The sequence below is a fragment of the Oncorhynchus mykiss genome, chromosome 27, assembly GCF_013265735.2.
Source record: "Oncorhynchus mykiss isolate Arlee chromosome 27, USDA_OmykA_1.1, whole genome shotgun sequence".
Lineage (NCBI taxonomy): Eukaryota > Metazoa > Chordata > Actinopteri > Salmoniformes > Salmonidae > Oncorhynchus > Oncorhynchus mykiss.
This window is the reverse complement of record NC_048591.1, coordinates 2972943-3045031: the sequence shown is the minus strand read 5'-3', so window position 1 is coordinate 3045031 and position 72089 is coordinate 2972943. Positions and strand designations below refer to the sequence as shown.

Genomic DNA, 72089 nt, shown 5'->3' with positions numbered 1-72089 from the left:
ATTAGCTATGTCAACTTCAGTCTATCTAAATGAGGTGGAACTAACAAAACACCCCCCCCCCCCAAAAAAAGTATTTCAACAAAATGTATTCCAGTGCTTCACTATCTGAGGTGGAAGCTAGCTACAGTAACTACCTAATAATAACAGGACTACACGGAGAAACTGTGTTGCAATTGTAGTTGCAGTTGAGTTGCATGCTAACGTTAGTTGCTGGGGGGGTGTTTCACAAAAAACTAGAGATGCAATTAACTGGTTACTTTCACCTAGAGTTGCAACAAATTTGTCCAGTGTCTAACGCTTGCCTAGTCCAACAACACAGTCGTGACTCATGACGGGTTAACGTTACCTCAAGCGCCATTGACTCTCGTTGTCTCCTCGGTTCAGTCTGACTTTTGACTCTGAAGTCAGCGATGTTGATGATGGTCGGTCGGTAACCCCTACACACCATAACCTGTCACGTCCTGACCATAGAGAGCCTTTATTTTCTATGGTGGAGTAGGTCAGGGTGTAACTAGGGGGTGTTCTAGTTTATTATTTCTATGTGGAGTTCTAGGTTTAATTTTCTATGTTGGTGTGATTTGTATGATTCCCAATTTGAGGCAGTTGGTAATCGTTGTCTCTAATTGGGGATCATATTTAAGTAGTGTTTGTTCCCACCTGTGTTTGTGGGATATTGTGTTTTGTATTTTGAGTAAGTGTATGTAGCACCTCTGTAGTCACGGTTTGTTGTTCGTTTCTTGTTTTGTTTAAAGATTCACGTTTAATAAATTATGTGGAACTCAACATCCGCTGCGCCTTGGTCCTTCTCAACACACGAACGTGACATAACCCTTGAGAATGGAGGGGTAAGCAGAGCGCTTCAACATAATCCGATGGCTCCTTTCCATTAGGAAACTTCCTGTTGCCGCATCGAAAATTAGCTTTTGTACTCCTTAACGCAGTGTTTTTTTTGTTTTTGCAAAGGGTAAAGTGTACAAACATTAGTCCACTCTATTCATAAGATATTCTTGTTTTGGGAACAGAACTGTATTGAGATCACGTTTCATCGATGAGAATTTGTAGAATGATGGTCAAAATCCTTCTCCTCCTGTCACGTCCTGACCGTAGTTCCTTTTTTATGTCTCTATTTTAGTTTGGTCAGGGCGTGAGTTGGGGTGGGCATTCTATGTTTTGTGTTCTATGTTTTTCTATGTGTTTGGCCTGGTATGGTTCCCAATCAGAGGCAGCTGGCAATCGTTGTCTTTGATTGAGAACCATACTTAGGCAGCCTGTTTTCCCACTGAGTTGTGGTAGTTATTTTCTGTTTAGTGTTTTTGTTGCACCTTACAGAACTGTTCGTTTGTTGGTTTGTTGTTTTAGTTCCAGTATTTTTCCATTTTTATTAAAATCATTATAAATACGTACCACGCTGCTCTTTGGTCCTCTTCTCCTGATGACAACCGTTACAGAACTACCCACCACCAAAGGACCAAGCAGCGTGGTGAAAGGGACTCCTGGACAGGTGAGCAGCGCTATCTGGAGTATGAGACAACCTTGGGAGGAGATAGAGTTGGTCGGTCGACCCAGGGAGAGGGCGGCAGCCAATTGTCAAAATTCCGCCCCAAATTCAAGTGCCGCCATAGTGGCGGCCTAATCTTGCCTAATGGGATAGCCCTGCCGGCCCTGCCTTAGACAGCTGAGCCACTCGGGAGCCAAACGCTAGCTTTGGGCAGGGGATAGGAGTTTTGGGGGGAACCAGAGGTAATCGGAAGGGAAGATGGCGGAAACTGAGGTTTTGTTTGAAACTGCTAGTGAGTTGAGTGAAGCTAATAGTACAGAAAGTGAGAATGAGTGGGTTAAAGTGGCGAAGAAAAAGGGAAACGAAAAGTAAAGATGTGTTTGAAAATAGGAAACCACTAGACTCGTTTTTGGTCGAAATCAGAGTTTTGGATCAATGCTACTTGGGAAATCCATTTAACTTCTCCAGGAAAATCTGGAATGTGTTGGAAGAAAGTGGTGGAGTCGGTGAGAGTCACAAAAAGTGGTCTAGATTTGTGTCTGTGGAGCAGAAGAAGAGTGTGTTAAGACTCAAAAAGATATGTTTCCTGCAGAAAATTAAAAGGAACGAGTGGTGGGGAAGAAGCAGTGGTAGTAGAGCCACCACGACCAGTGACGTTCTCATCAACCGTGGGATAGTGAAATGCTACATGTTAAAAAGGTTGACTTTTTTAAATGTATTGCAAAGGTCATAGACTTCTTCTCTGATTGTGCTGTAAAGTGTAAGTGGCAAACCACACATTGAGTAAAGGAATAACAAATGAATTTATTCCAGAAATAAACACTCACAACAATAATCAGATGCGGCATGAAGGTCAGTTAATTATGTGTCAACTGCCAAAGACACAATGAAACAACCAAAGGTATACATGGAGAGAGGAATCTCTTGCTGAATGGTGAAACAGTGGCTTTATGCCACAGCTGAGCTTTCACAGGTGTGCCCCATCAGCACTGATGACCCTCCCAGCTCTGCCCACCTCAACTACTCCGCCCACCGATATCCTGCAGGAAGTAAGCAGAGCAAAACCCAGTAGACAGAGCAGGGAGGGGCTGTCATACTAAGAAAATTGGAATCATTGTTTTTTGGGGTCTTCGTGATTTCACAGCCGAGGCGGTGCAAGATATCCTGTTGGTGAATGTAGCCCCATTACAGGCCTCTGATCCTGTGTAGGGATGTATTTTGGAGTGGACTGTGATTGAAGAAGTATGATGTTTTATTTTATTTTTAGTTGACGTGTTTTATTTTGTATGATGTCGTTTTCCCCCTTTTCCGAAATGTTTTTGTTGTTGCTGTTTCTTATTCAATACCCCATCCAGCTGGTGGTGGTAATCCACCATTAACATTGGTTGCCAACCGCCGTTAAAACCCCATCGAAGAAGAAGAACGTTAGTGTTGGGCAACCGGGTTAAGTAGTTAGTTAGCTGGCTAGTTAGTTATTTTCATGAACTGAAGTTACATTTCAATAGGCGAACAACAAGTGGCTACCTAAAGAATACTTACTCATAAGGATTCCTAAATCATTGCTAAGAATAATGAAAATGACTGCAGCTTCTACTGGTCATTGTTTTCAGGCTGGTTGCATTGGTGCTAGCTAGGTACCATGCTAAAGCTAGCTAGCTACCTCAGAAGTTGCTAATAGCATCTGTATCAAAGATATTTGCAATATGCTCATTTGATCCTGATCTTATTTCAAATGTTCATTTGATCCTGATCTTATTTCAAATGTTCACACAGATGTTTCCCATTCGGTTTAACAACTGATGCCTTTTTACCAACACGGTATTGTAAACACATCGCCCGTGGCCTGGTGTGTGCTTGTTTGCAGACTTTTTTTTGTACAGCTTTGACAGTGCTACTGGTCGTAGTGGTGGCGCTTGGCATGCATGTGCAAATGTGCAAACTATAAAGGGCAGGTAATCAAGGAGGTCATGGAGTCCAGGTGAGTGTCATTATGCGCGTAACACTGGTGACAGGTGTGCTCCCTAACGAGCAGCCTGTTGACCTAGAGGCCGAGAGGAACCACACGTGACAATGGTTACAGGCTGAAAACAATGACACCTGTACCATGTCAGATAGTTAATGTATTCAATATTTCAGTCATCACAGAAGACTGAAATATAACAAAACAGTTTGACATAGAAACACCAGATTTTCATTGTTTAAAAAAAACTAAAAATGTGTATGAATTATGAAAAATATGAACATTCCACCCATGAGGCCAAATACGGTGCTTTTGTTCATTACCTGCAGGAAAGGGTTACAGACTCATACCACTGGAGCAGTTCAAGTATTGCCTTCACAAAAGGGTTGCTACCTCATTATATACCACAAGAATCTCACTCTTGAGAAAGCTGGTCCTTGCAGATGAGTCTGTGTTGACACTTAAACCTAACTTCACAAACAAAGCCCCCAGTAGTTATCCCTACACAAAAAGCAATCCAGAGAGGTCCCCACCTACTGCAAGGTTTTAGTGTTTTTTCCCAGTGCCCAAAGACAAAGATCATCAGGAAAGTTTTTCGTATCCCCCAGTTTGTCATTACCACAGTGAGAAAGGATACATTGTCTCACAGTGTGTTGAATTGAAACCGAAAAAGGAGAAAGAGAAAAGGAAGTTTCTTCTTGCGGGCGCACTCCAGTCCGTCAAGTCTCTGGTTGGGACTGGTTTAGCTCTTAAACAAGATTTTGGATCAGATGTGTATGAACTCTTTGTTTCAGATGGGTTCGTGTCTCTGCAGTGTGGCGATGCTGTTATGCAGCCAGTGAAGATACTGCGGCAGCCCAATCTTTCCTTTTTGAGGGTGTTTTGCCTTTGTCTGTCACTTCAGCAACTCAAGGTGTGGAGATAGGTTGTCTGAAAGTACCTTTGTATAATGTGGAACTTGAGTCCGATCTTGTTTCTAGTTCCATTGTCGTTGGGGTGAGGCCTAGCATACCAGTGAAGGTGGTCTCATTCATGTTGGGAAACGTGAGGGAAGGCTGGAGGGAAGGTCGTGCCAAATCCTGTCGTTTGTAAGGAACCCAGAGTGGAGAAACCTGATGGGTTATCAGAAAAGTACCCTAGAGTAGGGGTGTGCCGAGTAGTCGGACAAAACAAGTATCATAAAGGATATAGGCAATTTTCTGGATACGATTATAATCCAAATATTTTTTGTAATGATCCGTGTTATTTTCTGAGCCAGCAAGCATCTTTCTCATGTCAGTCAGTCCGAGTATCTAACCATACTGTATTGTCGTTTAGTCAGTCATGTGTGAGGTTCCACGTGGTCGAAATAACTCGACCGGCTAGTTTGCCGGTGTGTAAAGAGAAGGGCAGGCTGTGCGTTGATCCTGCTGCTCTGTTTGGATGGAGTGAACCTGTATTTCTCCGTCCACTCTCTTCATAATTTCACCTGATCAGTCTTCCTCGCATGTTTTCGGTCTGATAATTTAGATTGGTGCTGCTTGCTACTTTGATAAATACCATGGCGAGGATATTTGCTATGACGCTATCAATGTGCATAATATCTAACAGGGGTGGCAAGGGTAGGGAAAAAGGATGAAATGCTGATGCGCATCCTGACTGAGAGACAGCAAACTTGGCTGCCCGCTTCAAGTTGAAGGACACACAGACACACACACATCCTGCAGCTTTTTTGCATTGAATACGTGCAGGGATGTATTTTGCCAACATTTATTTAGGCATATTAAAACAACTTCTGTTGTTTCCAATCACAAGTATAATCTGATCTTATTATCAACTGTCAATTTATAGATACGAATATGAGTATGGCCATGTCAGCACAACCCTACCCTAGAGTGTTCCCAGCATGTGCCATTACCCGCTGTCTAAGAAAGTTGCCGGGAGCAAGTGTAGTGTTGAGGAATCCCACCATGTTTGATCTGTCTGAGACGTTTGTGTGATCCTGATTTCGGTAAACCTCCTGAGTTGACCTATCCTTTTTCTAAAAACCTAAGGTGAACTAGTTCCCAGGACCACTGAAGGAAGAAGGGGTGCCTACAGTTGACACCTCAATGTCAAGGAAGGAGCTGGTTACGCTGTTTGGCAAATATGTTTCCCTCTCCCCTCTTTTTTCTGAGATACAGTACCAGTCAAAAGTTTGGACACACCTACGATTTGCTGAAAAAGCAGGAGGAGGAAGGAGTCCCTCTGGTGCACTTTGCAGCACAGAAGTTTGTTCAGGAATCTCTTGATTTCAGTCCGAATGAGCTTGTGATTGTACATCATGTCAGTGGTCCGTTGAGCTTTCTGAGAGAGAGGTTTTTGCAGGACAATACCCCAACAACAAATCTGTTGGAACACGTTAGTGCTTTGATACAAATTGCACCGTGCCATTTTCGATATGGATGACCAAATCCTGGTTTTGTTGTCTGTTCTGTGGCAAGCTCGCTTTTCAGGCCCTTACAACATAGTAAAAAAAAAGGTGTAATCTGGATTACTTTATTGCCACACCTGAGCGTAGGAAAAAACAACTGTCTGTGTCATATCAACATGTTGAAACCATACTTCTCCCACTACAATTGGGTGGGGAATGTCTGTGGAAACCGGTAATAACCTTCTGCCTGTGGCCACTGTTGGTCACCGGCAGTGCCTGTGGCCACTGTTGGTCAGACTACAGTCTTCATCTGGAGCACTGGGCCAGTCAGCCCACCCAACGTGCAAGTCAAACTCGCTTTTCAAAACTTTACTATCACAAATTCTTCATGTGATCTGAGCATGATTCTGCGGGCCATATTGAATCAGGTCACGGCCCGCATACGGCCCCATGGGCCGTCCTTTGCCCAGGCCTGGTCTAGTGTTTCTGATATGTGTCAAATTCCTTTGAAAAGTACCTCACAGGGTGCTCAACATTGTTATCGTCTTTCTGTAGGAGCAAAGCTCCTGCTCTTACTTCGCTGACATCGGGTACAAACCAAATGGACGATGGAAATCAGGAGCAGCGAGCACCGGTACAAAGACCAAAAGGGTCCCAGCATTTCGTAACCCTAAGGGAGGAAGGAAAACTAACCATCAGGACAAAAGCACTCAGAGCAACCTGCCAAAATCCCTTCAGCAAATCGAACTTGCTAACTTACTTAGCAGTGCCAACACGGTCCACACAATCGTCAACCCTGGGCATTGCATTGCATTACTCATCAGGACGTGCTCTGTAAATGTGTTCTGAAAATGAGCCATGTTGTGGATACAGTCACTAAAGTGGTCCACTTATAAGAGCAGAATCTTTAAACCACAGGCAGTTTGTTTCACTGTTGGAAGAGACAGAGTCGGGTCATGCAGATCTCTCCTACCACACAAACGTGAGATGGCTGAGTTTGGGGAAGGTGCTTAAAAGGGTGTGGCACCTGAAGTCTGAGTTTTTGCAAATGAATGGAAAATATGTGGATTTCCCTCAACTGCAAGATAAAGAATGGTCTTCACCGTGGACATTGTGACGGCCCTGAATTTGTCTGAACGGTCTGTGCTTCTCCTTCCAATAGGGCTCTTCGACTTTAATTCCCAATTAAATAGCTAGCATCAGCTGCGCAAAAGGGGGTGGTGATGATAGTGTGAATGAGGACGTGTTCAACCCTCGTTTCCGAAGCTTTTTTACTCCGTTTGTTTTGTTGTATTTAAAAGTGTACTTTGTAGCCTTGTCTCAAGTTTAAACAGGATCGGATCCGCTCATTGTTTCCTTTCGACTACACATCTCAGTTGTTCTCCTCTGTTTTGTTGTGGCCTTTCTCCGCTGTAGATCTGTTGGCGGATTGGATTGTCTGACTGACCTACTGAGTACAACTTTTTTGCATACGGTATTTCATTTGTTTCATTTGCATATGGGAAAACACAGGGTCATTCTGACAATGGAGCTGACAATACAAATCATAATGTGAAGGGAGATAATGGAGTTAATTTGGGCCAGAGCCCTGGGAATCTGAATGCTCGGTCTGGACCACAGGCCACAGGAGGTCTAACCAGTTACTCTCTTATTGACATGGATCTGTGTGGAAGTACTGAGCTAGCCCTCCCTCTGACACCCAACCTTCCTCCATCGTCTGGTTTATCTCCAGAGGTTGTAGTCTTACAACTTCAAGGCGACACCCTTGATATTCGTCGGACAACATCTCCAAACTCTAACAACACACAGGTACACATGGAATAAACAAACATACAGTCAATAATACAATAGAAAAAGCCTAAATATAGTGTGTGCAATAGAGGTGGGGCGGCAGGGTAGCCTAGTGGTTAGAGTGTTGGACTAGTAACCGGAAGGTTGCGAGTTCAAACCCCCGAGCTGACAAGGTACAAATCTGTCGTTCTGCCCCTGAACAGGCAGTTAACCCACTGTTCCCAGGCTGTCATTGAAAATAAGAATTTGTTCTTAACTGACTTGCCTGGTTAAATAAAGGTAAAATAAAAAGGTAGAATAAGGGAGGTAAGGCAATAAATAGGCCATAGTGGCAAAAATAATTACAATATAGCAATTAAACACTGGAGTGACAGATGTGCAGAAGATGAGTGTGCAAGTAGAGATACTGGGGTGCAAAGGAGCTAAATAAATAACAGTATGGGGATGAGGTAGTTGGATGGGATATTTACAGATGGTATATGTACAGGTGCAGTGATCTGTGAGCTGCTCTGACAGCTGGTGCTTAAAGCTAGTGAGGGAGATATGAGTCTCCAGTTTCAGTGATTTTTGCAGTTCGTTCCAGTCATTGGCAGCAAAGAACTGGAAGGAAAGGCGTCCGAAGGAGGAATTGGCTTTGGGGGTGACCAGTGAAATATACAGTGCTTTGCGAAAGTATTCGGCCCCCTTGAACTTTGCGACCTTTTGCCACATTTCAGGCTTCAAACATAAAGATATAAAACTGTATTTTTTTGTGAAGAATCAACAACAAGTGGGACACAATCATGAAGTGGAACGACCTTTATTGGATATTTCAAACTTTTTTAACAAATCAAAAACTGAAAAATTGGGCGTGCAAAATTATTCAGCCACCTTAAGTTAATACTTTGTAGCGCCACCTTTTGCTGCGATTACAGCTGTAAGTCGCTTGGGGTATGTCTCTATCAGTTTTGCACATCGAGAGACTGACATTTTTTTCCATTCCTCCTTGCAAAACAGCTCGAGCTCAGTGAGGTTGGATGGAGAGCATTTGTGAACAGCAGTTTTCAGTTCATTCCACAGATTCTCGATTGGATTCAGGTCTGGACTTTGACTTGGCCATTCTAACACCTGGATATGTTTATTTTTGAACCATTCCATTGTAGATTTTGCTTTATGTTTTGGATAAATGTCTTGTTGGAAGACAAATCTCCGTCCCAGTCTCAGGTCTTTTGCAGACTCCATCAGGTTTTCTTCCAGAATGGTCCTGTATTTGGCTCCATCCATCTTCCCATCAATTTTAACCATCTTCCCTGTCCCTGCTGAAGAAAAGCAGGCCCAAACCATGATGCTGCCACCACCATGTTTGACAGTGGGGATGGTGTGTTGCTTTTACGCCAAACATAACGTTTTGCATTGTTGCCAAAAAGTTCAATTTTGGTTTCATCTGACCAGAGCACCTTCTTCCACATGTTTGGTGTGTCTCCCAGGTGGCTTGTGGCAAACTTTAAACGACAATTTTTATGGATATCTTTAAGAAATGGCTTTCTTCTTGCCACTCTTCCATAAAGGCCAGATTTGTGCAATATACGACTGATTGTTGTCCTATGGACAGAGTCTCCCACCTCAGCTGTAGATCTCTGCAGTTCATCCAGAGTGATCATGGGCCTCTTGGCTGCATCTCTGATCAGTCTTCTCCTTGTATGAGCTGAAAGTTTAGAGGGACGGCCAGGTCTTGGTAGATTTGCAGTGGTCTGATACTCCTTCCATTTCAATATTATCGCTTTCACAGTGCTCCTTGGGATGTTTAAAGCTTGGGAAATCTTTTTGTATCCAAATCCGGCTTTAAACTTCTTCACAACAGTATCTCGGACCTGCCTGGTGTGTTCCTTGTTCTTCATGATGCTCTCTGCGCTTTTAACGGACCTCTGAGACTATCACAGTGCAGGTGCATTTATACGGAGACTTGATTACACACAGGTGGATTGTATTTATCATCATTAGTCATTTAGGTCAACATTGGATCATTCAGAGATCCTCACTGAACTTCTGGAGAGAGTTTGCTGCACTGAAAGTAATGGGCTGAATAATTTTGCACGCCCAATTTTTCAGTTTTTGATTTAAAAAAAAAGTTTGAAATATCCAATAAATGTCGTTCCACTTCATGATTGTGTCCCACTTGTTGTTGATTCTTCACAAAAAAATACAGTTTTATATCTTTATGTTTGAAGCCTGAAATGTGGCAAAAGGTCGCAAAGTTCAAAGGGGCCGAATACTTTCGCAAGGCACTGTACCTGCTGGAGCGCGTGCTACAGGTGGGTGCTGCTATGGTGACCAGTGAGCTGAGATAAGGCAGGGCTTTACCTAGCAAATACTTATGGATAACCTGGAGCCAGTGGGTTTGGCGACAAATATGAAGCGAGGGCCAGCCAACGAGAGCATACAGGTCGCAGTGGTGGGTAGTATAGAATGCCAGCAGCAATATGAACAGAGAACGAAACAGATACCCAAGCCAGACCATCAACAACAGCCAGAGTCTCCAGCCAAGACCCCTCCCATGTTCTGTTGGAGATGTAGCCAAAAGGGACATTCTTCAGCTACATGTCCAAATCAGTATCAAGTAAACCCTTCCGGAAACCACAAATCACAACAGGCCAACACACCTAACTCCCTTCACAGGAACGACCATCCTTCTCTGGCTGCTTTGACCAGAGCTGGAACCCCAAGAGTCCCTGCCTACGCCCACCTGTCGACATCCCCTTTCTTTCAGTAAATACCGCACCAACTGGTGTTACCCCTGTCCATAGGCCCTTAGACAGGATGAGCCATCCTGGACACCGGGTCATCCTACACATTGCTCAATGAGAAACTGTGGAAGGAGGTTAAAGGTCCACAATACAACTTGAAGCCATGGACAGAAGGTCCACTATATCTGGCTGATGGTGAGGCTAAACGAACACTCAGATGGAGTGAGGTTGAGTTCCGCCTGTGTAAATGCTCCTATATGATTCCTTCTGTTATTCTGCATACCAAGAACCTTGCTTTTCCTGTCGTGTTGGGAATTGATTTCATGTACTTCAGTGGTGTCCAGATTGATATCGCACACAACTGCTACTTGTTTCCACACAATCAGAGCGAGAAGCATTTCTTCAAATCAGAAGCTACATGATTGGGGTCCAAATGTGTCAGTCTTCTCTGCCGTTGCTCCGGTACCACAAACCCTTGGTAATCTTTCTGATGATTTCCTTTTACAGGCTGTGAGAAGAGCTCAGCTGGAACAGCCAGAGGCGTTAAGGCTGTTAGAACAGCTGCAGAATAACTTTGATGTATGTACTTCAAAGCTGGGATGCACCGGGCTCCTTAAGCACAAAATATTCCTTACACAGGAAATATTGATCAAGCAGAAGCCATATTGTTTGTCCCCAGCAAAGCTTATCATCCCAAAGGTTGATACGTTGACACAATATATAAAACTGAACGTTCCTCCTCTCCCTGGGCTGCTCTTGTTGTCCTCATCCCAAAAAAGACTGGTGGTCTTAGGTTTTGTGTGGACTATAGGAAGACCAACAATGTTTCCCAGACTGATGCCTATCCTCTTCCCACCATCCACGAGATCCTGGAGTCATTGTCTGGTTCTGTTGTGTTCACTACCCTTGACCTTAATAGGGGCTATTGGCAGGTTGAGATGGACCAGGAAAGCAAGGACAAGACTGCTTTTGTCTGTGCTGAGGGCTTGTTTTCCTTGAAGGTGATGCCTTTTGGGTTAAAGAATGCACCTGCCACTTTCCAAAGACTGATGGAGATTGCGTTGGGTGAGGTCAAAGGGAAGATCTGTTTCGTCTACCTGGATGATATAATTAACTACTCCCAGACCAGAGAACAGCACTTTCAAGATCTTCAAGCAGTGTTGGACAAGCTAAGAGAAGCTGGTCTGACATTGAACATGAAGAAGAGCAACTTCTGCCAAACCTCCCTGAAGTTCCTTGGCCATATTGTGTTGTCTAACGGCATCCATGTGGATCCTGAAAAGATCAAGGCTGTACAAGACTTCCCTGTGCCAACTACCCTCAAGGCCCTTCAATGGTTCCTTGGGATGGCACCATCGGTTTGTTTAGAACTTCTCCCAGGTGGCAGAACCACTCAACACATTGAAGCGAAAAGGAGCGAAATTCCGACGGACGACAGAGTGCTAAGACCTCCTTTCGAACCCTGAAATGACACCTTGTCACACCTCCCATGTTGGGTCTTCCCAACATTGACTGCCCATTTGTTGTTTACACTGATACCAGTCCAACAGACTGGACTTGGCACTGAAGAAGTGCTAGCGTTTATAGCGATTATAGAAGTAGTTTAGCTTGTCTGGTAGGCTTGCGTCACTGGGCAGCTCTTGGCTGTGTTTCACTTTCTGGTCTGTAATGGTTGACAAGCCCTGCCACATCCGACGAGCGTCAGAGCAGGTGTTGTACAATTCGATCTTAGTCCTGTATTGACGCTTTGCCTGTTTGATAGTTCAATGGAGGGCATAGCAGAATATCTTATAAGCTTCCGGGATACAGAGTCCCGCTCCTCTAGCCTTTAGCTCAGTGCGAATGTTGCCTGTAATCCATGGCTTCTGGTTGGGGTATATACGTACAGTCACTGTGGGGGCAACGTCATTGATGCACTTATTGATGAAGCCAATGACTGAAGCGGTGTACTCAATGCCATTGGAGGAATCCCGGAACATATTCTAGTCTGTGCTAGCAAAACTGTCCTGTCCTGTCGCTTAGCATCTGCTTCATCTGACCACTTTTTTATTGATCTAGTCGTTGGTGTTTTCTGCTTAAATTTTTGCTTGTAAGCAGGAATCAGGATAGAATTATGGTCAGATTTGCCAAATGGAGGGCGAGGGAGAGCTTTGTATGCATCTCTGTACGTGGAGTAAAGGTGGTCCAGAGTCCCCCCCCCCCCCCCCCCCCCCCCCCCTGGTTGCACATTTAACATGCTGATAGAAATTTGGTAAAACTTATGATTTAAGTTTCTAAAGTCCCCAGCTACTAGGAGTGCTGCCTCTGGATGAGCATTTTCTTGTTTGCTTATGGTGGAATACAGCTCATTCAATGCTGAGTTAATGTCAGCCTCTGACTGTGGTGGTATGTAAACAGCTATGAAAAATATTGATGAAAACTCTAGGTAGGTAGTGTGGTCTACAGTTTATTATGAGATACTCTACCTCAGGTGAGCAATAGTTTGAGACTTCCTTAGATATTGTGCACCAGCTGTTATTTACAAAAATACATATTCCACCACCACGTCTTACCAGATGCCAATGTTCTATCCTGCCTGTGCAGCATTTAACCAGCCAGCTGTACGTTGATTGTGTCATTGTTCAGCCACGTCTCCGTGAAGCATAAGATGTCACAGTTTTGAATGATCCGTTGGTAGTTTAATCTTCCGCGTATGTGATCTATTTTATTGTCCAAAGATTACACGTTTGCTAGCAAAATGGAAGGAAGTGGGTGTTTATTCAATCGCCTATGAATTCTCAGAAGGCAGCCCACCCTCCGGCCTCTTTCTCTCCGCCTCCTCTTCACGCAAATCCCGGGGATCTGGGCCTGGTTCCGAGAAAGCAGTATATCGTTCGAGTCGGCCTCGTCAGAGTTGTTAAATTAAAAAAATATATATTCTGCCAGTCCGTGGTGAGTAATCCCAGTCCTGATGTACAGAAGTTATTTTCGGTCATAAGAAACCGTAGTGGCAACATTATGTACAAAATAAGTAAAAAAAATAAGTTACAAACAACGCAAATAAATGAACAAATAACACAATCGGTTGGGGGCATGTAAAACGTCTGCCTTCTTCTCCGGCGCCTTCTTACAGGCAAACCGTAGATTCCACTATTGTTGCTCATGCAAAGTGAGCAAAGTCAATGTTGATCATCAATTTTATCCTTTTCAAATGTCACTGTTACTTGAGGAGCCCAATTGTATGCACGTTTCAAATGACTATTTAACGGCAGAGATTAATGCAGCAAATTGTTCCAAAATTATTAAATCTTCAAAACCAATTTAGATTCGATACTGTAATATCAAGTCACGTATTTTATCACATTTTTATTTGTTTCAATAAACACCACATTTAAATATTGTAAATTATATTCAAAGACAATGTTACGTGCATGTTGCATTAATCATCTTTGGCTTGACTCTCCCATAAACAGATTTAGTCAATTCATAATGTGAACTGGTTTGTAGTAGTAGGTATAGTCTTGAATGAATGGAATACAACTTTTCTGTTACTTTTCCTCCTAGGAAGTGTATATATATATATATGCAAGGAGGCATGAGGACGGCAGATGTGGCCAGGGAAATAAATTGCAATGTCCGTACTGTGAGACGCCTAAGTCAGAGCTACAGGGAGACAGGATGGACAGCTGATCGTCCTCGCAGTGGCAGACCACGTGTACCAACACCTGCACAGGATCGGTACATCCGAACATACATCTGTGTATGTATGTATGTATGTATGTATGTATGTATATATATATATATATATATACAGTGCCTTGCGAAATTATTCAGCCCCTTTACTTTCAGTGCAGCAAACTCTCTCCAGAAGTTCAGTGAGGATCTCTGAATGATCCAATGTTGACCTAAATGACTAATGATGATAAATACAATCCACCTGTGTGTAATCAAGTCTCCGTATAAATGCACCTGCGCTGTGATAGTCTCAGAGGTCCGTTAAAAGCGCAGAGAGCATCATGAAGAACAAGGAACACACCAGGCAGGTCCGAGATACTGTTGTGAAGAAGTTTAAAGCCGGATTTGGATACAAAAAGATTTCCCAAGCTTTAAACATCCCAAGGAGCACTGTGAAAGCGATAATATTGAAATGGAAGGAGTATCAGACCACTGCAAATCTACCAAGACCTGGCCGTCCCTCTAAACTTTCAGCTCATACAAGGAGAAGACTGATCAGAGATGCAGCCAAGAGGCCCATTATCACTCTGGATGAACTGCAGAGATCTACAGCTGAGGTGGGAGACTCTGTCCATAGGACAACAATCAGTCGTATATTGCACAAATCTGGCCTTTATGGAAGAGTGGCAAGAAGAAAGCCATTTCTTAAAGATATCCATAAAAAGTGTTGTTTAAAGTTTGCCACAAGCCACCTGGGAGACACACCAAACATGTGGAAGAAGGTGCTCTGGTCAGATGAAACCAAAATTGAACTTTTTGGCAACAATGCAAAACGTTATGTTTGGCGTAAAAGCAACACAGCTGAACACACCATCCCCACTGTCAAACATGGTGGTGGCAGCATCATGGTTTGGGCCTGTTTTTCTTCAGCAGGGACAGGGAAGATGGTTAAAATTGATGGGAAGATGGATGGAGCCAAATACAGGACCATTCTGGAAGAAAACCTGATGGAGTCTGCAAAAGACCTGAGACTGGGACGGAGATTTGTCTTCCAACAAGATCCAAAACATAAAGCAAAATCTACAATGGAATGGTTCAAAAATAAACATATCCAGGTGTTAGAATGGCCAAGTCAAAGTCCAGACCTGAATCCAATCGAGAATCTGTGGAAAGAACTGAAAACTGCTGTTCACAAATGCTCTCCATCCAACCTCACTGAGCTCGAGCTGTTTTGCAAGGAGGAATGGGAGAAAAATTTCAGTCTCTCGATGTGCAAAACTGATAGAGACATACCCCAAGCGACTTACAGCTGTAATCGCAGCAAAAGGTGGCGCTACAAAGTATTAACTTAAGGTGGCTGAATAATTTTGCACGCCCAATTTTTCAGTTTTTGATTTGTTAAAAAAGTTTGAGATATCAAATAAATGTTGTTCCACTTCATGATTGTGTCCCACTTGTTGTTGATTCTTCACAAAAAAATACAGTTTTATATCTTTATGTTTGAATCCTGAAATGTGGCAAAAGGTCGCAAAGTTCAAGGGGGCCGAATACTTTCGCAAGGCACTGTATATATATATATACACACACATGTATCATGATTTGATTTAGTTAAATAAATACTTCAGTTGATTCCAGTCTGTGTGCTTATCGCTTCAAGCTGCTTCATACAGTAAATATACAGTGTATTTGGGGGGGGGGGGGGGGGGGGGACTGAACTGCAAGACTATAATTAAGGACTGAGCAGCTACACCGAAAGATACACATTTCTCTAGTAGTAATTGATTGATTGGATTTGTGTAATGCTTTACATATTAAAGAGGGGAACTCACCTCTTCCACTACCAATGTGTAGCACCCATTTGGGCGATGCACAGCAACCATTTTGTGCCAGAACACTCACCATACATCAGCTATCATGGTGGAGAGGTGAGGAGTGATATATGCCAATTGGGAATCAGGGGGATGAATAGGTGGTCATGATTGAATGGGGCCAGGTTGAGAATTTGGCCAAGACACTGGGGTTATCACCCTAAATTCTTGCAATAACTGCAATGGAATTTTCTATGACCACAGATTCAGGACTCCCGTTTAACGATTCATTTGAAAGACTAGTCTAGTCACAGTTCTCTAGTAGTCCACACATTTGCTGCATGGTTAGAGTGGGGGGTATACTGCTGCTCAATATGGGTAAGCACAATGCAAAGCCTCAATCTCACTGCAGTCAGTCCTGAGTAAGGACTGTTATTTGCCTTTTCCTCAGTCTTACAGTTATGACTGTACCTGTCCATGTCACTGAAGTTTGTTAGAAACACAGAGCTGAAAAATACATCTCATCACTCCATCATGTGACCTTGAGCTGGCGTCCAAACGACCCCTGGGGAGGTCAGGGGTTAGAGCGGTGATCTGTCTGGGTCCTCTGGGATTGGATTCAGTAAGGGTGGTGGTGAGTTGCTCTCCCGGGGTGGAGACGCTGTGGAAGTTTGAGGTTTGGCTCTGCGTCGCAACTCAGTGGACAGATTCTCCTTTTCAACTAGGACGACAACCTTACCCAAAGCCTGCAACATAAAGGGTGTGAAACAAAAAGAAAGCAAAGGGTGGATTCATTGACTCTGAAAATTTAGCTTAGAATTTTCTTCATATCATAGAACACAATAACTTAATTTACATGGAAATTCATTTTCTGAGGTTAGCAAACAAAATACTCAACCAATGCACTATAATACAACATAATAATGCAGTACAAAAAAAACGCTGGAGAGGGATCACACATTGACATCTAGTCCCTGAGACTTGCAGCGTTTAGCTAGAACTAGTAGCATGCCCATTTATATCTGAGCTAATATTTCTGAATATTTAGGAAAGTAAACTGGCTAGCTATCTCATCCTACTTTGTGATATACACTAGTTATCCCGAGTAAGATCATTCATTTTAATTTGTTGCATCTGTGCTAAATCTGTTTTCCCTTCATCAATTAATCAGTGACCAGCCAATCAGCGACCACTACTGCAAGGCATGTTTCAACTTTTATGTTGAGACGTTTTGTGTAGGGTAAAGTGGTTTTGATGATTGATAATGAGGAAAAAAATACACTATCTAATCAGTAGAAGAATCAGCTGGAGTTATCATTGGTTAAAAAAAGAAGAAGCCAAAATTACACTGTCAATTATATAGAGATTTGATTGGTTAATCGGGTTGATTGATCGATTGACTGACAGGTATCTAGAAAGAGGTACAGGGGTTCTCACCTCGTTCTCAGCCAGGGCCTCCTTGGCCATGTAGTGCTCTCTCTTAATTTTGATCTCCACATCCTCAGGTATATCAGGGACCATGAAGTCAATCAAACGACCGATGAAGAACACAACATGCTGAGCAAAGAGAAAGGGAAAAAAGAAAGAGAGAGAGATGGACCAGGGAAGGAGACACATTATAAGCATACAGCGCATTTGGAAAGTATTCAGACCCCTTGACTTTTTCCATATTTTGTTACGTTACAGCCTTATTCTAAAATGGATTAAATCGTTTTTTTTCTCCTAAATCTACAGACAATACCCCATAAGGACAAAGCAAAAAATATTATTTTTTTTATGTTTGGAAATTGATTAAAAAAAGAGCTGAAAAATCATATTTACTTAAGTATTCAGACCCTTTACTCAGTACTTTGTTGAAGTACATTTGGCAGCAATTACAGCCTTGAGTCTTCTTGGGTATGACGCTACAAGCTTAGCACACCTGTATTTGGGGAGTTTCTCCAATTCTTCTCTGCAGATCCTCTGAAGCTCTGTCAGATTTAATGGGGAGTGTTGCTGCACAGATATTTCAGGTCTCTCCAGAGATGTTTGATAGGGTTCAAATCCGGTCTCTGGCTGGGCCACTCAAGGACGTTCAGAGACTTTTCTCAAAGCCACTCGTGCGTTGTCTTGGCAGTGTGCTTAGGATCGTTGTCATGTTGGAAGGTTGAACCTTCGCCCCAGTCTGAGGTTCTGAGCACTCTGGAGCAGGTTTTCATCAAGGATCTTTCTGTACTTTGCTCCGTTCATTTTTCCTTCGATCCTGACTAGTCTCCCAGTACTTTCCGCTGAAAAACATCCCCACAGCATGATGCTGCCACCACCATGCTTCACCGTAGGGATGGTGCCAGGTTTTCCTCCAGATGTGATGCTTGGCATTCAGGACAAAAAGTTCAATCTTGGTTTCATAAGAGCTGATATTCTTGTTTGTCATGGTCTGAGAGTACTTTAGGTGTCTTTTGGCAAACTCCAAGTGGAATGTCAAGTGCCTTTTACTGAGGAGTGGCTTCTGTCTGGCCACTCTACCATAAAGGCCTGATTGGTGGAGTGCTGCAGAGATGGTTGTCCTTCTGGAAGGTTCTCCTATCTCCACAGAGGAACTCTGTAGCACTGTCAGAGTGACCATCCGGTTCTTGGTCACCTCCCTGACCAAGGCCCTTCTCCCCCGATTCCTCAGTTTGGTCGAGCGGCCAGCTCTTGGAAGAGTGTTATTGGTTCCAAACTTGAAGGCCACTGTGTTCTTAAGGACCTTCAATGCTGAATAAATGTTTTGATATCCTTTCCCAGATCTGTGCCTCGACACAATCTTGTCTCGGAGCTCTACGGACAATTCAACCTCACAGCTTGGTTTTTGCTCTGACATGCACTGTCAACTGTGGGACCTTATATAGGCAGGTGTGTGCCTTTCCAAACCATGTCCAATGAATTGAATTTACCACACAGGTGGACTCCAATCAAGTTGTAGAAACATCTTAAGGATGATCAATGGAAACAGGATGCACCTGAACTCAATTTCAAGTCTCATAGCAAAGGGTCTGAATACTTATGTAAATAAGGTATATGTTTTTTACATTTTTATAAATTTCCTAAAATGTCTAAAAATCTGTTTATGCTTTGTCATATTGGAGGTTTGTGTGTAGATTTATCAGGGGGAAATCAATTAAATCAATTTTAGAACAAGGCTGCAACGTAACAAAATGTGGAAAAAGTCAAGGTTGTCTGAATACAATCCAAATGCACTGTTTATGAACATCGTAACAAGCCTGTAAGCTTACTCAGATGCAATGTGTTGACAAGCCAACACTCCGAGACCAGAGTATAAAAATAAAACACCAAAATGAAGCACCACAGTATAAAAACGAAACACCCTTCAGTTTTAAACCAGTCAGTGGCAGTGCACACATTCTCAGAGCACACGACAAGGCATCTCAATCTCAATTCTCCAAGATGCCTCAGCTCCTTAACAAAAATGCATACACAGATAGACCTGTAAACACTGAATTACTCAATGAATTGCATTGAATCTGTACTGCAAAAGTTGTCCACATAATGGCATAGCTCAACTCAACGGAACTTGCCTCAAAAATTATGACAAAGGCCAGCCGGCAAGCCAGAAGGTGGAAGTACTCCGGTCGAAAATGCCCATTTCTGTCCCTGTATCCTCTATATCTAAAAATAATAATAACAAAAAAAAAAAACGAACAAAGAAATGCTAGATGACAATGCCAGTTGTAGAGTAATAGGAACAAGAAAATAACGACGTTCACGAAATGCATATATACATTCATGGGTGATTATGAGTGTGTCTCTACCTGCATTGTGTGTTGTTGGTGTTAAAGTTGCTTGGGGAAGTACCCAGGGTGAAGTTAACATAACCCTGAAGGTTTCCATCATTGTTGTAGCGGTAGTAGAGGCGAGGCAGGAAGTCAGAAGTGAAAGCTATCAGGAAGGCCTGGCAGAGAGGAAAGGAGTCTTCATTAAACTAAGCACACTAATAACATCACACACAAGTAACACAGACACACACACATATACAGTACACTTACATTACTAATGACAGCAACGTAGGTGATAACTTGTAGGATGTCCAGCCAGATTCCAATGTCCTGAGCCCTCTCGGCTACGGGCCGTCTGTACTGACTCACAAACTTCTGCGCGTCCAGACGCACCTCTACCCAGTTGTTGATCAGGGCAAACAGTGGGGCAAGTGGACATGCTGCCACAAAGATGGTAATGAAGCCAAACTGCAGCACTGCAAAGAGGGGGGAAGTCAGCATTCACCTTCTGCTTGTGTTGGGGTATGTAAATGCATCTGTAATCTGAGTAATGTAGTAATGTACAATTCTGTTAAATTAATTAAATGATGGATTAGCAGAATTTAGTGCCCACAGAAAATATTCTGAAATAATTTGTTAATTTGTCTGTCATGGAAAGAGCAAGTGTTCTTAATGTTTTGTTCACAGTATTTATACCCCTTGACCTTTTCCCCATTTTGTTGTGTTACAGCCTGAATTTAAAACGGATTAAATTGAGATTTTTTTTGTCACTGGCCTAAACACAATATCCCACAAAGTCAAGGCGGAATTATGTTTTTAGAAATTAATAAAAAATAAAAAGCTGAAATGTCTGGAGTCAATACAGTTGGAGTCAGAGGTTTACATACACCTTAGCCAAATACATTTAAACTCAGTTTTTCACAATTCCTGACATTTAATCCTAGTAAAAATTCCCTGTTTTGGGTCAGTTAGGATCACCACTTTATTTTAAGATTGTGAAATGTCAGAATAATAGTAGAGAGAATGATTTATTTCAGCTTTTATTTCTTTCATCACATTCCCAGTGGGTTAGAAGTTTACATACACTCAATTAGTATTTGGTAGCATTGCCTTTAAATTGTTCAACTTGGGTCAAATGTTTAGGGTAGCCTTCCACAAGCTTCCCACAATAAGTTGGGTGAATTTTGGCCCATTCCTCCTGACAGAGCTGGTGGAACTGAGTCAGATTTCTAGGCCTCCATGCACGCACACACTTTTTCAGTTCTGCCCACACATTTTCTATAGGATTGAGGTCAGGGCTCTGTGATGGCCACTCCAATACCTTGCCTTTGTTGTCCTTAATTGACTTGCCTAGTTAAATAAAGAATTTAAAAAATGAAGAAAAACAATGCACAATACAGCACTTGAGAACATTGACACATCAAGTGGTTTGTGATGATGTGATGTGACGATCTCGCTCAGTTGGTGGCTCTTGCAATGCTAGGGTTGTGGATTCGATTCCCATGGGGAAAAACTATGAAAATATATGTACTCACTACTGTAAGTTCCACTGGATAAGTGTCTACAACAGTAAAAGGAATGAATAGACCATTTCAGTTTTCACAAAAATAGAAGAAGACAGTGAATGTTCCTGAGTGACTGTTACAGTTTTAAATCTACTTGAACATCTATTGCAAGATCTGAAAATGGTTGTATAGCAATGATAAACAACCAATTTAACTTGACACAATTGTGGGAAGCATTGGAGTCAACATGAGCCAGCATCCCAGTAGAACACTTTCGACACATTGTAGAGTCCATGCCCCGACAAATTGAGGCTGTTCTGAGGGCAAAAGGGGTGTTGCAACTCAATATAACGAAGGTCTTCATAATGTATTGTACACTACGTGTACTGTATATTCTGTATATTATCCTCCAGAGCAAGTGAATTAATTAATTTGGGGTATGGATTACACAATCTGACTGAGTAGGTTCTGCACAGCACTGTTTATTACCTACATGGCACAATAATCTTTGGGATGAGGGGACAGTTACATTGACTGGGGGAAGTAGAGCACGTGGGAAGTAGAGCAGTAAACGTGTGTAGCTAATCCTTCTCAACGGCTTAGTAGAATCATATTGTCAAGACCTAGGGGTTTCAACTGTGTTTCTCCATCAATTACTTGATGGCACACAGAGTCCTGTCTATTTAAAATGTTAGGGTTCATTTGCTCCCGGTGCGTGTCACTGCCAGTTACCCAGATTACCTCACTTATTCAAGAGTAACAAAAATCACAAGAGTAATTCCTTATCCAATAAGAAATACACAATTACAATTCCCATTTAATGAATGTTTTAAAACACCATGTTCCACAGCCCTGCCCTATTAAAGGTGTGCAGGAACACTCACCCATTTCCAGATATTCATCGAACAGTCCCTCACACAGCAGGAGCTCATAGTCGGTCTCCCAGGGTGCAGTATCCTGTGTCGGTCCTCCCTCTTTCCCCTTCTCATCTTCAGCTCTAACCTTAGGATGGATCTTGCGCTTCTGCCACCAAGACTTTAGTTTTCTATCATGAGACAAAAGGAGAGAGGTTTTACCTTAACGAGCACAGAAGCAGTACATAGGTCCTTTATGTGGGCAAGACAATTACAATAACTTACTCCCACTGGGCACAGATGTCAGTTCAACAAATGTAGTTTTGATTTACATTTGGTTGATTTGTCGTCAACTAATATGAATTCAACATTAAATCAACAAAAATTGGATTTAGGTAAAAAATTGGGTGACAAAAAATCCAATCAGTTTTCAACATTGATTCAGCGTCATCACATTGAATTTTCTTGTTGAAATTACATGGAAACAACGTTGATTGAAAACCAGTTTTTCCCAAGTGTATTGAGACTGTGATTGGATTTTAGACAAAACTGGGGGAAGGGGTAGGATTACAAGACTCACGGCATGATAAACTCCTGAATGTTGTTGATGACCTGTTTTCCCACCATGATGACCAGTAGCTCCTGGGCCAGTTCAATGAGACAGCCCCCAGCACCGCACTGCAAACAACAATACACACTTACAGGTTATGCACATGGGCGCAGGCACACACACACACACACACACACACACACACACACACACACACACACACACACACAGGCTGATAAAGACAGCAAAGGTACATCCCAGCAAGCAGTGAACATTGCTACAGGTTCCTTAGCATGGCAGCATCCCATACAAAACACAACTATGAAACTCTTGAGGCCTACTTGGATATACCAGGGCACCCTACCCTGCACTGGGCCATGATCTGAGCAGACACCTGCCTACTGTGGGTTTTATCTTTCCACTTGACATTGTGCATTGGATGTTTTTGAACAACTACCAAACTTGAACTCCACTTGGATTGACCCTTTTGGACTCTCCCACAGCCCCCTCCTGGCTTTCGACCGGCCTGTACTGGAAACTACATCCCCTCCAAGGTGCTTCTCTCCTGGCTATAATACTGGTAACATGGTCTGCGTTGCGTTGCTGATATGATGGGCCCCAGCATTTAATCGCATCGAGTAAGTCACCCCTCTCTCCTTGCTGTTTTTATGTTGGCCAGTTTTGTGCCTTGGTTGTGTTATTGTGGGTCCTAGTGCTGCCTTTTAGTCTGTGGTTGGGTTCTGGCTTGCTGCCTATAACTGTGGTGATCCTACAAACTGTGTGATTCAAACTAACTATCACACTGTGGATTGATTGGTTTTAAACTGATTCCTCGCCAACCTTTTTTATTTCCGTGGATTTTAACTGAATACTTCCCAAGTGGTGTCTACCACTTTTAGAGACTAGGGTGAACGTTTCATCCCATGTAGGAGCTGCACCTACACTGTACAAATATAAACGCAACGTGTCACGCCCTGACCTTAGTTATCTATGTTTTATGTATTATTTTGGTCAGGTCAGAGTGTGACGAGGGTGGGTATGTGTGTTTTTCCCTGTCTAGGGTTTTTGTATATCTATGGGTTTTTTGTATGTCTAGGTAATGTAGGTCTATGGTGGCCTGAATTGGTTCCCAATCAGAGGCAGCTGTTTATCGTTGTCTCTGATTGGGGATCCTATTTAGGTTGCCATTTTCGGTTTTGTGGGTAATTGTCTATGTGTAGTTGCCTGTCAGGACTCGGTTTATATAGCATCACGGTAATTTTGTTTAGTGGTCTTTCTTTATTAAAGGAAGTATGTATTCATATCACGCTGCGCCTTTGTCTCATCAATACGACGATCGTGACAACATGCAACAATTTCTATGATTTTACTGAGTTACAGTTCGTTTAAGGAATCTGTCAATTGAAATAAATTCATTAGGCCCTAATCTATGGATTTCACATGACTGGGAATACAGATATGCATCTGTTGGTGATAGATACTTTTTTTTAAAGATATGGATCAGAACCAGTTAGTATCTGGTGTGACCACCATTTGCCTCATGCAGCACGACTCATCTCCTTCACATAGAGTTGATCAGGCTGTTGATTGTGCCCTGTGGAATGTTGTCCCACTCTTCTTCAATGGCTGTGCAAAGTTGCTGGATATTGGCGGGATCTGGAACATTGGCATACACGTAAATCCAGAGCATCCCAAACGTGCTCAATTGGTGACATGTCTGGTGAGTATGCAGGCCATGGAAGAACTGGGACAATTTCAGATTCCAGGAATTGTGTACAGATCCTATACAAATGGCACGAAAATGGTATCTGTGCATTCAAACTGCCATTAATAAAATGCAATTGTCTCTTTAGCTTATGCCTGCTCATACCATGACTCCACCTGGGGCACTCTGTTCACAACAGTGACATCAGCAAACCGCTCACCCACGATGCTACCGTATGCTGTCTGCCATCTGACCAGTACAGTTGAAACCGGGATTCATCCGTGAAGAGCACACTGTATACTGGAAACACTTGGTTTATTATTTTAACTAAAACTTAACCAATCTTTGTTAAACATAAATACCAAACTTGTTTTTGCATGGATTCCGTGACACGGTTAGCTTTTAACAGCTAGGACCTGTAAGGAAGTGCTATTTCTTATGCAGGTGACCAGCCTACTGCTATTACATTGCTATAACTGAGACAACGTATTTTCACAGTAAAACATGTTAGGTCCCATACAGGATAGCTCCCACACCCACACACACAGCACACACACATTACACACACTAACTGCCGAGGACACACAGATAAGACATACACCCACACATTGGGAGGAAGAGACAGCCTTGACTTGCAGAAACCAGCGCACACACCTAATCTCCTTTCTAGCCGAACATTGTGTGACTGAGGACAGCGCACACACCTAATCTCCTTCTTAGCTGAACATTGTGACAAGGAATGGCACGACAAGACTCAGAGGGATGACGGACGGCCCAACAGGGCCAATCCAAGAAGACTACACCTCAGCCTGAACCAACCCGAAGACCCGATCTTCTAGAATCAACCTACTTTCTGTTCTGTATATGAGACATGTGCAAACTGTTAGCGGGGCTTCTTTTTTCTGCTGGTTCCTTAAGAACCGAATGAAATGGGCCCGTATACGTTGTACCAGATATCTTTACTCATAATTAAACTGTCACTTGTCATACAATAGACCACCTTGTCTGAATCGATCCTTGACCGGCTCACCCTCCTACATATCCCATTATCAACACATTCCAGAAAAGTTATATTTTAAAACATTTTTATTTCACCTTTTATTTGACCAGGTAGGCCAGTTGAGAACAAGTTCTAATTTACAACTGAGACCTGGCCAAGATAAAGCAAAGCAGTGCAAAACAACAACTACACAGAGTTACACATGGGATAAACAAACATACAGTCAATAACGCAATAGAAACATCTGTGTGCAAATGAAGTAAGGAGGTAAGGCAATAAATAGGCCAATAGTGGTGAAGTAATTACAATTTAGCAATTTACACTGGAGTGATATATGTACAGATGAGGATGTGCAAGTAGAAATACTGGTGTGCAAAAGAGCAGAAAAACAAACATGGGGATGAGGTAGGTAATTGGTTGGATGGGCTATTTACAGATGGGCCAAGTACAGCTGCAGTGATCGATAAGCTGCTCTTGAGAGCTGACGCTTAATAAAGTTAGTGAGGGAGATATCAGTCTCGAACTTCAGTGATTTTTGCAATTCGTTCCAGTCATTGGCAGCAGAGAACTGGAAGGAAAGGATGTCAAAGTAGGTGTTGGCTTTTAGGATGACAAGTGAAATATACCTGCTGGAGCGCGTGCTACGGGTGGGTGTTGCTGTGGTGACCAGTGAGCTGAGATTAGGCAGAGCTATACCTAGAAAAGACTTATAGAAAACCTGGAGCCAGTGGGATTGCGACGAACATGTAGCGAGGACCAGCCAACGAGAGCATTCAGGTCGCAGTGGTGGGTGGTATATGGGGCTTTGGTGACAAATCAGACGGCACTGTGATAGACTGCATCCAAATTGCTGAGTAGAGTGTTGGAGGCTATTTTGTAAATGACATCGCCGAAGTCAAGGATCGGTAGGATAGTCAGTTTTACTAGGGTATGTTTGGCAGCATGATTGAAGGAGGCTTTGTTGCGAAATAGGAAGCTGATTCTAGATTCAACTTTGTATTGGAGAAGATTAATGTGAGTCTGGAAGGAGAGTTTACAGTCTAGCCAGACACCTAGGTATTTATAGTTGTCCACATATTCTAAGTCAGAACCGTCCAGAGGGGTGATCCTAGTTGTGCGGGCGGGTAGCGATCGGTTGAAGAGCATGCATTTCGTTTTACTAGTATTTAAGAGCAGTTGGAGGCCATGGAAGGAGTGCTGTATGGCGTTGAAGCTCGTTTGGAGGTTTGTAACACAGAATCCAAAGAAGGGCCAGATGTATACAGAATGGTGTCGTCTGAGTAGAGGTGGAGGAAAGAATCGCCAGCAGCAAGAGCGACATCATTGATATACACAGAGAAAAGAGTCGGCCTGAGAATTAAACCCTGTGGCACCCCCATAGAGACTGCCAGAGGTCCGGACACACTGAACTCTGTCTGGGAAGTAGTTAGTGAACCAGGTGAGGCATTCATTTGAGAAACCAAGGCCGTTGAGTCTGCCGATAAGAATATGGTGATTGACAGAGTCAATTGCTGTGGGGGTTGCAGAGCTGTTGGCCGGGGTTGCGTCAGCCAGGTGGAAAGCATGGCCAGCCGTAGAGAAATGCTTATTGAAATTCTCGATTATCGTGGATGTATCAGTAGTGACAGTGTTTCCTAGTCTCAGTGCAGTGAACAGCTGGGAGGAGGTACTCTTATTCTCCATGAACTTTAGTGTTCCAAAACTTTTTAGAATTAGTGCTGCAGGATGCAAATTTCTGCTAGGAAAGCAAAGACTAGCTTTTTCAAACTGTGTATATTGGTTCCTGACTTCCCTGAGAAGTTGTATATCACGGGGACTGTTCGATGCTAGTGCAGTACGCCACAGTGTGTTTTTGTGCTGGTCAAGGGCAAACAAGTCTGGAGTGAACCACGGGCTATATCTGTTCTTAGTTCTACATTTTTTAAATGGGCAGGCTTATTTAAGATGGTGAGGAATGCACTTTTAAAGAAGAACCAGGCATCCTCTACAGACGGGATGAGGTCAATATCCTTCCAGGATACCCGGGCCAGGTCGATTAGAAAGGCCTTCTGTAATTGGGGATGGAAATTTCAGAATTTTTGGTGGCCTTTGTAAGCCAGGATTCAGACACGGCTAGGATATCAGGTTTGGCAGAGTGTGCTAAAGCAGTGAATAAAGCAAACTTGGGGAAGAGGCTTCTGATGTTAACATGCATGAACCCACGGCTTTTACGGTTGCAGAAGTCAACAAATGAGAGCGCCTGAGGACACACAGAGCCTGGCTTAACCTCTACATCACCAGAGGAACAGAGGGTACGGCTAAACGCTATAAGAACTGGTCGTCTAGTGCTTTAGGAACAGAGAATAAAAGGAGCAGGTTTATGGGTGTGGCAGGATAGATTCAAGGCATAGTGTTCAGACAAGGGTATGGTAGGGTGTGTGTACAGTGGTGTTAAACCTAGACATTGAGTGACAATGAGAGAGGTTGCATCTCTGGAGGTGCCTGTTTAGCTAGGTGCGGTCTCCGCATGTGTGGGGGGTTGGGACAAGGAGGCTTTCTGAGTAATGTTGAACAGGACTAGGGATTCCGCAGTAAAATAAAACAATGAGAGCTGCCCTTAACAGTATACAAGGCATATTGACATTAGAGAGAGCATAAAGCAATCACAGGTGTTGATTTGGAGAGCTAAAACAACAACGGGTGAGATAACAACGGGTAAATAGCTAAGACAACAACAACGGGTAAATGGTGATGAATGGGCGGAGAGGGTCAGTTAGCTACACACAGGGCCTGAGTTCGAGGCTGGGGCCGACAGCTAAACAAAATGAAGTACCGTGTTAATGAACAGTCAAGCAGGCGTCGGCTGTGTAGCTGAGTGATCATAGGGTCCAATGAGCAGCAATAGATGAAACAGGGAGCCGTTCGGTAGTCAATTACTACGCTAGGCGAGCGGGAGACACAGCGTTCAGGAAGCTAGCAGACCGGTGATAGCAGATGGATCTTCACCACATCCACGATGCAGAGGCCGGTTCAGAGCACATCGGCTGAATTGCGTCAGCAGATCAGCAGACCAGTCGTGATGGATCGGCGGAGCTCTGTGTCGACAAATGGTCCAGGCCAATTGGCTACAGAGGCATTGTAGTTGGTGTACTTCGTTTGCTAGCGAGGCTAACTGGTGCTTGGACAAGGGCGTTAGCCGCAATAGCCACTCGGTAGCAGCTAGCTAGCTGCGAACATCCGGTGTAATGGTCTAGAGCTTGCGGCAGGAATCCGGTGATGTAGTGGGGGGAAAAGGCAGTCCGATATTCTCAGGGTTGATGTCGCGTTGTGCAGACTGGCAGGTGTTATCCGGGTTAAAGTGGCTGGTGTCCGAGCTAAAGCTAAAGACCGCTATTATTGGCTAACAATGACTAAATAGCTAGTAGCTAATTAGTTGGCTAGCTTCTGATGGAGGTTCCAGTTACAAGGTCTAAAAAAATAGCAGATCCGTACCACATTGGGTGAGGCAGGTTGCAGGAAGGTATATTTAATTTGAAAATGGAAAAAAGAGATTGAAATATAATGAAATGTATATAAAAAAATGAAAGACTGAATATATTTACATGGGACAAAAACAAACATCTTACTGCTGCACCATCTTGGATATACACACAATTGCTCAAAGTAGCCCACGTTAACATATGTAGTTAAGAAACAAGGTTCATTAAATTAATAATAACAGATGACATTCATATTCTGACAATATCTGAAACTCACTTAGAGAATACCTTTGATACAGTGGTAGCAATACAAGGTTATAACATCTACAGAAAAGACAGAAATGCCATTGGTGGAGGTGTTGCTATTTATATAAAAAAACACATTCCTGTAAAGATTAGAGAGGATGGCATGTTAAATACTGTTGAAGTAATATTGCTACAGGTTCATCTGCCTCACCTAAAGCCCATTATTGTGGGAAGCTGCTATAGATCAAGTGCTAACAGTCAGTATCTGGATAACACGTTTGAAATACTTGATAATGTATGTGATATCAACAGAGAGGTATATTTTCTGGGTGATTTAGATATTAACTGGCTTTCATCAAGCTGCCCACTCAAGAAAAAGCTTCAAACTGTAACCAGTGCCCGCAATCTGATACAACAGTAACTAAGATGGGGAGAAGTATGTCCATAATAAAGCGCTGCTCTACCTTCCTAACAGCACTATCAACAAGGCAGGTCCTACAGGCTCTAGTTTTGTCACACCTGGACTACTGTTCATTCATGTGGTCAGGTGCCACAAAGAGGGACTTTGGAAAATTGCAATTGGCTCAGAACAGGGCAGCACGGCTGGCCCTTGGATGAACCCAGAGAGCAAACAATAATATGCATGTCAATCTCTCCTGGCTCAAAGTAGAAGAGAGATTGACTTCATCACTACTTGTATTTGTGAGAGGTATTGACATGTTGAAAGCACCAAGCTGTCTGTTTAAACGACTAGCACACAGCTCAGACACGCATGCATACCCCACAAGACATAACACCAGAGGTCTCTTCAAAGTCCAGAACAGACTATGGGAGATGCACAGTACTACATAGTGCCATGACTACATCAGGTAACTTATGCAAGCAGTAGAATCAGATTTTAAAAACAGATAAAAATCCACCTTATGGAACAGCAGGGAAGCAACACAAACATAGGCACAGACACATGCATACACACACTTGATAACATATGCACTATACACACACACATACACATTCATTTTGTGTTGTAGATATGTGGTAGCAGTGTATGGGCCTGAAGGCACACACTTAGTGTGTTGTGAATTCTGTAATGAATGTATTGTAATGTTTTAAAAATGGTATACCTGCCTTAATTTTGCTGGACCCCAGGAAGAGTAGTAACCTTGGCAGCAGCTAATGGGGATCCATAATAAATACTTCTCCAGCATGCAGGGGCCATCGAAGATGAGCATTTGCCCAGTGAAGACGGTTACGACGCCGAACTGCAGTCAGGTCAAGACCCTGGTGAGGACGACGAGCATGCAGATGAGTTTCCTTGAGACCGTTTCTGACAGTTTGTCCAGAAATTCTTCGGTTGTGCAAACCCACAGTTTCATCAGCTGTCCAGGTGGCTGGTCTCAGACAATCCTGCAGGTGAAGAAGCCGGATGTGGAGGTCCTGGGCTGGCGTATTTACACAGGGTTTGCAATTGTGATGCTGGTTGGACGTACTGCCAAATTCTCTAAAATGACGTTAGTGGTGGCTTCTCTTAAAGAAATTAACATTACATTCTCTGCCAACAGCTCTGTTGGCCATTCCTGCAGAATTGCATGCTCCCTTAAAACTTGAGATATCTGTGGCATTGTGTTGTGTTGTGAATTTAGAGTGGCCTTTTATTTTCCCCAGCAGAAGTTGCACCTGTGTAATGATCATGGTGTTGAATCAGCTTCTTTATATGCAACACCTGTCAGATGGAAGATTATCTTGGCAAATAATAAATGCCCACTAGCAAGGATGTAAACAAATTTGTGCACACAATTTGAGAGAAATAAGCTTTTGTGCAGACATGATGTGCTTATAACAAAAATTCTTGGGGTCTTTTCTTTCAGCTTATGAAACATGGGAGAGACGTTTAAATGTTGAGTTTATATTTTTTGGTCAGTATATTTTACACAGTTATTGAGGAATATATGTCTGAGCTGGATGTCCAGAGTAAGCAAATGGAGACGCTGCAGCGTATCCCGGATAGGTCCTCCTCTAAGACCTTTTCCTTTTCTACTCCACAGCCTGGATGTCGTGCCATTGCCTCTTCACCGTTTTGCCACTCTCTGACTGACAGGCCAGGGCTGCCCTGCAGTGACCTCACTTTAGTGAAGTCACCTCCCCCCTCCCATCTCACCCGCTCTTCCCATCCTATTCCGACCTCCCATCCTGGCACCCACTCCCCACCCCCCTTGGAGAATAAAAGAGCAAGGCCGCTTTAGGAGGAGCTGGCGATCCAGCTGTTCCACGATAGCAACCAAAGCCCTTGTAAGTCCGTTTATAACATTCCATAATTGGTTACTCTGAGAGTTCCTCTTATTGACATTGGTTGTGGCCCTATGGCCTTATGGTGCTAACCTTGGAAAAGTAATTCAAATTTCTTCTCCTTCCTCTATTACTAATAGAGATAGACCAAGTGGTGCAGTTCTATGCAATCTTATAGCCATACCAACTACTATATATCAATATCAACTGCCTATTGAGCATAGCTTGTTTGAGTTGGAGCTTCCATGTGACTTTAAAAATCCTCAAGGTCTTGGGTTGATGCATTTGAACATTAGGAGCTTACTTCCTAAACTGGATTACTTAAAGATCTGGGCTATGCAGACAAATCCGGACATTCTGGTATTGACTGAAACTTGGATCTCAGGGAACATTCTTATCATGTGTTCAGAGCTGACAAGCAGGGTAGAGGTGGTGGAGAGGCCATTTTCACCTTATCTGTTTCTTTTCTCAAATCCATTTCACTTGCCCTAAAATCTGAGCTACTATCTTTAAGCCTTTGTCTGGGAAAAATGTCTCCATAACTGTTATAGGGGTCTACCATCCTCCCTCGGCTAACCTTTGTCTACCATCCTCCCTCGGCTAACCTTTGTCTACCATCCTCCCTCTGCTAACATTTGTCTACCAACCTCCCTCGGCTAACATTTGTCTACCATCCTCCCTCAGCTAACCTTTGTCTACCATCCTCCCTCGGCTAACCTTTGTCTACCATCCTCCCTCGGCTAACCTTTGTCTACCATCCTCCCTCTGCTAACATTTGTCTACCAACCTCCCTCGGCTAACATTTGTCTACCATCCTCCCTCAGCTAACCTTTGTCTACCATCCTCCCTCGGCTGACCTCTATCTACCATCCTCCCTCGGCTAACATTTGTCTACCATCCTCCCTCGGCTAACCTTTGTCTACCATCCTCCCTCGGCTAACATTTGTCTACCATCCTCCCTCGGCTAACCTTTGTCTACCATCCTCCCTCGGCTAACCTTTGTCTACCATCCTCCCTCGGCTAACCTTTGTCTACCATCCTCCCTCGGCTAACCTTTGTCTACCATCCTCCCTCGGCTAACCTTTGTCTACCATCCTCCCTCGGCTAACCTTTGTCTACAATCCTCCCTCGGCTGACCTTTTTCTACTATCCTCCTTTGGCTAACCTTTGTCTACCATCCTCCCTCTGCTAACCTTTGTCTACCATCCTCCCTCGGCTAACCTTTGTCTACCATCCTCCCTCGGCTAACCTTTGTCTACCATCCACCCTCGGCTAACCTTTGTCTACCATCATCCCTCTGCTAACCTTTGTCTACCAATCTCCCACGGCTAACCTTTGTCTACCATCCTCCCTCGGCTAACCTTTGAGCATTCGAGGAGTTAACTACACTATATATACAAAAGGATGTGGACACCCCTTCAAATTACTGGATTCGGCTATTTCAGCCACAACCGTTGCTGACAGGTGTATAAAATCACACAGACAATGCAATCTCCATAGACAAACATTGGCAGTAGTGGCACCACCATAGGATGCCACCTTTCCAACTACTCAGTTTGTCAAATTTCAGCCCAGCTAGAGCTGCCCCGGTCAACTGTAAGTGCTGTTATGAAGGAAGTGGAGACATCTAGGAGTAACAACAGCTCAGCCGCAATGTGGTAGGCCACGCAAGCTCACAGAACGGGACTGCCAAGTGCTGAAGCGCGTAGTGCGTAAAAATGGTTTGTCCTCGGTTGCAACACTCACTACCGAGTTCCAAACTTCCTCTGGAAGCAACGCCAGCACAAGTACTGTTTGTCAGGAGCTTCATGAAATGAGTTTCCATGGCCGAGCAGCCACACACAAGCCTAAGAACACAATGCGCAATGCCAAGCGTTGCTGGAGTGGCGTAAAGCTCGCCGCCATTGGACTCAGGAGCAGTGGAAACGCGTTCTCTGGAGTGATGAATCACGCTTCACCAATGTAAAGTTTGGTGAGGAGGAATAATGGTCTGGGGATGTTATTCATGGTTTGGACTAGGCCCCTTAGTTCCAGTGAAGGGAAATCTTAACGCTGCAACATTCAATGACATTCTGGATGATTTTGTGCTTCCAACTTTGTGGCAACCGTTTGGGGAAGGCCCTTTCCTGTTTTAACATGACAATGCCCCCGTGCACAAAGTGAGGTCCATACAGAAATGGTTTGTCGAGATCGGGTGGAAGAACTTGACTGGCCAACACAGGGCCCTGACCTCAACTCCATCGAACAACTTTGGAACGCCGACTGCAAGCCAGGCCTAATCGCCCAACATCAGTGCCTGACCTCACTAATGCTTTTGGAAGCAAGTCCCTGCAACCGTGTTCCAACATCTTGTGGAAAGCCTTCCCAGAAGAGTGGGCAGCAAAGGGGGGACTAACTCCATATGGTTTTAGAATGAGATGTTGACGACCAAGTGTCCCCATACTTTTGGTCATGTTTGTATCTATGTACTTAATTTACTAAATCAGAAGTGTTTATGCTGGGTGACCTAAATTATGATTGAAAGTGCTTCGGACAATCTAATAAACATGTGTAATGATCAAAACCTAACCCAGCTGGTGACTAAGCCTACACGCCCCAACCCTAGAGATCCTTCAAAGTCCTCTTTGCTTCATCTTATTTTAATGAATACACCAGATAAATATGTTTCTACTGGTGTTTTCTCCCAAGACATTAGTGATCATTGTCATCACAAAGAGGAACTTTAAAAACTTCAGTGAACAGGCTTTTTTACATGATCTTTATTTTAGGGACCTTGATTATATTTCAACTATCCCTGAAACTGATTTAGCTTTGAGTCTCTTTGCAGATGTATTCAACACTATTGTGGATAATCATGCTCCTTTCAAAAAATGGAAGGGTTAAAGGTAGATCGAATTCCTGGTACACTCCGGAATTATCAGAAGTCATTTATAAAAGAGATGATGCTTGGGTCAAGGCCAGGAACACAGGCTTATGCCCGGACTGGCAAGCTTTTAAGCAACCGAAAACAAATCAGAAAGGCTAAATCTGATTTATGTATCGCTCTTTCAGATTGTAATGGGAAACCAGCTAAATTCTGGAACACTGGAAAATCGCTGAAGGGTTCAACTTCCTCTATACCACAACAAATTAATTCAGACACTAGCCTCATTACAGAAATAAATGCCATCATTGATGCATTTTGATCACCATTTTATCTCTTTGTAAGAACTTCTAAGTGTATTCACAATGATATTGGGCTGGGACTCCTGGATGCTTTGCGAGCAATAAGAAATCCACAGGGGCTGACAAATTGGGTCCTGGTCTGCTTTAGTGTGCAGCGCCCATCATTTTTTAGCTCAATACCCCAAATGTTTTATTTAACATTTTCAGGACATTTTCAAAAAAGTATGGAAATCAGCTCTTGTGCTGCCCCTCCAGAAAGCCTTGATAGTAGTGATCTAATCGTATCATCCCATTTGAAGTCTTCCTTGTCTAGCTAAGATTCTCGAATCCTTGGTAAATGTACATTTTTCTTTTTGTTATCTGAGAAATGTATTTTGAATCTAAATCAATCAGGGTTTAGGCCTGGGCATAGCACAATTACAATAACCACTTTAGTTGTTAGTGATCTTGTCAATGCTTAAGACACTAAAATGAAATGTGCTGCTTTGTTTGTGGACCTGTCAAAAGCTCTTGATACTGTTGATCATGCTATTTTATTGAACATGTTGTCCTGCGTTCTGACGCCTGTTCTTGGTTTCATGATTATCTTTGTGTCATGTATTGTCATGTTGTGTCTTGTTTCTGTCCTTTCCCTTCACCCTGTCTCCCTCTGCTGGTCGTTATTAGGTTACCTTTTCTCCCCCTCTTTCCCCCAGCTGTTCCTTGTCTCCTCCTAACTACCTCGTCACCCCTTTTCCCACCTGTTCCCTTTTTCCCTCTGATTAGTCCTCTATATCTCTCTCTGTTTTTGTTTCTGTCTTTGTCGGATTCTTGTTTGTGTTATTCATGCCTGAACCAGACTATCGTCATGTTTGCTGCAACCTTGTCCTGTCCTGTCGGAATCTGCCGGTCCATCTGAGCCTACGTATGTTTTGTTATTAAAGAAGCTCTGTTTACGTTAATTTGCTTTTGGGTCCTCATTCACGCACCGTAACACTTTGTGACAGAACTCAGAAAATCGTGATGTATGGGGTTAAGTCTGAATTTCTTGAAGTGCATAAAGGTGTACCACAGGGGTCGATTTTGGGGCCTGTCCTCTTCACTATTTACAGTGCCTTCGGAAAGTATTCAGACCCCTTAACTTTTTCCACATGTTGATACGTTACAGCCGTATTCTAAAATTGATTAAATCGTTTGTTTTTTTCTCAACAATCTAAACACAATACCCCATAATGACAAAGCAAAAACAGGTTCGTATAAATTTTTGCAAATGTATAAAAAAAATGTACATGAGTACTCAAGACCTTTTATTCAGTACTTTGTTGAAGCACATTTGGCAGCGATTACAGCTGTGAGTCTTCTTGGGTATGACACTACAAGCTTGGCACACCTGTATTTGGGGAGTTTCTCCCATTCTTCTCTGCAGATCGTCTCAAGCTCTGTCAGGTTGGATGGGGAGCGTCACTGCACAGCTATTCTCAGGTCGCTGCAGAAATGTTCGATCAGTTTCAAGTCCAAGCTCTGGCTGGGCCACTCAAGGACATTCAGAGACTCCCGAAATCACTCCTGCGATGTCTTGGCTGTGTGCTTAGGGTCGTTGTCCTGTTGGAAGGTGAACCATTGCCCCAGTCTGAGGTCCTGAGCGTCCTGAGGTTTTCATCAAGGATCTCTCTGTACTTTGCTCCATTCATCTTCCCTCAATCCTGACTAGTTTCCCAGTCCCTGTCACTTAAAAATATCCCCACAGCATGATCCTGCCACCACCATGCTTCACCCTTAGGGATGGTGCCAGGTTTCCTCCAGACGTCACGCTTGACATTCAAGCCTAATAGTTCAATCTTGATTTCATCAGACCTGAACATCTTGTTTCTCATGGTCAGAGTCCTTTAGGTGCCTTTTGGCAAACGCATGTGCCTTTTACTGAGGACTGGCTTCAGTCTGGCCACTCTACCATCAAGGCCTGATTGGTGGAGTGCTGCAGAGATGGTTGTCTTTCTGGAAGGTTCTTCCATCTCCAAAGAGGAACTCTTGAGCTCTGTCAGAGTGACCATTGAGTTCTTGGTCACCTCCCTGACCAAGGCCAGCTCTAGGAAGAGTCTTGGTGGTACCAAACTTCTTCCATTTTTAAGGATGATGGAGGCCAATGCTGCAGAAATTTTTGTTGGTACCCTTCCCCAGATCTGTGCCGCAACACAATCCTGTCTCAGAGATCTTATGGACAATTCCATCGACCTGATGGCTTGGGTTTTGCTCAGACATGCACTGTCAACTATGGGACCTTATATAGACAGGTGTGTCCCTTTCCAAATCATGTCCAATCAATTGAATTTACCACAGGTGGATTCCAATCAAGTTGTAGAAACATCTCAAGGATGGTCAATTGAAACAGGATGCATCTGAACTCAATTTCAAATCTCATAGCAAAGGATCTGAATACTTATGTAAATAAGGTATTTCTATTTTTTATATTTTATAAATAAGCAAAAATGTCTAAACCTGTTTTCGCTTCTTCATTATAGGGTATAGTGTTTAGATTGAATAGGATAAAAAATATATACATTTTAGAAAAAGGCTGTAACGTAACAAAATGTGGAAAAAGGGAAGGGGTCTGAGTACTTTCCGAATGCACTGTATAGTGTTTAATGTGTATTTTATATTGTATTATACAGGTCGCATTTGGAAAAGAGACCTCTATGTCTCAATATGATTTCCCTGTCAAAATAAAGGTTAAATAAAAAATGTATGTTTTTGAAATTGCCACAACAAACATTATTTGATCAACATTAGTAGAAGGACATACTATAATGGTTATAGGATCATTTGGAGAAAAAAAATCTAAATGTTATTTTATGACACTTCTAGAATGTGTTAACCAAACCTTAATGGAGAAAACATTATAGATATGTCATGGGAACATCCCTGGGAATCTCTGACAAACGTTCAGGTAATGTTGTGACTAACGTTCTGGGACTCCAAGGCTAACTAGAAATTGTTTGCTGGGAAGTTAAGTACGTTTTAGAATGTAAGAACAACACTCACATCCTCATTCCGTATTCCCAAGAGCGTGTAGTAGTTGCCAGGGTAACCAACAAACCTGCAAAACATAGGAGTTTGCTGAGGATGAGACATATTTTCATTGTACTGTGAGGGTCTATAAATACAGGACCTTTCAATACATAAGTCTCATTTGTGCCTTGACGTTGTTTGATCTACTCACCGGCCTTTGAAAAAGGAAATGTAGACCGGGGAGGAGTAGAAGTTGACAAACTGGAAGATGAAGACCTTGAGAATAAACATGTCCTCATATTTGGTCTGTGTGCGGTGCATCTCTGTTGATATGACCAAGCAAAATATATGAGCAAACATTGGTAATTAAAACACATATTTATCTTCCATCTGAGCAACGATTGACAAGAGCCGGACTTGCTGACTCACCCCAACGCGTTAAGACCTGGGCAAGGTAGATGTAGACCCGGGAGAGCATGAGGATCACCAGAAGGTTCAGCACGGACCCTGTGAGGCTGGCTATCCGACCAGCCTGCCGAGATAGGTATTCTAAAATGGGTTAAATTGTTTTTTCCCCTAACCAATCTACACACAATACACACAGTACACAAAATAATGACGAAGCAAAAAAAAGTTTTAAATCTGACATTTACATATGTATTCAGACCCCTTTACTCAGTACTTTGTACCTTTGGCAGCGATTACAGCCTCGAGTTTTCTTGTGTATGACACAACAACCTTGGCACAACTATATTTGGGGAGTTTCTCCCTTTCTTCTCTGCAGATCCTCTCAAGCTCTGTCAGGATGGGGAGCGTCGCTGCACAGCTATTTTCAGGTCACTCGAGATGTTCGATCGGGTTCAGGTCTGGGCTCTGGCTGGGCCACTCAAGGACATTCAAAGTCCCAAAGCCACTCCTGCGTTGTCCTGGCTGTGTGCTTAGGGTCATTATCTTGTTGGAAGGGGATGCTCCTTCGCCCCAGTCTGAGGTCTTGAGCGCTCTGAAGCAGGTTTTCATCAAGTATCTCTTTTCATTAAGAATCTCTCTGTACTTTTCTCCGTTCATCTTTCCCTCAATTCTGACTAGACTCCCAGTCTCTGCCGCTGAAAAACATCACCACAGCATGCTGCTGCCACCACCACAATGCTCCACCGTAGGGATGGTGCCACCGTAGGGATGGTGCCAGACGTCACGTCTGGCATTCAGGACAAATAGTTCAATCTTGGTTTCATAAGACCAGAGAATATTGTTTCTCATGGTTTGAGAGTCTTCGGGTGCCTTTTGGCAAACTCCAAGCAGGCCTCCATGTGCCTTTTACTGAGGAGTGGCTTCCGTCTCGTCACTTTACCATTAAGGCCCCAAATGGGCCCCGAGTGCTGCAGAGATGGTTGTCCTTCTGGAAGGTTCTTCAAATCAAATCAAATCAAAGTGTATTTGTCACGTGCGCCGAATACAACAGGTACCTTACAGTGAAATACTTACTTACAGGCTCTAACCAATAGTGCGAAAAAGGTGTGTTGTGTGTGTGTGTGTGTGTGTGTGTGTGTGTGTGTGTGTGTGTGTGTGTGTGTGTGTGTGTGTGTGTGTGTGTGTGTGTGTGTGTGTGTGTGTGTGTGTGTGTGTGTGTGTGTGTGTGTGTGTGTGTAAGTAAAGAAATAAAACAACAGTAAAAATACATTTGAATATAAGAGTAGCAAGGCTATATACAGACACCAGTTAGTCAGGCTTATTCAGGTAGCATGTGCATGTATGTATAGTTAAAGTGACTATGCATATATGATGAACAGAGAGTAGCAGTAGCGTAAAAAGAGTGGGTGGCGGGTGGCGGGACACAATGCAGATAGCCCGGTTAGACAATGTTTGGGAGCAGTGGTTGGTCGGGTCAATTGAGGTAGTATGTACATGAATGTATAGTTAAAGTGTTTATGCATATAAGATAAACAGAGAGTAGCAGCAGCGTAAAAGAGGGGTGGGGGGGTGGCGGCACACAATGCAAATAGTCCGGGTAACCATTTGGTTCCCTGTTCAGGAGTCAGGATGGCTTGGGGGTAAAAACTGTTGAAAAGCCTTTTTGTCCTAGACTTGGCACTCCGGTACCACTTGCCATGCGGTGGTAGAGAGAACAGTCTATGACTGGGGTGACTGGGGTCTTTGACAATTTTTAGGGCCTTCCTCTGACACCGCCTTGTGTGGAGGTCCCCACAGAGGAACTCTAGCGCTCTGTCAGAGTGACCATCAAGTTCTTGGTCACCTCCCTGACCAAGGCTCAGCTCCCCCAATTGCTCAGTTTGGCCGTGATCAATGGAAACAGGCTGCACCTGAGCTCAATTGTGAGTCTCATAGCAAAGGGTCTGAATACTTATGCAAATAAGGTATGTTTTAATTTTTGTATAAGTTAGCAAACATTTCAAAAAAATCTGTCATTATGAGGCTGTAATCGCTGCCAAAGGTGCTTCAACAAAGTACTGAGTAAAGGGTCTTAATACTTAGGTGAATGTGATATTTCAGTTGTTTTTTTTAATACATTTTCCAACATTTCTAAAAACCTGTGTTTTTCTTTGTCATTATGGGGTATTGTGTGTATTGTGTACACAATATTGTGTGTATTATGTGTATTGATGAGGGGAAAACAACATTTAATCAATTTTAGAATAAGGCTGTAACGTAACTAAATGTGGAAAAAGTCCATTCAAAAGTCTGAATATCATTCAAAAGTTTGGTGTCACTTAGAAATGTCTTTGTTTTTGAAAGAAGAGCAAATTTGGTTGTCCATTAAAATAACATCAAATTGATCAGAAATACAGTGTGGACATTTGTTAATGGTGTAAATGATACACATATATATACATACATATATAATGACTATATATACAGTTGAAGTCATAGACCTAGGTTGGTTTCAACCTCTCCACAAATGTCTTGTTAACAAACTATAGTTTTGGCAAGTCAGTTAGGAAATTTACTTTGTGCAAGACACAAGTAGTTTTTCCAACAACTGTTGACAGACAGATTATTTAATTTATAATTCATTGTATCATAATTCCAGTGGGTCAGAAGTTTACATACACTAAATTGACTGTGCCTTTAAACAGCTTGGAAAATTCCAGAAATATGATGTCATGGCTTTAAAAGCTTGTTGAACATACATATATAGTTGAAGTCGGAAGTTTACATACACCTTAGCCAAATACTTTTAAACTCAGTTTTTCACAATTCCTGACATTTAATCCTTGTAAAAATTCCCTGTCTTAGGTCAGTTAGGATCACCACTTTATTTTAAGAATGTGAAATGTCAGAATAATAGTAGCGAGAATAATTTATTTCAGCTTTTATTTCTTTCATCATGTGAATGTTCCCAGTGGGTCAGAAGTTTACATAGTACCAAAGTACTACAAAGTACTGTTTAATTAAAGGCACAGTCAACTTAGTATATGTAAACTTCTGACCCACTGGAATTGTGATACAGTGATTATAAGTTAAATAATCTGTCTGTAAACAAGTTTTGGAAAAATTACTTGTCATGCACTAGGTAGGCGTTTTTCAGATGGGACATTAAAAAAAGATCCCATGGCACTTATCGTAAGAGTAATTAACCCAGTGTCCTGGCTAAAATCCCAATCTTGCTCTCATACCGTCAAGGTTACCTAATCATCCACAGCTTACAATTGGCTCATTCATCCCCCTCTTCTCCCCTGTAACTATTCCCCAGGTCATTGCTGTAAATGAGAATGTATTCTCAGTCAACTTACCTGGTAAAATAAGGGTACATTTTTTTTTTTTTTAATCAAACTGGGTGAGTTTACATCTTCAATCGCATGTTATAGCGTCACCATGTGGCCAATTGACATGGCATTGCTTGAGAGGGTACGGCCCATGGGACTTTACCATCACGCCAAGTTGCACCCCTCCTAGGCCTTACCATTTCACAAGAATTTGCATGTTATATTTCCTTGACTGAAGATGTGTAATCATAATGAATGGCAACAAATACAATAGGGTATAATCTGGAGTCAATTGCTTCGCCCCCGCGGACATCTAATTAACATAATAAACAAATCCCCATTCCGATCGGTCTGTTTCAGCTAGAGACATGAGTTTTTGCATGGGCTGTATCTCAGTCCACCGCGTCCGCCAATGTCGGCCGTCCACATCTGCTGTGGAAGGTGGCAGAGCTACAGTGCTGTTTGTCAGAGTAGAAGAAAATAGCTTTTTTTTTTCTCACCAAAATGTCTTCAGCGTCTGAAATGGTTTGGGCTACAAACTAATATGTTTTACTCAACGACCCCCACAAGTGTCACGGGACTCGTCTGATGGTTTCCCGGTACCGTGTGAATGGTCAAAGGTCAAAGGTATACGAATAATTCCATGGTGATTTAGAATTTTTTTTTTTGCTTCACTTCAAAGCATACTTAGTTTTGGTTTATTTTTGGACTATGTATGAATCTGTTATTCAGTGTGTTTGTATGGGCTAACAGCAGTAAGGCCAAATTCATCAAATATTTTTTTTCTCCAGTATGTTGTCTGAGAGAGCCAATAGTCTTTAGAACTTGTATGAATCATTGTCCTGTTAATGGTAGAAAAACAGTTTCTAATTACACTAGAATGATGCAACCGTAGTGGGTTTTAGGTCTAAAAATGGACTCACAGAGAAGATCAAGAAGGCATTGTGAGATTTGTAAATGATGATGCTCAGAATCACCCGGTAAACGATGATCGCCACCACAAACATCAGCACTACAGATACCTGTGAGAGACAAAAATGCATCAAAGCTAAAGTTAGTTTTTCGGGGATTCTTGATTAATGTCATTCATTAGTCATTAATTCATGTCATCATAAGTTGACTTCCTATCTCACATGTCATCAGGGATGGGCAACTCCAATCCTGGAGGGCCAGTGTGTGCTGACTTTTGTTTTAGCCCAAAACACCTTATTATACTAATCAAGTGCTTGCTAATTAGTTGCTAGTCACGTGTGCTAGTGCTGGGCTAGAACAGAAATGTGCACCCTTGTGCGACCCCCAAGGCCAGGATTAAAGAACATTGTCCTGCAGCACCTTACCATGATTATGATGACCATGCCGCCGGTCAGGGTGCGGTTGAAGCGGCGTCGCTTTGGGAAGTAAGGCTCCTCTGCACCAGTCACAGGGTTCCGCAGGGTCATGGGCGCTGTGGCAGTGAACTCTGGCCTTGGGCGCTCCTGGGTCACAAAGGGTTCAACGGGAACAACATCCCAAATCTGTCATTCCTTTTTGGTTCTTAAAGCTCCATGACAGAAAATCTGAAATTGTGCATCTTAGAAATAGTTTCACATACAAACTTTACATGCCTGAACTTAGGATCGATTGGGCTTTCCAAAAATAATATAACCACTGTGATCATACTGTACTGTACCTCAGTTTCCTGAAACTCTGAACAGTCCCATCGGTGGGCCAGCACTGCACTGGTGCGCTTCCAGTATTCCAGGAAAGTGACAGCCCATAGAGCCATGAAAATACTGAAGAATACCGTGCCCCCATTGTCAAATAACAGCCCTGCCTGTGAAGAGAGGATGGCCATACAGTATGTAGTAAAACAGCATGGGCAGTGCACAAAGTATTCAAACCTCTTGACTTGCTCCACATTTTGTTTTTACAAAGTTCGATTCAATTCTCTCTTTAAAAAAAAACGTTTAACCCCTTTTTCATGATATTCAATTGTTTTTAGTAGTTACTATCTTGTCTCATCGCTACAACTCCTGTACGGGCTCAGGAGAGACGAGGGTCGGAAGCCATGCGTCCTCTGAGACACAACCCAACCAAGCCGTACTGCTTCTTCACACAGCACGCATCCAACCCGGAAGCCAGCTGCACCAATGTGTCGGAGGAAATACTGTGCACCTTGCGACCTGGTCAGTGCGCGCTGCGCCCGGCCCGCCACAGAATTCGCTAGTGCCCGATGAGACAAGGATATCCCTACCGGCCAAGCCCTCCCCAACCCGAACGACACTAGGCCAATTGTGCGTTGCCCCATGGGCCTCACGGTCACGGCCGGCTGCGACAGAGCCTGGGCTCGAGCCCAGAGTCTCTGGTGGCACAGCTATCACTGCAGTGCCTTAGACCCAGGAGGCCCACTTAATTATCATTTTTGTCAGCGATCTACACAAAATAAAGTGGAAGAACAATTCTAACATTTATGAAAAATAAAACAGTAATATATCTTGATTCGATAAGTATTGAACCCCCTGAGTCAATACATGTTAGAATCACATTTGGCAGTGATTACAGCTGTGAGTCTTTCTGGGTAAGTCTCTAAGAGCTTTGCACCCCTGTAGGCGCCAGTTTTACTTCAGTGCCTTATTGCAAACAGGATGCATGTTTTGGAATATTTTTTATTTTGTACAGGCTTCCTTCTTTTCACTCTGTCATTTTAGGTTAGTATTGTGTAGTTACTACAATGTTGTTGTTCCATCCTCAGTTTTCTCCTATCACAGCCATTAAACTCTGTAACTGTTTTAAAGTCACCATTGGCCTCATGGGGAAATCCCTGAGCGGTTTCATTCCTCTCTAGAAACTGAGTTAGGAATGACACCTGTATCTTTGTAGTAACTGATACATCATTCATCATAATTCATCATTTCACCATGAACAAATGGATATTCAATGTCAATATACCAATAGGTGCCCTTCTTTGCAAGGCATTGGAAAACCTCCCTGGTCTTTGTGGTTGAATCTGTGTTTGAAATGCACTGCTCGACCGAGGGACCTTACTGAGGATTGTATGTGTGGGGTAGTCTTTCAAAAATCATGTTAACACTATTATTGCATACCGAATGAGCCAATGCAACTGCAATTATATAACATGTTAAGCAAATGTTTACTCTTGAACTTATTTAGGCTGGCCATAAAAAAAGGGGTTGAATACTTATTGACTCAAGATAAGTATTCAAGACATTTCAGCTTTTAATTTGTTATTAATTTCTAAAAACATAATTTCACTTTGGCATTATGGGGTATTGTGTGTAAGCCAGTGACAAAAATATCTCAATTTAATCCATTTTAAATTCAGGCTGTAACACAACAATATGTAGAAAAACTCAAGGGGTGTGAATATTTTCTGAGGACACTGTACACTAGAACACATACAGTAAGTACAATTAATCATGCCATCACACATGCATGTGAACACACACACACACACACACACACACACACACACACACACACACACACACACACACACACACACACACACACACACCTTGAAGGTGGTACAGATGCTGGATAGGTTCCAGTAGGAGCAGATTTTGCACAGAGGACACATGACAAACTCATCCTTGCTCTCACAGATCTCCCGCCTATGGGACAGAGGATAGACATTCAGAGAATGACCTTTGGTGATACAGTTGGCAACAGTGAAACCCTGTTTGAACCCACACCTGAGCAGAGTTCAACTATTAGTTCTTACACGTGTTTAGGTGTGGAAACAAACACAGAATGTTCACAACCCCGGTGGAACCCTCAACACGGATTATGATGGGTGAGGCTTAAGAAGAGGAGTGACATGCTTGGTTGAAGTTGTCCTCTGTCATACTCACGCTGGCGCATCAGTGACCATCAGCCAGATCCCAAACAGAAAGACCAGTGTTCCGACCACAGCTGCTGGGAGCAGCCAGCCTGTGTAGAACCCTACATGGAGGTAAGAGAGAGAGACTAAGCAAAAGAAGAGTCATTTCATTATGTCTTGTGATGGATATTATTTGATGTGATGTAAGTCTTGGGATGATATTCTTGCCAAGGAGCTTGTTCACTGCTGTGAAGCAAATTTTTCAAATGTCTCTTTATGGGATATTTAAGCTTACTATTATATTCTAAGAAGCAGGTTGACGTTTATTGCGATGTGTCTTGTCCTAGTGGCAGAACTGAGCGATATCCCCTAGGTGTGCAAAGTCAAAATTGGCTATATTGTAAAAATTCATCAAAAACAAAATGAGCTTTTTGGTGTTAGCGTTAGCATTAGGCATTAAGGTTAGCAGTGTAATTAAGGTTAGGATTGACTACAGCATTACCCCAAAAATGGAGGAGGCAGGTGGCAGCGTGAGGAGGTAAGGAACTGGTCTGTCTGCCCAATATAAAAGATCAAAACTGGCGGAGGAACAAAAATAGCATAAATAGGAATGTATATCAGTTTAATTTGAGGACCAGGATGTTGACAGCTGTGCCATACAGATGGCAAAATATCTGGGAAGAGATTTTTCATGTACCGATACCATGGCACATGATATATAAAACGACGCAAGATGTTGAATATTTGGACATACAATCATCGCAACTCTGCCGATTCTGTGGTGAGGATTCAGAATCAATATGATTTGTTCTGGTATTGCTCTCATGTAGCTTGTTTCTGGTCTCAGGTTCAGTAATGGCTGAAAAAGCAAAACATGAATCTAAAATTGACCCTAGAAATAGCATTGTTGGGAAATCTGGAGAGATCTGTTCAGTCAAATATTAAAATATTACTACTCTTTGTAAAAGTATTTATCTTCAACTCGCAATCTGTGGATTCTATTTGATTAGTTCGATTCAAATTGTATGCTAAACATGACAGCATAGTTTAAATATATATGGTGCGTATAAATCCATAGTGGGTGGCCAGCAGAGATAGGTCTCAGATGGTTGAGGGGCAGCTCTCGGGGAACTGTGGGAAGATCTTGGATGGTTGGTGGCCTGGAGGTTGGGAGCTTGGGCCGGTGGCCGATAGGTTGCTGGTTCGGATCTCCATTTTGACTTGATGGGAGATCTGTCGACGTACCCATGGGCAGGGCATTTGACCCTGGTTGTTCCTGTGGTTTGCTCTGGATGGGAGTCTCTTAGGTTACTGAATGTAATGTAAATGTTGAGCGGCTTCAATGCAGGTACGTTTCTATGTTGGTTTAAATGCATGTTTAAATCATTATTATTTTAATTAGGTTTAGAGTTAGGATTCAAATATGATTTTATGACTTTGTGGCTGTGCCTGCTAATGACCACTCTGCAGAGCTGCCTCCAGTACGAGTCATCCCAATAAATGCTAACCTGCTTCTAAGACGAGTACTCCTCCAAAAGCCAGACTCTCCACTTCAAGCCAACAAAACACTGCCAGTGCCAATGCTTACCTAGCCAGGCAAAGTACAGTGCTATCTTCTCTCCATAGTACTCTCGGATGTGATCCAGAGGCTGGTATTTCTTCCAGCTGGCCCAGCGAGCCCAATACTGGTGGAGGATCTGCCTCATGCTCAAGGACTGAGAGTCCACCGCCTCCCCCCCGGGCATCTCAAATGGACCCTGCAGGAACATCGTGAGTCAGATGGTGGATAACTATTCAGGTTTTGGGCTTACGGTCAAAGGTACCATGCCCATTGTGGCTTGACATTCAGTGACATCACAACATTTATGACAATATTATGACATGAATTTCAAATACGGTGTTACCGAAGGATATTCATTGGATACAATTACAAGTTACAATTTATTTTCTACATATATAATCAAAGGACAGATTTTGGTCATCAGAGCCCCCTCAAAAACATTAGGGGCATGACTCCTCTGGTTACAGTCAAGATGAATGTTTGATTTAACATTACAGGGTAAGATTTCTAAGATTAGTGAGATTTAGAGTTAGGTTTATCAGAAGATCCCTGGGTATGGGCGTACAGTAATGAAATCATACTCACACACACACATACACATACATACACACATACATACATACATACATACATACATACATACATACATACATACACACACATACACACGTACACACATACATACATACATACATACATACATACATACATCACATCTAATCAAATTTTATTTGTCACATACACATGGTTAGCAGATGTTAATGCGAGTGTAGCGAAATGCTTGTGCTTCTAGTTCCGACAATGCAGTAATAACCAACAAGTAATCTAGCTAACAATTCCAAAACTACTACCTTATAGAGACACAAGTGTAAGGGGATAAAGAATATGTACATAAAGATATATGAATGAGTGATGGTACAGAGCGGCATAGGCAAGATACAGTAGATGGTATTGAGTGCAATATATACATATGAGATGAGTATGTAAACAAAGTGGCATAGTTAAGTGGCTAGTGATACATGTATTACATAAAGATGCAGTAGATGATATAGAGTACAGTATATACATATACATATGAGATGAACAATGTAGGGTATGTAAACATTATATTAGGTAGCATTGTTTAAAGTGGCTAGTGATTTACATCATTTCCCATCAATTCCCATTATTAAAGTGGCTGGAGTTGAGTCAGTGTGTTGGCAGCAGCCACTCAATGTTAGTGGTGGCTGTTTAACAGTCTGATGGCCTTGAGATAGAAGCTGTTTTTCAGTCTCTCGGTCCCAGCTTTGATGCACCTGTACTGACCTCGCCTTCTGGATGATAGCGGGGTGAACAGGCAGTGGCTCGGGTGGTTGTTGTCCTTGATGATCTTTATGACCTTCCTGTGACATCAGGTGGTGTAGGTGTCCTGGAGGGCAGGTAGTTTGCCCCCGGTGATGCGTTGTGCAGACCTCACTACCCTCTGGAGAGCCTTACGGTTGTGGGCGGAGCAGTTGCCGTACCAGGCGGTGATACAGCCTGACAGGATGCTCTCGATTGTGCATCTGTAGAAGTTTGTGAGTGCTTTTGGTGACAAGCCGAATTTCTTCAGCCTCCTGAGGTTGAAGAGGCGCTGCTGCGCCTTCTTCACGATGCTGTCTGTGTGGGTGGACCAATTCAGTTTGTCTGTGGTGTACGCCAAGGAACTTAAAACTTACTACCCTCTCCACTACTGTTCCATCGATGTGGATAGGGGGGTGTTCCCTCTGCTGTTTCCTGAAGTCCACAATCATCTCCTTAGTTTTGTTGACGTTGAGTGTGAGGTTATTTTCCTGACACCACACTCCGAGGGCCCTCACCTCCTCCCTGTAGGCCGTCTCGTCGTTGTTGGTAATCAAGCCTACCACTGTTGTATCGTCCGCAAACTTGATGATTGAGTTGGAGGCGTGCAGTGAAGGAGAGTCCGCATGTTTTAGTTGCGGGCCGTGTCAGTGGCACTGTATTGTCCTCAAAAAAGTTATTTAGTCTGCCTGGGGCTGGTTTTCTTTTTGTAATCCGTGATTGACTGTAGACCCTGCCACATACCTCTTGTGTCTGAGCCGTTGAATTGAGATTCTACTTTGTCTCTATACTGACGCTTAGCTTGTTTGATTGCCTTGCGGAGGGAATAGTTACACTGTTTGTATTCGGTCATGTTTCCAGTCACCTTGCCCTGATTAAAAGCAGTGGTTCGGGCTTTCAGTTTCACGCGAATGCTGCCATCAATCCACGGTTTCTGGTTTGGGAATGTTTTAATCGTTGCTATGGGAACGACATCTTCAACGCACGTTCTAATGAACTCGCTCACCGAATCAGCGTATTCGTCAATGTTGTTGTCTGACGCAATACGAAACATATCCCAGTCCACGTGATGGAAGCAGTCTTGGAGTGTGGAATCAGATTGGTCGGACCAGCGTTGAACAGACCTCAGCGCGGGAGCTTCTTGTTTTAGTTTCTGTCTGTAGGCAGGGATCAACAAAATTAAGTCGTGGTCAGCTTTTCCGAAAGGAGAGCGGGGCAGGGCCTTATATGCGTCGCGGAAGTTAGAATAGCAATGATCCAAGGTTTTTCCAGCCCTGGTTGCGCAATCGATATGCTGATAAAATTTAGGGAGTCTTGTTTTCAGATTAGCCTTGTTAAAATCCCCATCTACAATGAATGCAGCCTCCAGATAAATGGATTCCAGTTTACAAAGAGTCAAATAAAGTTCGTTCAGAGCCATCGATGCGTCTGCTTGGGGGGGAATATATACGGCTGTGATTATAATCGAAGAGAATTCCCTTGGTAGATAATGCGGTCGACATTTGATTGTGAGGAATTCTAAATCAGGTGAACAGAAGGACTTGAGTTCCTGTATGTTGTTATGATCACACCATGTCACGTTAACCATGAAGCATACGCCCCCGCCCCTCTTCTTACCAGAAAGATGTTTGTTTCTGTCTGCGCGATGCGTGGAGAAACCAGCTGGCTGGCCAATAGCGTCTCTCCAGTGAGCCATGTTTCCGTGAAGCAAAGAACGTTACAGTCTCTGATGTCCCTCTGGAATGCTACCCTTGCTCGGATTTCATCAACCTTGTTGTCAAGAGACTAGACATTGGCGAGAAGAATGCTAGGGAGTGGTGCACGATGTGCCCGTCTCCGGAGTCTGACCAGAAGACCGCTCCGTTTCCCCCTTTTACGAAGTCGTTTTTTTGGGTCGCCGGCTGGGATCCATTCCGTTGTCCTGGGTGAAAGGCAGAACACAGGATCCGCTTCGCGAAAGTCATATTCTTGGCCGTACTGATGGTGAGTTGACGCTGCTCTTATGTTCAGTAGTTCTTCTCGACTGTTTGTAATGAAACCTAAGATGACCTGGGGTACCAATGTAAGAAATAACACGTAAAAAAACAAAAAACTGCATAGTTTCCTAGGAACGCGAAGCGAGGCGGCCATCTCTGTCATACATACATACATACACACACACACACACACACACACACACACACACACACACACACACACACACACACACACACACACACACACACACACACACACACACACACACACCACACACATACACGCATACACGCATACATACATACATACATACATACATAGATAGATAGATAGATAGATAGATAGATAGATAGATAGATAGATAGATAGATAGATAGATAGATAGTCAGAAGTTTACATACACCTTAGCCAAATACTTTTAAACTCAGTTTTTCACAATTCCTGACATTTAATCATAGTAAACATTCCCTGTCTTAGGTCAGTTAGGATCAACACTTTATTTTAAGAATGTGAAATGTCAGAATAATAGTAGCGAGAATGATTTATTTCAGCTTTTTGTTCTTTCATCACATTAGTATTTGGTAGCATAGCCTAATTTTTGTTTTCAATTGGGTCAAACGTTTCGGGTAGCCTTCCACACATTTCCCACAATAAATTGGGTGAATTTTGGCCCATTCCTCCTGACAGAGCTGGTGTAACTGATTCAAGTTTGATTCACACTTTTCGCACCAAAGTACATTCATCTCTAGGAGACAGAACGTGTCTCCTTCCTGAGCAGTATGACGGCTGTGTGGTCCCATGATGTTTATACTTGCGTACTATTATTTGTACAGATGAATCTGGTACCTTCAGGCATTTGGAAATTGCTCGCAAAGATGAACCAGACTTGTGGAGGTCTACAATTGTTTTTCTGAGGTCTTGGCTGATTTATTTTGATTTTCTCAAAGAGGCACTGAGTTTGAAGGTAGGCCTTGAAATGATTCCACAGGTACACCTCTAAATTACTCAAATGATGTAAATTAGCCTATCAGAAGATTCTAAAGCCATGACATAATTTTCTCGGGTTTTCTAAGCTTTTCAAAGGCACAGTCAACTTAGTGTAAGTAAACTTCTAATCCACTGGAATTGTGATACAGTGAACTATAAGTGAAATAATCTGTCTGTAAACAATTATTGGAAAAATGACTTGTGTCATGCACAAAGTAGATGTCCTAACGGATTTATCAAAACTATAGTTTGTTAACAAGAAATTTGTGGAGTGGTTGAAAAACTAGTTTTAATGACTCCAACCTAAGTGTATGTAAACTTTCGACTTCAACTGTACATACATGCATGCATGCGTACATACATACATACATACATAACATACATTATATATACATAACATATGGTATGTCTATGGAGGACACTAACCTCATGCAGGGGGTATGCAGCAGAGAAGGCATTCTCGCTGAGCAGCCTTTCGATTCCCACCTCTCCTCTTTTTAATGCCCCATAAGGCGTCCGTGCTAAAATCTCATACAGCTAGGTCAGACAAAGGAATGTGTTGTACTGTCAAAGTGAGGAAGTCTATTATTCTACTACTGTAGTGTCAAAAATATCAGATGTGTTTATCACATGTTCATTATGACCTCTTAGTATGGTGGTTTTAAAAATCACATTTCCCTGCATTAATCTGCCAGACAGTCATCCAAATGCAGCCATGGTTGAGTGGTAACGCACCGGAGACCGGTGTTCTATCTCTGAGTCCACCGTTCCCACTGTTTCTTACACCTGCCATTATCCCCTTCTGATATGCATGCTGTCTCAATAAAATGTAAAAAACACCCCCAAATATATATTTTTAAATAGGAATAATGACCTTAAATAGGGACTGTTTAAACCTAGAAGGATCTGACTAGTAAATCAGGGTAGTGTTCACTGGGCACCAAATGGAAGAAAACGGACGGAAACAGGGAGGGACTAACAATAATTGTCAAATTTGGTTTTTCAATTCCAAAATGCTTTGAGACGGTTTCCGTTGCCTGCCTTAATAAACTCAACCTTGAGCTCAGATAGAGGGTTACCTGAAGAGTAGATAGATCTACATTTGTGTGACAGAATCTGAACCACTGTGTTTCCTTGAAATACCGTATTGGTACTGCAAGATACTGATCCAATTTGAAGAATCAAGTTGAAATGGCAAACTCACTACTTGGTGTCTTTGGGTAGTCTTGAAGAACGTCTCCTTATTCTCACTGCCCAGAAACCTGTAGACACAGCCAGGTGGTCATACATAGTATGTACAGTATATGGCATACTTTGAAGTTAAAGATTGTATATACTTGTCTGTTGCCTAGATTCCACCTCTCTGTAGCAACACCTGCAACTCCAACCCAACACTGTGTTTTATTTAACATATATTTGACACCATTAAACCTGAATGTACACATCATGCCTTTTCACCTTCAGGGAAAACAGCACGGCCTGAGGGAATAATACTTTATAGAAGATGTTTTCTTTGTACAAAACCAGTAAACTGGTTTTAAAACTGGACTAGTGTCTTGCTGGGAAAATCTACATGGGTCATATTGTTTAACTGTTTCAGGAAGATGTTTAGTTGTGGAAATGCAAAGAATTTAGTGTGGTTTGACTGACAGCAGCTGCTAAGCAAATCATTTAGGATTTTAACATACCTTTCCAGTTTGTTGGTGCGAAACTGGCAGGTGTAATAGTCCGGGGGCATGCTGGGCACGTCTTGGCTCATGAGGTTTGGGATTTTTATTTTCTCTAGCATCCTCTCTGACCAGTTGAAGTTTGGTGTGGTTACCATCTGAGGAATATGCAGCACCATGATCTACTTGTGTCTCATTTGATTAATTTTGTGAACATGTGAGATTAAGCACCCGAAAGCAGGAGTGACCAACCTTCCTCCTGGAGAGCTACTGGGTATAAAGGATATCCGTAGTTCTCCAGAATAAGGGTTGAATAGTGAATTGAAATTCAGCTAATGAACTCAACATTTCTATGTGCATTTTTTCAATTGATTCATTTAATTTCAATTCACTTTGTGAATTGACTGAATTGAAAGCTGAATTGACCCTAATACCAAAGCTCTACATCTCTTGACATGTGACAGGAGAGTAGAAACATAAGAACTGAGTCAACTGACTAACTGACCTGCAGAGGGACCCGGAGACTGATCTCCTCAGCATAGTAGCAAAGGACACTCCAGGGGGCGCTCAGGAGCACATAGGAGATTTTCTTCTTAGCTTGAAGAACTTCCCGCTAGCGGAGAGGCAAACAGGAAAACAGAAATCACTGACTATGCATGTTTGTAAATTGGATAAAGCAAAGATTTATTTCCACTGATGCTGCACAATAAAACTATTATAATGTAATAAAAAATAAAAAAGTTTCACATTTTTTACATTGTTGGCATTATGGTATTATGGTATTATGCACCAATATTATATGTGGTAGCTTGTTGATTCAAGCACCCAGTAGAAAGGGCAAAGTAAATGACTTGGAAGACAAGCTCTATGGAAGCTGTGTAAATATTGACAATGTCTTTCTCTTTCCAGGTGAATCCTGGAGTGTGCAGCTCACATAGGAACCATGACTGGTATGGGAGCAGTTGTTTATCATGGGTGATGTGTCATTTATTGAGGCAGGAGTTTTTCCAGACTACATGACCTGATCATGAATAACTCTGGGCCCTGGTTATAGGCTATAACTAGGGCTCAGAGTTTTTCCTAGTCTGGGCACAAAACTAAGGGCTCTAGTAAATGTAAACGACCCTGTCCCTTAGCCCTCGCTCACCATCTCCTGGTCGATGCCGGCTGCTTGAAGTCTGGACAGGAAGTCTTCCCTCCACTTCCTGTGTGAGTCTTGGGTGGCGTGACTTGACTTGTCTTTCTCTAATGTGCCATCCTTCAACACAGCTAAACTCTCCTCCCAAACTAACACAAAGTCTGTGGGACCCAGGTGTGGTATTAACATGTGCAGATATATAAAATGTTTTTGTAATTACCAATAAGGCTTAGGCTCTGCTCAGCAAACTTATATTATCCATGGGCTTTGCTCAGCATCTTTCTCTGAAGCACCATCCTTCAACACAGCCAAATTCTCCTTCTAAATTAAACACAAATTCTGTGGGACCCAAGTATATACTTCATATAAACATGTGCATACTGTACATATACCCCTTCATGCAGTGTACAATTAGCATTGTAATTACCAATAGGGCTTAGGCTCGGCTCAGCAAACATTCAATCCATTTGTTGAAAGATTTTCAAGCAGTATATTAATATTTTCACACAAAAATATGCACATTCTACACAGTGGTGTGTTTACATCAAGCTGACTTTTTGCGAATGCAAAGCTGTTCATAATGACGTAGTGCACATGAAAAGCACTTTGTTGTATGAATTTTAATTTACCGAATGAAAAAGAGAAGGTCTATGTGTTTCCATCCCATATTTAACTCTGTTGATAGTTTTGCCACAAAAAGTGTTGCAACAAACAGTACATTATGCTCTTTGCACATGTGCTCTAGCCAACAGCTCGCAGATACAGTCTAGAGGGTACATGATGATGTTATGGATAGGAGCGAGGTCATTTTTATTTGTCAATAAAAACGGCAGCCACGCACTGATCATCATCTCACAGAATACAATATTTACAGGAAATTAGCATCAAGCTCATCACTGTGCACTCTCACCACCATGTGAAGTTCTAAATAAATGATTAGATCTGTAGACTAATAAAACTGCATGCTTTTCCAAGTCTCAGTGGGCATAGTGAGCACACAACATATTGTTATTCTGTCAACAACTGCATACAGTTGATGGTTATTCCATCAACAATTGTACCAAAACATTGTTTACACTGCCATTTGTCGCGTGATATAAAAAAATACTACAGTCACATGACTCAGGTAACAGTCAGATGATATCAGCTGGTAGCATATTATTTTTATAATTGCCACCTGTAATAGTCTGTTGTATAGTGTCACACCCTGATCTGTTTCACCTGTCTTTGTGCTTGTCTCCACCCCCTTCCAGGTGTCGCCAATCTTCCCCATTATCCCCAGTGTATTTATACCTGTGTTCTCGGTTTGTCTGTTGCCAGTTCGTTTGTTTTGTGAAATCTACCAGCGGTTTCCCAGTTCTCAGTTCTTGGTTTCCTGGGTTTTGACCATTCTGCCTACGCAGATCCTGCCTGCTGTTCTGTACCTTGCCACACCACACTGGATTATTGACCCTTGCCTGCCGTTCTGTACCTTGCCACACCACACTGGATTATTGACCCTTGCCTGCTGTTCTGGACCTTTTGCACCCTATCTGGATTAGGGACCTCTGCCGTCCCCTGTACTAGTAATAAACTTTTGTTACATCGACACTGTCTGCATCTGGGTCTTAGCTGAAATGTGATAGTATAGTGCAAATGTGTGCTCTGTCATTTGTTGAGTTGTCACAGCAAGTCAACAACGATTTATGTAAACACAAGGATCTCTAAAAAGGCACATGGGTGATTAATCTCTTCTGTCCAATGGTGTAAAGTAGTTAATAAAAAATCATTTAAAGTACTACTTACTAGTTTTTGGGGGTTTCTGTACTTTATTATTGATATTTTCGACAATATTTACTTTTACTCCACTTCACTCCTAAAGAAAATATGTACTTTTTACTCCAATACATTTCCCCTGACACCTACTCTTTAGATTTAGAATGCAGTACAGAAAAATGGTTCCATTCACACACCTATCAATATAACAAGTTGTAATTCTTACTTCTTATGATCTGGTGGACTCACTAAACGCAAATACTGCATTTGTAAATTATTTGTTTTTAACATGTGCTGTCTGGTTTGCTTAATATATGGGAATTTGATGTACAGAATTTACTTTTACTCAATTATGACAATTGAGTACTTTTTCCACCCCTGTATTTAAGTAAATGCAAAACCAGATATTTTTTTACTTTTACTCAAGTAGTATTTTGCTGGGTAAATTTTACATGAGTCATTTTCTATTATGGTATCTTTTTCTTTTACTCAAGTATGACAATTTAGTACTTTTTACACCACTGCTTCTGTCCCTGAACATCATGATTTAAACTTATACTCTCTAACCTTGTTATTTATTGAAATATGTTACCTAATTATTTTGTAGCCATTAGTTCAGTGGTTGGTTGACACATTTTATAGAAATTATGCAATTGATGATTAGAAAAAAATCCAGCCTTTTAGCAATTTCACCATCGCTGATGCTCTTGACAACCCTCAGCAGCCACTAACCAATACATATTTCAGAATCATATTGCATTCCATTGGAATAATTAGAAATCAGTGAACGCTTTTAGAACATTTGACGTGTTTTTAATTGTAATATATTTGAAATGGCTACAAAAATAAGCAATTCAAGCGGCTTTTTTGGCATATTTTTTATCACTGTTCTGGTAATATTGAGCTAAATATGTATGTGTATGACATACTTGGGCCATCATTTTGGGTTGTCCTCATTGTAACACACATGTTAAGCCATTATTGGCCATTACACCAATTATTTATCTGGTTTTGACCATGCAAAATCAATGCAGGTCCTTCCAATTCCAATTGTTCCATACCTTAATATGTTGTATTATGAAGTTAATAACATATCAAATTGCCTTAGTTAGAGAAGATTGTTCCCTGATAATACAAAACCACATTTAATACCCTGATCCTGTTCTCCGTACTAACCGCATAGGGGTCATAACATATAATGCATGCAGTGAGACACATTTAGCTACTCCGAATATATTGCAAACATACCAAAATATAATCCAAAGTGGACAAATATGTGAAATGTGGCCCTCTGGCCCATGGACTAACTAGTAGGGAAAAGCAAAGCTGACCTAAGATCAGCATCTAGTGCCAACTTCACCCTAAACCCAGTGAGGACAAAGGAAAGGACACCAGGAATGGAATAAATGTACCTTGCGGGCAAACGTTCGCACATAATGTAATTGATTGCTTTTATAAGTTAAAACTGGTTAAGAAGACGTCACCAGATTACAATCAACTGGTCTCTGTAAAGACAAATAAACACATATTGTTCATGACAAGGACTATACGTTATTATCAGGTCAGATTAAAGATTACAACCAGATAAAGACGTTAAGAAAACGTCCTTACACAAGCTGTGTACAACCTGACCATTGCAACCAGTTTTTCCCAATAGTTTTTTTTAGCCATCCTTACGTCATTCCATTCCATCAGTATACTCACCAATGCGAGTGATGCCGTCGCTGAACACATTTTTGTCCCCAGAGCTGACCTGAGACATCTGTGAACATGAATAGTTGATCTATTATCAATGTACCCACTTAAGATTGTTCCTAACCAACATCCACTCTCCCCTTAGTTATAGTGTTGTTGCGGTTGGACTAATGCGCTCTGACTTCCTGTCTTTGTAATCAGAGTCACTGATTAACGTCCCAACACCATAACAGGAGACTAGCCTGGATGGGTGTTGACATAACATAATGTTTTCTACGCACGCACGCACACACACACACACACACACACACACACACACACACACACACACACACACACACACACACACACACACACACACACACACACACACACACACACACACACACACACACACACACACACACACACACACACACACACACACACACACAGTCCATAACTATGAGTGTTTAAATATGATCAAACAATATTTTTTCATGATTACCCCAGTATCCATGCTCCCGTAGTTGTGGTCTGCAGTGTTAGTCATGGCGATGAGAGTGGTGATGTCCTCTCGCTCCTCTCCCCTCCTCATCATGGTCTCTCAGTAGGCTGCCTGGAGCACATAAAGTCCCTCATGTTCCATTGGTGTGAACAAGCTCCCAGAGCAAGCAAGATACCAGGGGATTCAGCACAGTATGCCCTCTCATCAAAACACACAACATGAAACTCATACAGCAAAACAGCCACGTCCTAATTGTACCCATCACTGTATGTCAATTTAAATGACTTTACACCCCAAGTTATTGTATGTCTGCAAGTAACACGATTATGCCTGATTATGCCACCATTAGCTGCATAAGTGTACAGTCGCAGAGGAAATCGCCTCAGTAGCTAGACAGTAACCTTTTGAAGGTATACAGCTCAAACATCTCAGTCATGGGGCTGTGTCCCTAATGACACACTATCCCCTATAAAGTGCATTACTGTGCACTATATATGGACCAGGGTGCTATTTGATACAAAGTGATGTTTTCATATTAACTCAATTGAGTTAATTTCACAGGACCAACTGACATCGAGTAATAAGAAAACCCTGAGGCCTCAAATTTGTCTATTCACAATCTAGTCAAATAAACCGGTCAGGTTTGCTATGTGGCACTGGAGTGTGGCTGCATGTTTCACCTCACACTGTTGGATATGAGCCATGCAGATAGCACTCCATTCGGGCTCTGGCTCGCAGCAATGGCTCCACTGTATACAGGGCCGGCTGTAGGTTAGAATGGTATCATGCACTTGTAATAGGGCTCAATTCAATCTAACCCGCATTACGGTGTTAATGCAGTTGCTTTTACCCCATGCTTAAATAAAATCACAGATTAGTATCGGGTGCTATGAAAACCTACTACTACTACTGCTACTGCTGCTGCTGGTGTGTGTTCAGACAGTAGTTCGTACATGTAGACACTGAGTAAACATTTGGCAGGTTTGACCGAATCCCAGCCTCAGGCCCTGAACAACTCTATCCTGTGACTAATCTATTTACTTTTCTTTCATTGGAAACACTTAACTAGGTTCAGGAAGGGTTGAAGAATTGCAACATTACCTGGAGCTAACTCTACAAATAGCACTGCTGGTTGATTTGAAAGTAGTCAATCGATCAATAATATAGTCAAATGAAAGTAGTCAATCAATCAATAATATAGTCAATCGATCAATAATATAATAATACTTAATAATAATGATTTACAATTTGTAGAAACTATGAGATTAGATAGGTTCAGAATTTTTGTGAAATGTCACAGCACAATTGAAAAACATATGGCAAATAGAAAAACCTGGATGGGTTTAAGAGAAAACTCAGCAATAAAAGAAACTTCCATTTTTCATGACCCTCTCTTCCAAAGATAATTCGTAGAAATCCAAATAACTTCACAGATCTTCATTTTAAAGGGTTTAAACATTGTTTCCCATGCTTGTTCAATGAACCATAAACAATTACTGAACATGCACCTGTGGAACGGTCATTAAGACACTAACAGGCTACAGGCGGTAGGCAATTAAGGTTACAGTTATGAAACCTTAGGACACTAAAGAGGCCTTTCTACTGACTCTGAAAAACACCAAAAGAAAGATGCCCGGGGTCCCTGCCCATCTGCGTGAATGTGCCATAGGCATGCTGCAAGGAGACATGAGGACTGCAGATGTGGCCAGGGCAATAAATTGCAATGTCCGTACTGTGAGACCCCTAAGACAGCGATACAAGGAGCCAGGATGGACAGCTGATCGTCCTCGTAGTGGCAGACCACGTGTAACACCTGCACAGGATCAGTACATCCGAACATCACACCTGAGGGACAGGTACAGGATGGCAACAACAACTGCCTGAGTTACACCAGGAACGCACAATCCCTCCATCAGTGCTCAGAATAGGCAGTGAGAGGCTGGACTGAGGGCTTGCAGGCCTGTTGTAAGGCAGGTCCTCACCAGACATCACCGGCAACAACGTCGCCTATGGGCACAAACCCACTGTCGCTGGACCAGACAGGACTGGCAAAAAGTGCTCTTCACTGACGAGTCGTGGTTTTGTCTCACAAGGGGTGATGGTCGGATTCGCGTTTATCATCAAAGGAACGAGTGTTACACCGAGGCCTGTGCTCTGGAGCGGGATCGATTTGGAGGTGGAGGGTCCGTCATGGTCTGGGGCGGTGTGTCACAGCATCATCGGACAGAGCTTGTTGTCATTGTAGGCAATCTCAACGCTGTGCATTACAGGGAAGACATCCTCCTCCCTCATGTGGTACACTTCCTGCAGGCTCATCCTGACATGACCTTCATGACATGACAATGCCACCAGCCATACTGCTCGTTCTGTGCGTGATTTCCTGCAAGACAGGAATGTCAGTGTTCTGCCATGACCAGCGAAGAGCCCGGATCTCAATCCCATTGAACACGTCTGGGACCTGTTGGATCGGAGTGTGAGGGCTAGGGCCATTCCCCCCAGAAATGTCCGGGAACTCGCAGGTGCCATGGTGGAAGAACTGGCAAATCTGGTGCAGTCCATGAGGAGGAGATGCACTGCAGTACTTCTTTTCCCTTCTACATGCCTCTTCCATTTTTGTGGTAATGCTGCAATTAGTTGGTTGTGATTTTGGGTAGAGCAGACATTTCCATATGTCTGTGTTAGCTGCATGTGTGACATAACTCCACCAGTCCTATTTATGATATAATTCACAAAATCATACCTTTTTTAAAACTTTCTTCAAATTTGTTTTATTTTTTATCAATTAGTAGATATGAGTTTAAACACAATATTTGTTGTATTATTTGTTCTGTCTTTTCAGGTGGATTAAACTGAAATTGCAACCAACTTTCTAAGGCTTGTTTAAAAAATAACGATATTTTGGAGATTATTTCCTTTTCAAACAACCGAAAGTGAGCAGGTGTAATCTGAATAAAGGGAAAAAATGCCATTCTTGAACATAGGATGAGACATTCCAGCCAATTTACTAGAGAACAAGTTTGGATTTAAGTATAACTTTTGTATGACTGATGCCTTTAGTGAGAGGTCTAATGCTTTAATATTTAATAATTTCTGCCCTCCGAATTCATATTTGTTATATACATAGGCCCTTTTAATTTAGTCTGGCTTGCTATTCCAAATAAAATGTTATCTTTTTTGTTCATATCATTTAAAAACCAAGTCTCTAGGTGTAGGCAAAACCATAAGCAAATAGGTCAAATGTGATATAACTAAAGAGTTAATTAGGGTGATTTTTCCACAAATAGTCAGGTATTTTCCTTTCCATGGTAGCAAGATCTTATTTATTTTTGCTAACTTTCTATAAAAGTGCATTGGAGTGAGATCATTTCTTTCTTTTGGGTTTTGTATACCGAGTATGACCACATCTCCATCAGACCATTTAATTGGTCAACTGCACGGTAATGTAAAATTTAGTAATCCAATACATAATATTATCATAATTTAGTTTTAATCCAGATAGGATAGCAAAAGTATCTAGATCCTATGAGGCTGTGGAGAGGTTCTAGTTGTGGTTTTAAAAGAAAACATGAATCATCATCGTACAATGACATCTTCGTTTTTAAGCCACGGATTTCTAATCCCTTAATACTATTGTTTGATCTAATTTTAACAGCTAACATTTTGATGACAATAATAAATAGATATGCTGACAGTGGACAACCTTGTTCTAATCCTCTAGATAGTTTAAAACTTTCTGAGATGTAGCCATTATTTATTATTTTACAGCTAGGGTTACTATACATAACTTTAACCCATTTTATAAGAGATTCCCCAAAATCCAAATAGTCAAGGCATTTCCTGGCATAAATTAGATACAGTATATAATTTATTTAAAAAATGTAGTTCCCCATGATAGGACAATAAAAAATTAAATGTATAATTTATTTTAAAACACTCTTCCACCATGATAGGACAATAAATAAATAAGACGTATAATTCATTATAAAAAGTATATCCATTATCTGAACAACATTGAAAACTCTCTCACACCCCCGCTCACAGCAGTACATTGCTTCTGGGATATGAAACCATTTCCTTTCTCACTCAACACCACACTTTCCCAAACATCAAAAAACACACACCACACCATCCACACATACTGTGCCTTCTGTTTATTGAGTTTTTATCTTCACCATGTTGAATTAGTGCTTTTGTGTTCCAATTAGTTATATTTGAAGATATATAGAAAAGCTATCTTTTTATTGTATTATTACAATCCGTAACCGGGCTAGAATTGTGTTTCATTATTTTCCTCGTCTATAAGAACTTTGTAATTTTTAAAATAGCCATGGTCTTTGTGTGTCTCTGAACAACTGGTTATCAATATATAGTTTATCGACAACGAGAGCTACTCATTTCCCTTTTAATCTATTTTTTAAATGTTTTAAATTGGATGCAGAACTTTACGATGTTCTGCAATTTCCTTCAGGAACTGGTTATTCATGCCAATTTTGGTCCCAGCAAGTCTTTTACCCAGGCTTTTAACAATTATTTTATCTTTAAATTAAGCAAATTTGGCAACGATTGGGCGTTCATACCTCTGCCCTCTCGGTCCGAAGCGGTGTACACGTTCGAGTTGGATTTTGACGATAGCTTCGCGTGTACTCTGAAGCGCTGTAAGGAGGAACTCTCTAACTACAGATTCAGGAACTTCTCCTTCTTTCTCTTGGATACCTGTAAGTACCAGATTATCTCTCATGGATCTAGTCTCTATGTCAAGTAAGGCTTCTCTCAGAATGGTGTTCTCCTTTTTTTTCTCGATTTCAATCTTATTGACTGTCCCTTTTAGCTTGTGTTTCCTTCTCCAATGTCGCAGCTTTTTCATCACTCATCTCGAGGCTTGCCTTCAACTCTTTTATATCCTTACTGACTAATTCAAGGACACCCAGTTTGTCATTTATTGATTTCAACAGATTGGTTTCGACCTTTACCATTCCCGGTGGTGAAAATATTAAATTGTCTGTGTCTGTAGAAGAGTCACCTTTTAGTTTTGAAATCGATTCTCCTGTCTTACTCTCCGTCATGTTTGGGTGTTGCTTGTTTTCGGAATATTTGTCGATAAATTTCTCTAGTCTTAAGATTAGTTTTGTGTTATTATCCAGATTGAAGGTTATCACCCACCAGATTGTGTAGTGCTAATATTTAGTCTAACTTGCCGATATTGACTATTACGTTTTCATCTTGAGGTGATCTACATAACTACTTTCAGTCCGCCATTACCTGTCTCAGTCCCACCTTTGTCCCCCTTTTGTTCAGGGACACATTATTCAATTTATGTTAGTCACATGTCTGTGGAACTTGTTCAGTTTATGTCTCAGTTGTTGAATCTTGTTATGTTCATACAAATATTTACACATGTTAAGTTTGCTGAAAATAAACGCAGTTGACAGTGAGTTTTTTTGCTGAGTTTAGATGGGAGGGGTTGAGTCTAGCTGAAGGGTGGGACTAAAAACAACAATATAATTAATGAAAAATATACTGGGTCCGTAAAATGTATATAGGTTCAGAACTTTTGTGAAAACAGCACAGTTAAAAATACGTGGCAAAAACAAAACTGAATGGTCTTCAGAGATAGATTGGATAGGTTGAGGGTAGCTGAAGGATGGGATTAAAAACAAAAAAATATATTATGTATTTTACAATAGTTGTGTCCGTAAAATGTATTTAGTATGTATAAGCTGGAAGTAGAAGTCGAAGTGTTGTTGTCCATCATTTTACTCCAATTAGGGGAGGGGTGGTAGGGTTATGGTAACATAATAAAGAAAAATATATTTGTAAAAATGTATATACAGTACTTCACCAACACTTTTTTGGTTACTACATGCTTCCATATGTGTTATTTCATAGTTTTGATGTCTTCACTATTATTCTACAATGTAGAAAATAGTACAAATAAAGAAAAACCCTTGAATTAATAGATGTGTCCAAACTGACTGGTAGTGTATATTTACAAAAAAATATATGGGAGATTGGAAATTATAATGGAAGCTACAATCTGCAATATTAAAGCTGATCTACACCTAAAATTAACAAAAAACAGTTAACTAGCCTGCAGATGGAATATGATGCAATTATAATACATTGTAAGACCTGTCTTAAGCATGTATCACCCTAAGCATCTCATAATGAACCTGACTAAATACTTTCTCGCTCTCTCCAGGATATGCTCTCAACATGAACTATTATTCATTTACACTTCCCTTCTCTTATTTCTCTCTTTTCGAGCTCACCTGTGTTCATCCAGTTTCACCGTTATGGCGCACACCCAGGTTAGAGCCTTCACTTAATCCCAATCACAACGTTACAGGTGGAGTCCCTCCTCAGTCCAGATACTATAGATGGGAAGGAAGGATATCCTCAGAAGTCCTACTCTGTTCGTGGTCTTCCCAGACTATAAGGCTTGATCCGTGTGGTGTCTCTCCAACAGCAACTAATGTTCTGTACTCCTTTACTGTAGTAGTTGTTACTAACTTCCCTAACTGTCGCTACTGCCAGAGTCACTGCAGGATACAGCACTCAGACATACACATCCGGGCAGGACAGATAAGAGACGAGGGAAGGAGGGAGGGAAGAAAAGTTAGCAAGGAAGGGAGTAAGAAAGAGAGAGCGGGAAGGAGGAGAGGCTTTGTTTGCTGTGAAGGTGGTGCTCCTTTCACCTAATTTCACCCTTACAACCCCTGAGCCGTATGTGCAGACACACACACACAAATACACCAGATGTACGCAAGCACGCGATAGTTGCACGCGATAGTTTATCTTTTCAAAATCATTCATTTTTTATAGGGAAATACATACATTTGCATTGGTCAAGTTGATCGATCTTACAGGCTTAATATAACTTCTGATGTATATACTTTAAAAATTATTTAGACTGTTATTCTACATGAACAAATGAGAACTTCCAGAAATACTGTTGGTTTGTGGCAATGGAAAAAAATATAACTGGAATTAGAATTTCAGTTTACTTCCTGAATTTATTGAATTAAAATGCAATTGACCCTATGCTGATGGCTAGGCATGATTCTTAAATTTCACATCCAAACTACATCACTCTACTGCACTCTAGTGGTGTAGGCTACTCATTTGTGTTTTCCCAATCTAGACATGAGGGCTGCTACTGATGAAGGAGAAGTTGTAAAATATATTGACTCTGCTGACTGACCAGCTTCGGGGCAAGTCCATATCCATTCAGTTAATTCAGAATAAAATATAATGCCTAACTATTTCTTATAAGCATGAATGAGCTTTTATGAAGTGCTACTGACATATCTTAACATAACCTCTTTCCCATGCTCTAACAGTATAATGAATATGATGTTTTCAGTCGATATGCTGTAGTGAATGAGTTAGGGTAAGATACTTTTATACTTATGTTAAACAATTACAGAGACATAAGATAATTAGTGCATTTGGAAAGTATTCAGACCACTTCCATTTTCCCACATTTTATTATGTTACAACCTTATTCGAAAATTGATTAAATATAAAAAATTTTCCTCAATTTACACACAATACGCCATAATGACAAAGCGAAAACAGGTTTATTTACATAAGTATTCAGACCCTTTGCTATGACACTCGAAATTGAGCTCAGGTGCATCCTGTTTTTTAATATTTTTATTTCACCTTTATTTTACCAGGTAGGCCAGTTGAGAACAAGTTCTCATTTACAACTGTGACCTGGCCAAGATAAAGCAAAGCAGTGCGACAAAAAACAACAACACAGAGTTACACATTGGATAAACAAAAGTACAGTCAATAACACAATATAAACATCTGTATACAGTGTGTGCAAATTAAGTAAGAAGGCAATAAATAGGCCATAGTAGCGAAGTAATTACAATGTAGAAAATTAACACTGGAGTGATAGATATGCAGATGATGATGTGCAAGTAGAAATACTGGTGTGCAAAATATAAAAAAAAGTAAATAAAAACAATATGGGGATGAGGTAGGTAGTTTGATGAGCTATTTACAGATGGGCCAAGTACAGCTGCAGCGACCGGTAAGCTGCTAAGATAGCTGATGCTTAAAGATGGTGAGGCAGATGTGAGTCTCCAACTTCAGCAATTTTTGTAATTGGCTCCAGTCACAATTTGCAGCAGACAACTGGAAGGCGGCCAAAGGTGGTGTTGGCTTTGGGGATGACCAGTGAGATACACAGTGCCTTGCGAAAGTATTCGGCCCCCTTGAACTTTGCGACCTTTTGCCACATTTCAGGCTTCAAACATAAAGATATAAAACTGTATTTTTTTGTGAAGAATCAACAACAAGTGGGACACAATCATGAAGTGGAACGACATTTATTGGATATTTCAAACTTTTTTAACAAATCAAAAACTGAAAAATTGGGCGTGCAAAATTATTCAGCCCCTTTACTTTCAGTGCAGCAAACTCTCTCCAGAAGTTCAGTGAGGATCTCTGAATGATCCAATGTTGACCTAAATGACTAATGATGATAAATACAATCCACCTGTGTGTAATCAAGTCTCCGTATAAATGCACCTGCACTGTGATAGTCTCAGAGGTCCGTTAAAAGCGCAGAGAGCATCATGAAGAACAAGGAACACACCAGGCAGGTCTGAGATACTGTTGTGAAGAAGTTTAAAGCCGGATTTGGATACAAAAAGATTTCCCAAGCTTTAAACATCCCAAGGAGCACTGTGCAAGCGATAATATTGAAATGGAAGGAGTATCAGACCACTGCAAATCTACCAAGACCTGGCCGTCCCTCTAAACTTTCAGCTCATACAAGGAGAAGACTGATCAGAGATGCAGCCAAGAGGCCCATGATCACTCTGGATGAACTGCAGAGATCTACAGCTGAGGTGGGAGACTCTGTCCATAGGACAACAATCAGTCGTATATTGCACAAATCTGGCCTTTATGGAAGAGTGGCAAGAAGAAAGCCATTTCTTAAAGATATCCATAAAAAGTGTTGTTTAAAGTTTGCCACAAGCCACCTGGGAGACACACCAAACATGTGGAAGAAGGTGCTCTGGTCAGATGAAACCAAAATTGAACTTTTTGGCAACAATGCAAACCGTTATGTTTGGCGTAAAAGCAACACAGCTCATCACCCTGAACACACCATCCCCACTGTCAAACATGGTGGTGGCAGCATCACGATCCAAAACATAAAGCAAAATCTACAATGGAATGGTTCAAAAATATACATATCCAGGTGTTAGAATGGACAAGTCAAGTCCAGACCTGAATCCAATCGAGAATCTGTGGAAAGAACTGAAAACTGCTGTTCACAAATGCTCTCCATCCAACCTCACTGAGCTCGAGCTGTTTTGCAAGGAGGAATGGGAAAAAATTTCAGTCTCTCGATGTGCAAAACTGATAGAGACATACCCCAAGCGACTTACAGCTGTAATCGCAGCAAAAGGTGGCGCTACAAAGTATTAACTTAAGGGGGCTGAATAATTTTGCACGCCCAATTTTTCCGTTTTTGATTTGTTAAAAAAGTTTGAAATATCCAATAAATGTCGTTCCACTTCATGATTGTGTCCCACTTGTTGTTGATTCTTCACAAAAAAATACAGTTTTATATCTTTATGTTTGAAGCCTGAAATGTGGCAAAAGGAGGCAAAGTTCAAGGGGGGCCGAATACTTTCGCAAGGCACTGAACCTGCTGGACCGCGTGCTACGGGTGGATGTTGTTATGGTGACCAGTGAGCTGAGATAAGGCGGAGCTTTACGTAGCAAAGACTTATAGATGACATGGAGCCAGTGGGTCTGGCAACTAATATGTAGCGAGGGCCAGCCAAACGAGAGCATAAAGGACGCAGTGGTGGGTTGTATATGGAGCTTTGGTGAAAAAACGGATGGCACTGTGATCGATTGCATCCAGTTTGCTGAGTAGAGTGTTGGAGGCTATTTTATAAATTACATCGCCGAAGTCGAGGATCGGTAGGATAGTCAGGTTTACAAGGGTATGTTTGGCAGCGTGAGTGAAGGAGGCTTTATTGCAAAATAGCAAGCCAAATCTAGATTTAATTTTGGATTGGAAATGCTTAGTATGAGTATGGAGGATAGTTTACAGTCTAGCCAGACACCTAAGTATTTGTAGCTCTCCATATATTCTAAGTCAGAACCGTCTAGAGCAGTGATGCTAGTCAGGCGGGCGGGTGCGGGCAGCGATCGGTTGAAGAGCATGCATTTAGTTTTATTAGCGTTGAAGAGCAGTTGGAGGCCACGGAAGGAGTGTTGTATGGCATTGAAGCTTGTTTGGAGGTTTGTTAGCACAGTGTTCAAAGAAGGGCCAGGTGTATACAGCATGGTGTCGTCTGCATAGAGGTGGATCAAGGAATCACCCACAGCAAGAGCGACATCATTGATACATACAGAGAAAAGAGTCGGCCCGAGAATTGAACCCTGTGGCACCCCCATAGAGACTGCCAGAGTTCCAGACAACAGGTCCTCCGATTTGACACACTGAACTCTATCAGACTATTTATCAGACTAATTTATCAAAATTAGTGCTTGTAAAGTTGTCCGAGGTATTATGACGGTCAAAATTAGAGCCCTCTAATTCTGATATTTAGAATTCAAGAAATAGGTTCTATTTGTTTTATTCCTTTGCCTGTTTGCCTGTGAGCCAATGTCACAGATGTTAGAAAATTGAGACAAGATATTATGTGTGTAGTAAATCTGAGTAGGTTGATGTGTATGATATTGGATGGATGTGATTTAGGGAAAGTGTGTACGATGTCTGTATAAGAGTAAGACTATAATGTATGCTGTCCAAAAAAAAAAAAACTCTGCCGATTTGCATGGTTGAGTGTCTATGTGTGTAACATGTAGTGCATATAGCCATAATATTCATGATGATAATTGTAATCCATATGTCAAAGTTGCTTCATAATTACATAATGTAAAAACACATCTGAGCATTTCCATAGCAATTGACGTTTCACATGATCATGAAAGAGACCTTGCATTACTCTAGAGACGGCTTCACTACAGTACTAACGTATTCCGTACAATATGTTTTTATTCCCCAATGTCCCTATTCTGATATCTTCCCCTTGCTTGTTGTAAACATATATAAACTTGTAGACAAATGCATGAAAAAGATAGACAAACAAGAAACATATTAAATTATAAAACAATTCTCGACAATAGAGAGAGAGGTGAGAGAGGGAGAGAAGAGAAGAGAAAAGAGAAAAAGCGAGAGTGAGCGAAGAGAGCGAGATCAGGTGTGTGTGTGTATGTATAAATCTGTATGTGTAAGTGAGCATGTAATTGAGTATGTGTGTGTTCATATCCACTTAATAGTGTTCAGATATTTTTACAGTTCCCATACTTTCTTTTTTTCGGAACCCATAGTCCCGGTAGAAACTATTACAGCCACGGTGTTATGGAGCTGACTCGGAATAGCTGCCCTTCTATAAAGAGTTTGTTCACAATGAGAAAGGCACGCTGACCCTTCTCCCTCTGTTTCCACTGTCTCTTACAACGTTCATTTATCTCCCTAGGAAATTGGTCATTGAGACCGAATTTGGTCCTTTTGAGCTCCCTTCCCCTGCTTTTGATCAGCTCCTTTTTGCAATGATCGGTGGCCTTGTCGCTCCGAGCTCGAAGTCTGTGTACTTGGTGGAAAGCCACCTTGTTTACAGTCTCTTTTGGAAGGTTCAAGGCAAGTTCTGGCCTGGTTTAGATCTTATCTGTCAGAAAGATATCAGTTTGTCTCTGGTTGATTTGTCCTCTGACAAATCAACTGTAAATTTCGGTGTTCCTTGAGGTTCCGTTTTAGGACCACTAGTGTTTTCATTATATTTTTTACCTCTTGGTGATGTCATTCAGAGACATAATGTTAACTTTCACTGCTATGCGGATGACACACAGCTGTACATTTCGAGGAAACATGGTGAAGCCCCAAAATTGCCCTCGCTGGAAGCCTGTGTTTCAGGCATAAGGAAGTGGACGGCTGCAAATGTTCTAATTTTAAACTCGGACAAAACAGAGATGTTTGTTCTAGATCCCAAGAAACAAAGAGATCTTCTGTTGAATCTGACAATTAATCTTAATGGTTGTACAGTCATCTCAAATCAAACTGTGAAGGACCTCGGCGTTACTCTGGACCCTGATCTCTCTTTTGACGAACATATCAAGACTGTATCAAGGACAGCTTTTTTCCATCTACGTAACAGTGCAAAAATTAGAAACTTTCTTTCCAAAAATGATGAAGAAAAAGTAATCCATGCTTTTGTCACTTTTAGGTTAGACTACTGCAATGCTCTACTTTCCGGCTCACCGGATAAAGCACAAAATTAACTTCAGTTAGTGCTAAACACGGCTGCTAGAATCTTGACTAGAACTGCTTCCTGTTAAGGCAAGGGCTGATTTCAAGGTTTTACTGCTAACCTACAAAGCATTACATGGGCTTGCTCCTACCTATCTTTCCGATTTGGTACTGCCGTACATACCTACACGTACGCTACGGTCACAAGACCCAGGCCTCCTAACTGTCCCTAGAATTTCTAAGCGAACAGCTGGAGGCAGGGCTTTCTCCTATAGAGCTCCATTTTTACAGAATGGTCTGCCTACCCATGTGAGAGACACAGAATCGGTCTCTTTAAGTCTTTACTGAAGACTCATCTCTTCAGTAGGTCCTGTGATTGAGTGTAGTCTGGCCCAGGAGATTGAAGGTGAACGGAAAGGCACTGGAGTAACGAATCGCCCTTGTTGTCTCTGCCTGGTCGGTTCCCCTCTCTCCACTGGGATTCTCTGCCTCTAACCCTATTACAGGGGCTGAGTCACTGGCTTACTGGTGCTCTTTCATGCCATCCCTAGGAGGGGTGCGTCACTTGAGTGGGTTGAGTCACTGACGGGATCTTCCTGTCTGGTTTGGCCGTGGCGGAGATCTTTGTGGGCTATACTCGACCTTGTCTCAGGACTGTAAGTTTAGGTGGTTGAAGATATCCCTCTAGTGGTGTGGGGCTGTGCTTTGGCAAAGTGGGGTTATATCCCGCCTGTTTGGCCCTGTCCGGGGGTATCGTCAGATGGGGCCACAGTGTCTCCTGACCAATCCTGTCTGAGCCTCCAGTATTTATGCTGCAGTAGTTTATGTGTCGGGGGGCTAGGGTCAGTCTGTTATATCTGGAGTATCTCTCCTGTCTTATCCGGTGTCCTGTGTGAATTTAAGTATGATCTCTCTAATTCTCTCTCTCTTTCTCTTTTTCTCTCTCTCTCGGAGGACCTGAGCCCTAGGACCATTCCTCAGGAAAACCTGGCCTGAAGACTCCTTGCAGTTCCCAGTCCACCTGGCTGTGCTGCTGCTCCAGTTTCAACTATTTTGCCTGCGGCTATGGAACCCTGACCTGTTCGCCGGATGTGCTACCTGTCCCAGACCTGCTGTTTTCAACTCTCTAGAGACAGCAGGAGCGGTAGAGATACTCTGAAAGATCGGCTATGAAAAGCCAACTGACATTTGCTCCTGAGGTGCTGACCTGTTGCACCCTCGACGACCACTGTGATTATTATTATTTGACCCTGCTGGTCATCTATGAACATTTGAATATCTTAACCATGTTCTGTTATAATCTCCTCCCGGCACAGCCAGAAGAGGACTGGCCACCCCTCATAGCCTGGTTCTCTAGGTTTCTTCAAAGGTGCTTCTGCACCGTGCTTCTACACCTACATTGCTTGCTGTTTGGGGTTTTAGTCTGGGTTTCTGTACAGCACTTTGATATCAGCTGATGTAAGAAGGGCTTTATAAATATAATAATTTATCATTTGATTTGATTGCATGAATTCTCTGATCGCGCCCTCTGGATTATTATTGGACCTACTTTTTTCACAGTAGCTGCTGTCAGACCGAGCGAGCTACGGTCAAGTGAGGCACCTTGTTGAACTCAGCACGGCCTAGAGACTACGATGATGCCATTCCTGTCCATTTGGTGATGTTTTCACAGCACCTTCTGTTAAAACCATAAAAAACATAAAACACGTAGTTACCTTTTAGCTGCGGGTCCAGTTCTGACATTATGTGTAGGCCTAACTAATCTCAAATTTTGCCTCAATAGGTCATTCGGAGCCCAAGCGGTGACCTTAATTAGTGCTGAAAATTAACTTTTTCTGGGCGTTGCTACAGGGTCTCTGAAAGAGCTATCGAACAGAAACTTTAGGGTCCATCTCTATGGGCCGAGGCGGTTTCAATGCACCTAGTCTTGTGATTCTGGGACTTTTTTTAAGCGTCATATTTTCTTGCGATGTTAAAAATAAATTGACGTTATTGCAAATGGATGAGGCTGTTTCTCGACCTGAAAACCTCATAGAGCCACATAACTCACCGTGCACTACATACTTATGTTACGGTGAGTGAATGAGGACCCAAAAGCGAACTGACTTAAACAGAGCTTCTTTAATAACCAAACATAGGTAGGCTCAGATAGACCGGCAGATTCCGACAGGACAGGACAAGGTTACAGCAAACATGACGATAGTCTGGCTCAGGCATGAAACACAACAAACAAGAATCCGACAAGGACAGGAACAAAAACAGAGAGAGATATAGGGGACTAATCAGAGGGAAAAGGGGAACAGGTGGGAGAAGGGGTGACGAGGTAGTCAAGA

The 72089-nt window shown here is 42.1% G+C and overlaps 1 protein-coding gene and 1 long non-coding RNA gene across 3 annotated transcripts in view; both read right to left on the bottom strand.

The window, feature by feature from the left end:
• LOC118944768 overlaps nt 1–487 on the bottom strand; it is a 1786-nt gene extending 1299 nt beyond the window's left edge. The window contains exons 1-2 of the long non-coding RNA XR_005040066.1: nt 347–487; nt 1–40 (exon numbers count right to left, since the gene is read on the bottom strand). The exon at nt 1–40 is cut by the window's left edge and continues 82 nt beyond it. This is a non-coding gene — a long non-coding RNA (uncharacterized LOC118944768). The remainder of the gene's footprint in view (nt 41–346) is intronic.
• Nucleotides 488–15712: 15225 nt separating this feature from the next.
• ano7 (anoctamin 7) lies at nt 15713–64019 on the bottom strand. Of its 2 annotated transcripts, XM_036965559.1 has the most exons (23): nt 63734–64019; nt 57465–57575; nt 56987–57044; nt 53537–53688; nt 52895–53002; nt 52411–52547; nt 51927–51984; nt 51149–51259; nt 46466–46634; nt 44909–44999; nt 44572–44668; nt 42727–42870; nt 42395–42532; nt 41981–42079; nt 37765–37867; nt 37547–37658; nt 37369–37423; nt 22521–22618; nt 21971–22131; nt 19852–20057; nt 19618–19757; nt 17264–17383; nt 15713–16572 (listed from the first exon to the last, which is right to left on the bottom strand). In XM_036965559.1, the coding sequence occupies exons 2-22, from the start codon at nt 57555–57557 to the stop codon at nt 17356–17358; spliced, it is 2358 nt and encodes a 785-aa protein (XP_036821454.1). In that variant the 5' UTR covers nt 57558–57575; nt 63734–64019; the 3' UTR covers nt 15713–16572; nt 17264–17355. The 2 variants fall into 2 exon arrangements, with proteins under 2 accessions (XP_036821454.1, XP_036821453.1); XM_036965558.1 differs by lacking the exons at nt 15713–16572; nt 17264–17383 and adding an exon at nt 18832–19474.
• Between the last annotated feature and the right edge of the window lie 8070 nt (nt 64020–72089).

Excerpts from the sequence above, each read along its gene's own strand:
- ano7 (XM_036965558.1), bottom strand. The coding sequence starts at position 57,557 with ATGATGAGGAGGGGAGAGGAGCGAGAGGACATCACCACTCTCATCGCC. Across the intron at positions 53,003-53,536 it reads CCGGCATCGACCAGGAGATG|CGGGAAGTTCTTCAAGCTAA; the intron begins GTGAGCGAGGGC and ends CCTCTCCGCTAG. Across the intron at positions 44,669-44,908 it reads ATGGTCACTGATGCGCCAGC|GCGGGAGATCTGTGAGAGCA; the intron begins GTGAGTATGACA and ends TCTGTCCCATAG.